General features: G+C 41.1%; 2 protein-coding genes across 3 annotated transcripts; both read right to left on the reverse strand.

The window, feature by feature from the left end:
* Nucleotides 1-18915: 18915 nt before the first annotated feature.
* Nucleotides 18916-31896, reverse strand: LOC311584004 (uncharacterized protein). Its single transcript, XM_084758018.1, has 5 exons — nt 31828-31896; nt 27921-27990; nt 25722-25838; nt 19805-20741; nt 18916-19219 (listed from the first exon to the last, which is right to left on the reverse strand). The coding sequence occupies exons 4-5, from the start codon at nt 20601-20603 to the stop codon at nt 19197-19199; spliced, it is 822 nt and encodes a 273-aa protein (XP_084614144.1). The 5' UTR covers nt 20604-20741; nt 25722-25838; nt 27921-27990; nt 31828-31896; the 3' UTR covers nt 18916-19196.
* On the reverse strand, nt 31437-48464 carry LOC311584003 (cyclin-dependent kinase 4 inhibitor C-like). 2 transcript variants are annotated; one of them, XM_084758016.1, is made up of 8 exons: nt 48107-48464; nt 43889-44003; nt 42946-43119; nt 41984-42090; nt 39092-39144; nt 36627-36669; nt 34696-34757; nt 31437-32598 (listed from the first exon to the last, which is right to left on the reverse strand). In XM_084758016.1, the coding sequence occupies exons 1-8, from the start codon at nt 48151-48153 to the stop codon at nt 32564-32566; spliced, it is 636 nt and encodes a 211-aa protein (XP_084614142.1). In that variant the 5' UTR covers nt 48154-48464; the 3' UTR covers nt 31437-32563. The 2 variants fall into 2 exon arrangements, with proteins under 2 accessions (XP_084614142.1, XP_084614143.1); XM_084758017.1 differs by lacking the exons at nt 31437-32598; nt 39092-39144 and having other exon boundaries at nt 34635-34757.
* Between the last annotated feature and the right edge of the window lie 13785 nt (nt 48465-62249).

Consider the following 62249-nt stretch of genomic DNA (forward strand, 5'->3'; position numbering starts at 1 on the left):
TTTCAGGGCAGCCATAGGACCTTAGTAAGGCTGCAGGCTGATTTAGAAAAATCCTTTCATCTAAAATAGACATTTTCATTAATTCATTAAAAAGGCAAGCACAAAGTTGAGAAAAGTCAAGTGATTTGTGTTCTCTTGGCCTTGCAGTGAACATGGAGTTGTTCCTTTGTTCACATAGATGAGATAGTTCAAAAGGAATGCCTTGACTATCACCAGGTCAAACTGGAAGGGTGTAAACACACTAAAGGCACAGGCAGGATTCTTGCCATCACCTTAGAGCTGACTATCTAGCTGAGAAAGCTTCCTAAAACAGGTGAGGGAAAGTGTCAAGAAGGAAGCCAAAGAGAAAGGCTATTGGGCTCAGCTGCATGGCCTGGGCCTATCTATTGCCTGATGACATACCTACATGTAAGAAAAACAGGACATGGAGTCAGACCATTAAAAAAGAAAAGCTAAACCCCATTCCCTTAGAAGAGGAGATCCCTGTAGCAAAGCTACTCCACACAGCCAAGACTGCAAGTAAGGTGATGGAACAGGAACCCGGGGTGAGTTTCCGTCTGTGTGGACCAGTGGGTGGGGCAGTCTACCCCTCTGTGGAATCTGATCCAGTCCAAACTTCAGATTCACCAGGGTTGAAGGGTGGATATGAAATGGAGAAATTTGATGGTAAATTGAGCAGAGCTGGCAAAATGCTTCCTGGCTTCAAATAATTTCACTCCCAGCGTACTGAAAGACGTCCTCACTATCAAGAAGTAGAGACGAGCCCAACACAGGAAATGTGAAGACGCAAGGATGGACAAGTTAATGCCTGAGGCTCTTCAGGGCTTTTATTAAGATCAGGACTGTGAAATAATATAAATGCAATGTAGCGTCTGTGGTTGGACAGATGGCTGGAGCACTGGTTGCTGCTGTGGAGCGTCCACATTGGCTTCTCATCACCCACACGCTGGATCACACTACCCAGAACTCCAGCTCGACGGATCTGATGCCCTCTTCTTGCTTCCACGAGTACCAAGAAGACAAATGGTTCAGACATTCATACAGACAATACACTCATGTGCATAAACAGTAATAAATCATCAATTCAAAATTAAACCAGGAAAAATTTTGTTGTGTAGCTTTGGTTGTCCTGGAAGTTGATCTATACATCAGGCTGGCTTGAACCCAGAGGACTGTCTGCCTCCACCTCCCGAGTGCTAGGATTAAAGACACTTACGTCATACTTAGAAATATTTGAATCTTGAAAGAACATGTATAAAGAACTAAAAGAGATCATTTGATACCATTAAAAACTTCCAAGAAGGCAGGCAGAGGCAGACAGATCTCAGTGAGCTCAAGGCCAGCCTGGTCTCCATAGGGAGGTCCTGGTCAGCCAAGACTACATAGTGCACCCCTGTCTCAGAAACCAAAATAAAATAAAGAAAATAAAAGTTCCAAGAAGGAGCTGGCCATGAGCAGTTAGACAGAAAGAAGTGTGAAGTCCAGAAAGAATGATATGGGATGGATAAAGCCCTGGTCCTCCATGTATGTGTCTAAGTGTGTGGGTGTGCGTGATGCACATGTGGAAGTCAGAGCACAGCTTGTGGTAATCCATTCTCTCCATCCACCATTCCACCATTCCACCACATGTGTCCTGGGGACTTGGCAGCAAGTGCTTTACCAGTCCTGTATATGCTTTTATTTTTGAGTCAGGGTCATACTCTATAACTCTAGATGGCCTGCAACTTGCTCTATAGAAGAGCTGGCCTCAAACTCATAGAGATTTTCTTGATTCTGCCTCCAGAGAATTGGAATGAAAGGCATGTGTGGAATTAGGGCACATCCATATATGTATGTATGTATATTTATACACTTACACATATATGTGTATATATGTATGTATATATACATATATGCTGTAAATGATATTTGGCAAATGGAAAAAGGGCAGCTAACTACCACTCTGCTGTCAGTGGGTAAGAGGCTGGCTGTGGAATGTTCAACTCCAACCAACGCGCAAGCCCATCAGGGGAAAGCAGCAGCAGGTGCTGGACGCTCATCGCTCACGGAGGTTAACATCATGGTGGCACTCAGAGAAAGGATAAGCAGGCTACCAAGATGAGACTTGATAGGCTGTGACCATGTGTTGGGGGAGGAGGCCCCCTTCTGTGTCAGACCTAGGGGAGTGGAATAGGGTGAAAGAGGGAGGGAGGGAGGAATTAAGGGGATAACAATTGAGATGCAATCTGAATAAATTAATTTAAAATGATATTTGGGTTTGGGCGTGTGCTTATTTTGAGACTAAGTCTCAGCATGTAGCCCAGACTAGCCTCAAACTTATCCTCTTACATTTATTTTTTTATTTTAAAGTTTTATTTATTTTTGTTTTATACATGTAGGTGTTCTGCTTACCTGTATGTCTGTGCAGAATGTGTCCATGCAGTACTGACTGAGGCCAGAAGAGGGCATCAGATTCCTTGAAACTGGAGTTAGAGATGTGAGCCATTGTGTAGATGCTGAAGAATGGAATCCTGACTCTTTGGAAGAGCAGCAAGTGCTCTTAACCACTGAACCATCTTTGCACTCCCAACTTTATCCTCTTGCTTTAGTTTCCCAAGTGCTATGATCACAGGCCTACCGCAGTGCACCTGGCTAACACTCAAACTGTCAACTGGACTAAAGCAATTTCTCCATCCCAGATGGCAAAACCCAAGGCTTAAGACCTCCATGTATGTTCTGTGACTTGTGCATGCCCACAGATCTGCACATACACACAAAAGTAAATGAGTAAAATTGTTTGCTAAGTATAAAAATGACTTCAATCCAGGCAGTGATGGCACCTACCCTTAACCCCAGAACTTGGGAGGCAGAGGCAGGCAGATCTCTTGAGTTCTAGCCCAGTCTGCACAGGAGCTTGTCTACACATCTGCCTGTAACTCTAGCTCAGATCTGAAAATACAATAAATAATAAGAGAGATGATTTTATAAACATTTTAAGAATAACCTTACACCTTAAAAGATAACTTACGTTTTGTAGGTTGAATGCTGTTTTGGGGTGTGGTGGATAGGTGCTTGGTTCTATTTATTTACTTTTTGTTTATTTTTGAGGCAAGGTTTTACAAGTATCTTTGACTGGCCTAGAACTTAAAATGTTGCCCATGCTAACTTGAACCTCAAAACAATGGTTCTGCCTCAGCTTCCCAAGTTCTGGGATTACAGGACTGAGCTAGTATGCCCAGGCCCCGAAGACTTTTGATCAAACTCTTATGCAAAAAGAGTGTAATGATATTGCCAGGTTACTAATTTTTAGGATTTTTTTTGGGGGGGGCAGTGTTAAGGATGGTCAAGTTCTTTAAAAAAAAACAGAATATCTTTTATATATTCTTTAATGATTATTCTTATATACAACCAATTCACATTTAGTATGGGTGTTGCCTAGGTTGGCCTTGTTTTATACATGAACTTCCTGAATGAGCTGCTTCAGAGCTTCCCACTGACATGTGCCACTACAACCTGCCACAATCTTTATGTAATAACCTCTTTGTTAATAATTAAGGGTAGATGTTTTAGTGGATGCTCTCATTCTGTAACCATAAAAGGCAAAAATTCCAGTAAATTTGTGAATTTGTAAATGTATTTGGCTTCTGAGAAAGGGTATCCTTGTGTTGCTACTCTGTTCCCCAACTCCCAGCAATCCTCCTGACTCAGTCAGCTAAGAAATGAATTTGCATGCTGTGCCACTGTACCTGGCTTGAATTTGTAAATATCTTATCTGAATCTAAATTAAGAATATGTGTTGCTTGGCCGTCAGTGATTCAGTGAGTTCACATTAACAACATGCTTGATACATGGGAATCCCCAGAACCCAGTTAGTATGGGAGAGGATAGTGTCCTCCATGGGAACCAGACACCTACATTCTGAGTGATGCTTTATTTGCTTGTCTTCTCACCACTAATTAGCACCAAACAGAGCTGTGGGAATGATGGGCAGGCAGCTATGAGATGCAGATCTTACAGATAATTGTATTTACTCATTGACTTTAGGGAGGTCTCTATATAGTATTGCTGTTTACACTTATTTGTTGTTTATCAGTGAGTGTCTGTATACCATCAAGCATATAGGGATGTCAACTTGTAGGAATCTGTTCTTTTCTTCCAGCATGTGGGCTAAAAGTTAGAACTCATGTCCTCAGGTATGGGTGTAAGAACCCTTATCAACAGAACCATCTTGCTGGCACCTACACATTTTTTGGGGGGGGGAGAGACAGAGATAGATAGATGATAGATAGATAGATAGATAGATAGATAGATAGATAGACAGAGACAGTGACAGTGACAGAAAGAGAGAGGGTAAGGCAGAGACAGAGAGACAGTGAGAGGAAATTGGGTCTCATTATGTATCACTGACTGCTTGTAACTTGCTATGTTGACTAAGTGGCCTCAAACTCAGATATCCATGTGCCTCTGTCTCTTGCATGTTGGCATCAAAGGTGGGTACCACATTTCCTAGCCTCCGGCACATCTCTTTTTAAAGTGTTTTAATGTCTTTCAAATATACGTAAATGTATGGGCCTGTGTGTAGATATGGGCACCAGAGGGTAGATGTTAACTAACTATTGTGGCTGCTATGAACTGAAATTTTGTCTTCTGCAATCTCCCCAGACCCTAGGCTATTCACAAAATAATCACAGATATAGAACAGAACTTCAAATATCTGGATATCTGAGTTGAGGACACTTAGTCAACATAGCAAGTTACAGAAGCTGAGAAAAAGGTTCTTGACTTCAAGGACATATGACAGGAGAAAATAGGAGTTTATTGACTTCTACATGAGTCTGGTGACATGCGTAGAACTTCAAGAGTATCAGCTATTGGCTTCTTGCCGGGTGAAGCGGCACACACTTATAATCGCAGGATTTTGTAAACTGAGGCAGGACGATAAATGAGTTTGAGGCCGGCATAGACTAAAGTGACAGACCATGTCTCATATACACAGGCTGGCAGAATAGCAGAGAAAAAGGTGCTTGCCTCCAAGTACAAAGAAGAAATAGAAAATAGAAGGTCCTTTGACATCTACATGAATCTGATGATATGTGTAGAACACACACATAGACATAAGTGCATGCAAAATACATATTAAATATAAAATATTTAAAAAGCCATTGGCTTCTTTTTTGAAAAATAGCTATTTTTGAATTTCTCATGCATACAATGCATTTCAGTTATATTTGCTCACTATACCTTTGACTTTTTAAAATTACATAAAAGAGCAAGAAATTAATCAACATTTCCATTTTGAAATAAGATGACATATAACTAATATTTTAATTTACTTTTATAACCTTAAATGGATACATACATTCATACATTCATAAGCTCTAAATAAAAACAACATAAAATGGTAGCAATTTTTATTTCAATAAAATAAATGAATCAACTACTTTTCTTTATAAAGTTAGTCAGCAAAATTAATTGCCTTTCTTCTCTCTCTCTCTCCCTTTTTTCCTTCCTTCTTTTCTTCCTAAAGACCTACATTATAAGTCTGCATCATGATATCTAGGCTGCAACTGATTTTAGATTTCACATTTTAAAATCAAAACAAAAAATTTCAATGTACAAAATTGAATAATTACAGGAGTATGAACTAAATTAAGTTTTAGTATTTTTTTTAATCTCTGAGAGAAATCTTACTACACACCCCAGGCTGCTCCAGAATTCCCTATGTAGACTAAGCTGGACTTGAACTCAGGTCCAGCAGCCTCAGCCTCGACATCTGAAGTATGTACATCACACTCAGCCTAACTCCTAGGTACTTGAGACAGGCTCTCCTATATCATAGAATCCCCTCACACTACATAGCAGGAGGTAACATTGAGCATTTTCATCCTCCTGCCTCAACTGTTCCACATGAGTCTGGTGGCCTGTGTGGACCACACAAACAAACATTGGCGTGGTAGGTATTTTGCTATCATTTCTCTTTTTTCAGTTTTGGTGATTAAACTAGGTCTTTGTGCACACTCGCCAGTCCCTATACTAAATGAGCTCCATCCACAGTCCTACTTGAGCTAATGAGATTTCTCAGCAGGTAAAGAGTTGTTTGCAAGCCTGACAACTTGACTTTGACCTGTGTACCCCACCTGGTAGAAGGAAACTGGCTTTTGAAAGTTGCCCTCTGAGCTCCACACAGTGCCATAATACAGAAGCACCCATCCACAAACAGTAAACATAATACTAAAGAAGTAGTTTTCTATGCTGGCGAGGATGTGGAGAGAAAGAAACACTCCTTCATTGCTGGTGGGAATGCAAACTAGTACAGCCACTTTGGAAATCTATCTGGTGCTATTTCAGAAAAATGGGAATAGGGCTTCCTCAAGACCCAGCTATTCCACTCCTTGGAATATACCCAGAAGATGCTCCACCACACAACAGGGACATATGCTCAACCATATTCATAGCTGCTTTATTCATAATAGCCAGAACATGCAAACAGCCTAAGTGACCCTCAGTAGAAGAATGGATAAAGAAACTGTGGTACATTTACACTATGGAATACTACTCAGCTATTAAAAACAAGGAATTCTCAAAATTTGTGGACAAATTGATTGAACTAAAATTATCATAATGAGTGAGTTCACCCAGAAGCAAAAATGTTTCAAATGGTATATAGTCACTTATATCGAGACACTAGCTGAAGGGGCCTGTCCCATGAAAGTCTTCAATTACCAGGAAAGTGGGTCAGAGGGGAGGACATTCTATTGGAACTTTAAGTGAGAGAAGCATGCGAGAATGGGGAAATAGAAGGATCCAGAGGGTCCTAGAAACCTAAAAGACGAATATTATGATGCATGGATCTGGGTCCAGGGGTCCTGCTCAAACTATGGTACCAGCCAAGGACAATACATGCAGGAAACTTCTAATCCTACGCAGATCTAGCCAATGGACAGGGCATTCTCCACTGTTGAGTGGAGACTGGGGTCTGACTTTCATGCGAACTCTGGTGCCCCATTTTTGACCACACCCCCTTGATGGGGAGGCCTGGCGGCACTCAGAGGAAGGATAGCAGGTTATGAAGAAGAGACTTGATATCCTATGAACATATACAGGGGAGGAGGCCCACCTCAGTCACAATCATAGGGGAGGGGAGTAAGGGTAAAGCGGGAGGGAGGGAGGAATGGGAGGAAAGAGGGGATGGGCTAACAATTGAGATGTAATATGAATAAATTAATAAATTATTTTTAAAAATAATATTACCCAATAAAATCATTCATTTGTGTATGCCATTACCTAGAAACAAAGCAGTCTCGGTGAGCGAAACGGACAAGGAAGAAGGTGAATTGGAAGAGGAAAATACATGTGTGTAAATACTCAATGTACATAATACATAGTCATGTAAATGTAGCCAATACACATGACAAACATGTGTGCATAGTCAATGTATATGTTGTACTTGTATATAAATATTGTCATAACACATGATGTACTTGTATATAAATACCATTATAAAACCCATCACTTTGTATATATGACAATATATATGAATATATGACAATGAAATAATGTGCAGGAAAAGATAAGAGATTGTTATACAGACAGCTGAATGTGCTTCAGCCTCGTCCATTTTCCATTCATGTTTCTTTCTTGACAAAGAAAATAAATCCAGGAAGAGTAGTCTCTGGAGCTAAAAAGCCATCCGAGATACTATGAAAGCAACTTCTGTTGCATAGTCCTGAGCTGCCAGACGGTTGCCATACTGAAATCATTTTAGGGTGGTTGGGTATCTTTCACTTTTTTCCCTCATAGAACCATCAAAACCAGAGATATTTTTCTCTTTGGGAGCCAGTGAAGGAATAAACACAGTATAGTAAAAACTTCTATCTTACCTGTACTTAATTTTTATTTATTATCTTAAGCTATTTTTAATTTGTATTTTATGTGTGTGTGTGCTTTGCCGGCACGTAAGTCTGTGCACATGTGAGCAGTGCCAGCAGAAGCCGGAAGAGGACATGAAGCCAGCTGGAGTAAAGGTATTCCCAAAGGCAACCAGGTCCTGAGTAAACTCCCCAGGCCCTACAAGTGCTAATTTGTCACGCAGTAATCCCCTGATTCCGAGAAGGCACTGCCATATTAGGAGTCTGCTGTCTTATTTTAGCTTCTGACCTTCATGCCAAGCACACACACACTGTCCATCCTCAACATCTCCAGCAACGAGCTGGCTAATTCATTGCACAGAAACTGTTTCCTCCAACCACATGGGAATGGGGTATGTAGATGCAGACACTTAGATTCCCTGTTAGGGTCCAGAAGACGCCAAACAAAGCACTCAAACACCAATCTCAGTTAGATATGCATGGTTTATGGAAAGCAACACTCCAAGACTTACCATGGTCAGGGACACAGTGGATTGGGGAGTCAAACTGTGACATCAACGTGTTTCCCAGAGTCAGTTTTTAAAGATAATTATCTCCTACAGGGGGGCAGATGGTAGATTAGGGTGGTGGGCTATGACTCAAGTTATTTTGCTACCTAGCTATACAGTTCTAGCGAACCTCAAAAATGTGCCTGGCAGCTAGGGACAGCGACCTTTATAGCTGGGGAATTTCTAGGACCAACAAGGCTACAGAGTTTCTCACTGATCATAAACATAGTTAATGGCCAACTTGAACTTGTGCACTGACTCTTTTATGCCAGCGTGAGCTAAAGTGATGTGGCTTTGTGGGCTCGAAGTAAAATAGATATAGTTATGGAACCCAAAAGAAGCAGGCTTCTGATTGCTGGTCTTTCTGGTGAGAGGACCCATGCTACGTAGAGCCCACCCTGACTAGCATACACTCTACTTGATCCTAAGTGTTTGCTATTTATAACAACACAATTCTATCGCTTAGGAAATCATAAGGACGTACAGAAATTAGATAAAGATAGGTAGATAGATAGATAGATAGATAGATAGATAGACATATAGACAGACAGACAGACAGACAGATGATAGGTGATAGGGATGTATGTGTGTATGTAGGTAGGTAGGTGGGTAGACAGATGAGAAAGAGAGAGGGGCGAAGTTATTCAGAGCAAACCAAAAAGAGCTTTGTGCAGACTGAAGAGCAGCATCCCATCCCTGTCTGTGTCCCTCCCTCCCTCAGGCAATACAGCACGTTTTCTCCTCCTCCTCTGCCTGCAGCATTCCTTCCCTGAGCCCAGCTGGCTGTATCTTGAACTGATTCTGCCCATCCTGGCCCTCTCAGATGATCTGGTCCCTGAACTGTCTCCTCCTCTCTACAGGTAAGAACACAAGGGAAGCAGGAAAGGAAGGCGCTGCCCTGTGACCTCTGCCTGCCTCCCTTGCACAGTTGGAAGCATAGCCTGGTATGTTAGTGAAAAGCCTTCCCCCTTAGCTGAGGACTCCATTTGTACCCCTGTCATTCACTTCTGATCACTACAGGTCTTCTCTCCTATCTGACCAACAGAAAGAGAGAGACAACCACTTCCTGTCAATTTTCTTCACTTGTGTCACTCATAGATTTTTGGGACCTTTGAGCTGGGGAGATGGCTCAGCAGAGTACTTACTGCTCTTAATCCTGTCAGGACGTTCACACCTGCCAGTGACTACATCCTATTAGATCCAGTGCCTCTGGCCTCCTGAAAGCACAGGCCCATCCCCTTACACACATGCATATTACATTCAAATATTTAAACAATAAAGAATTTTCAGCAGAATGAAGTAAAGCTTTCATAGAAAACAAACCAGCAAACTTGCTTCCTATAAGGCATTGGTTTTCCACCGCCTAATGCTGCAACCCTTTAATGCAGTTCCTCACGTTGTAGTGACCTCCAACCACAAGATCATTCCATTGCTACTTCATAACTGTCATTTTCTACTGTTAAGAAGTGTAAGGTAAATATTTGATGTGCAGGATATCTTGTGACCCTTGTGAAAATGTCATTTGACCTCCAAGAGTCACAAGCAACAGGCTGAGAACAGCTGCTATAAGGCAATCAGAATGGCCTTGAACTCATAGCCAGCTTCCTGCTTCTGCCTCCCAATTGCTGGGAATATAGCCGAGTCTAGGAAGTCAGCTAGGCAATGCATGTAAATGGAAAACAAAGGCCAGGCCTAATGGCACACATATTTGATCCCATTTCTTGAAAGACAGACACACATTAGTCTCTTTTGAGTTTGAGGCCAGCCCAGTCTGCATAGTGAGACCCTGTCTCAAGAAAAAGAAAAGAAAGATGAGTGCCCACTTTATGAGGTAATCACGGAAACAGAATGAGGTCACCCATCTAGGACAGTTAAGCTCATGTGCTGGAAGGACAGCGTCTCATGTGTTGTAAATGTCACCTATTGCTGTTGTGATTTTGGTATTACTGATGATCTGCACACTCCCCCTGACTAGTCTTGGCTTAGTAGGCTTTGAAATGTGTATGTTGATAAATAAGCAGCAAACTCTTTACTTGGTATGTGAGCTCATGTATATTATGCATGCAAAAGAGTAACATATTATCCATGCAAAAAGAATAATTGATTAGTATAACTTGAATAACCGAATATAGAAATTTCTTGAGATAAAGGTAACCAGAGTAAAAATAATCTTATTATTATGGTGAAAATTAGGAGGTTTAATAAACCCAAGTCCCAACCTCATGTCCTTGAAGAACAAAATGTCTGCTTACTCTAGCCATATTGCCTCAGAGACCGGTTTCAAGTAAGGCTTGAACTCCAGGAGAGCCAGAGCTACTTATTAACTCTCTCTCTCTCTCCCTCCCTGTCTCCCTGTCTCCCTCTCTCCTCTCTCCTCTCTCCTCTCTCCTCTCTCTCTCTCTCTCCTCTCTCTCTCTCTCTCTCTCTCTCTCTCTCTCTCTCTCTCTCTCTTTCTCTCTCTCTGCAGTTTTAGTAGACTGGCTTACAGGCTGCGGTCTGAGGAGTCCAACAGTGGCTGTCTTAGAGCACACAGGCCCAGGATCTGGTTGTTCAGTCCGTGAGACTGGATGTCTGGGCAGTCCCAGTCTGGTTCTGGACTCCAGTGAAGTCCTAGAGAGCTACTCATTGTCAGTCCACATTGCAATCCTGAAGAACTCAGTTCCATGGCCAGGAAGGGATGCCTCAAGAACAGGGTAGAAGCAGGCAGAAAGCAAAAGTTCCTCTGTCCATGTTCTCTATGTGGGTTGCCAGCAGGAAGTGTGGCCCCAATTTAGAGTGGTTCTCCACCTCAAATAGTCCAGCTGGGGAAAATCCCTCCTAGGTGTGTCAAGCAGCTTTAATTTTTTAAAATTTTACAACCAAGATTTGGAGGCTGCTTTTCGGGGAGTTGTGGTGGAGGCTGAAGCAGGGTCTCACTATTTAACCCTGGAATATTTAGTCCTGGAATTTTCTAGGTAAACCAGCCTGGCATTGAACTCACAGAGATCTGGCTACCTTTGCCTCCTGAGTGCTGGGATTAAATGTGTAGAGCAACATGTCCTGGTTCATGTGTTGACTTTAAATTCTAAAAGCTTTAACAACTTTTCAGGTGGTAAAAAATTAAAAAAAAATATATAAGTAAAGGCATCACATACAAAACAGATTAATCCAGAGAGCGAAAGTCACTAAGTTCATTCATGAAAGACTATTTTTGGAATACACCTGGTGTATGAAACCTCAGGGAAAGCACTATGACAGGGAAAGTGAGTGCACCATCCTAACCATATAGTGAGTCCAAAGCCAGCCTGGAACAACAAAAGACAGTACTGGCTGCTAACTGAAAGTGTGATCTGTTCAAACCTGCCCATCAGGTTCACTACCTCCTGACAGCCCCAGGCCAGAGGCAAAGACCAGCTCCAGACTAGAGAGCACCAGTGTCCATGAGTGCTGCGACTGGTGGAAGCATTGGTGACGCTCTTGGGTCCTTTGCTGACTGACGAAGTGCATATATTTCAAAATTATTTTATGTGTATGAGTGCTTTGCCTGCATGCATGAATGTGTGTGTGCTGGTCGCATGTGTAATGCCTACAGAGGCCAGTAGAGGGCATCCCATTCCCTAGAACTAGAGCTGGATTCCTGGAGGCCACAAGGTGGAGGGAGAGAGCTGATTCCAGGAAGTTGGCTGTCATGGCACAGGGGCCCACACATAAACATGCGCTATAGATGTATTTTGGGTTTGTTTGGTTTGGTTTTTGACACAGGGTTTCTTTGTGTATCTCTGGCTGTCCTGGAAGTAGCCTCATACACCAAACTGTCCTGGAATTCACAGAGATGTGCCTGCCTCTGCCTCCTGAGTGTTGGGATTAAAGTCCTGTGGCACCACCACCCCGCACTAAATGTAAAAGGAAGTTCATTTCCAGACTTGAGATACAGCTCAGTTGGTAGACTGCTTGCGTGGTATGCATGATGCCCCGGGGCCTACACAGTGCATAGAGCTGTGCAGGGAAGCACCTGCCTGTGATCCCAGCACTTGGTTAGTAGAAGCAGGAAGGTAAGCGCCAGAAGCCACTACTGCCCCTTCCCACAAAAAGCAATAACATTATCCTGCTTCTGACTCCTAAGTGCAGAGATGCAGCTCGAGGCACCAACCTGGACATTTTAAGAACTAAGTGAAAAAGTTTGAGAAGGTATAAATAATAACCAAAGAGCCTGAGGAAAAAATCTTATATGCAAAGAGTCATTTTTCCTTTATTAAAATTAAATTTCATGGATTAGAAACAGTGCATTAATGGGAACCTTGTCACATTTCACCACATGAACATATGTAGTGTTTACATCAGGTTACAACCATCTCCTCCAACGTTTGTCTCTTTCTGGTGACATCATCCCAAATGCTCTCTTGCAGCTTTTCAACTCTAAAAGACATCACAACTGTCTATACTCACCCCGCTTTGCACAGACACTGTGTGTCTTGTTTAATATGGGTCTAACTCAGCAGCCACCTCATCAGTCCCCTCCTTTCCTTTGTTTCCCTTCTCTATCAGAACCAATTTTAGGGCCTGAGATGGCTCAGCAGGTGAAAGTGCTGGCCACGCAAACCTGAGTACCTAAATGGAGTCACTGGGACATAAGATGAAAAAGGGGAAGGTTTTCTTGAGTCCCACACCCTCAACTAGACTTTGTCTGTCTGCCTGCCCCACTCACATAGAGAAATATTTTTAAATGGAAATTAATTAAACTGTATAATTAAAAGCATAAAGGCATTTGCCTGCAATGCCAGCTACTTTGAAGGCTGAAGGGTACGAATGACAGGTTCAAGGTCAGCCTGGACACCTCAGCAAGACTACATCAAAATCTAACAGGGCTGATGATGTTAGCTCCCGGAACCCAATCCCCAGGCCTGCAAATGGGAAAAGAGAGAGAGGGAGGGAGGGACGGGGGTAGAGAAGGTTACACTGATGATTTGATTACTGAAATGAAAACCCAGGAACATTTTTAAACATTGTAAGACTCTACTATTGTTATCTTATTCCTTTTTAATATGTAAGATGTTTCTATGATTATAGGGAAACCAAGGAACTTTTTACAGATTTCAAAGTTTGGGCAATCATAAGACAGAGGTTAGGCAATTGGGAATTCAGGGTCAGCCTCTGCTCTGTATCAAGTTTGAGGCTAGCTTAGACTACATAAAATCCTATTGGTTATAAAGTAGATAAAAACATTCTTAAAACTCCTGTCACTTTCTGAGGAAGATGGGGGCTACTGATGCAAGCCTGTAGTGCCAGCTACTTTGGAAGGCTGGGGTACGACAGGCTACAAAGTTAGTCATGGCTTTCCTGGTTTGCTTAGCAAGACTGCCTCAAAGATGAAAAGGTTGAAGTATATAGTACAGCCATCTATAATTGCTAGGCATAGGGTATAATGGCAAAATATTTTTTCCAATATAAGAATTAGAAGTTTAACAATGCATCTGTCACCTAATGTGTTGACCCATGCTTGTAAACCCAGAATAAAGGAAGCTTTGAAGAAAACATTGCTGACAGGCGGTTTCCAAAGCAGTCAGCATACAAAGTTCCAGGCCAATGGGAGTTACATAGCAAGAACATGTCTCAAAAATAGTGTTGAGTACAGAAGCTCACAGCCATAATGCTAGCAATAAGACAGTGTAGTCTACAGAATCACAAATTAAAATTTGTCTTCAGCTGTATTACAAGCTAGGAGCCAATCTGTGTAGGGGGCAAAGGAGTTTAGAATATGAACAAACTTGTTAAAATTAAGGCCAGCATTTGGGCTTCACTCAGAACCTGTGGCAGAACAGAGTCTAAGAGGTTCTGAATGAGGTCCTGTGTAGAAATAAGGGCAAAACAGTAAAGGTGTCCCTGAAGGTGTAGATGTGACATCTCTCAGGCATGCAATAGAAGGAAAGCTCTCCCAGTTCACAGTCCAGGAAAACACCAACGGCTCTGGCATCCTCAAACTGAGAGTCAGGGTCAGCTCCTGAGACATCGAAGTGGTCCCCCTGCCAGACAATCCTCCAGCATCCCTGGGGGATAGAGGACTGCCTTTCCCTGATGGGCAAATCAGCCTTGCAGACACCAACAGCCCATTCAGCCTTCTTTCCTACCTGCACCTCCCAGAAATGTCTCCCCGAATAAAAATAAGGAAAACCCAACACAACGGGGCTCTTGGTAAACCTTTCTGAAGAAGCAGAACCACATTGTCTTTCCTTCACAAATGTTACACATTTCTTATCCTCAGAAACAAGCAGGTTTGGATTGGCTGTTTCCAGGTCTAGAGTTACTTGCTCTGTAAATTGCTCTATAACTTTTTCTAGTGCTGAATACTGGAGAGGAAAGTTATAAGCTTCTCTTTTTATATTAAATGAAAAAGCAGGTGGGCTGATTGACTGAAATTTCGGTAGAAATCCTTGAGTGTGGCCAGTAGTTGCACTTGAGGGAGCTATTAGTCAACAGCTGGCTCAGGAAAGCCCTGATCATGGAACCACAGCTTGGTATTGCTGCTTCCTTTTCACACACTTCCTGCTTCTCAACAGTTCCTGTGTCAGAAATATGTCAGATATATTGGGCCAGAAGGCTGAAGAAAATGCTACAATGTTATAGAGAGTTTTAGGTGACTATTCAGGTAGAAAACTGTCTCTGTTATCTTTTCATTTGGAAAGTTATTAACCTGCACTCCTGGCATACTCAGAAAAATCAAGTTTATTCCTCCTCAAGTCTCTGAGGGAGTTGAAGACCAGGTAGCTTAGTTTTACAATGAAGCTTAGTTGTTTAGGGGTTAAGATGTTTTTAGGTCTAGATAGGTGTTCTAAATTGATAATGACAAGATGTGATGGAGATTGATTTACATTCAGAAATTTAGATGCACCAGGATAGGAAAAATGTCTTCTTCATGGCTGTCAAATACAAATAGCCAAAACACTAAGAATGTAACATTAATATAATTCCTGATTGTGTCACGGTTTTTCTTGCCATAGGTAATCTATTGTATATATATACATATACATATATATGTAATAATATAAATGTATATGTACAAAAAGAAAATAATTTTAAAAATCAAACAAATACACAAACAACAACAACCAAAAGCAATAGCCTTCTCCTGGTCCTCTAACCTCGAGACTGCTGCCCTCTGTTCTTGATCTAAAAACCGGTTCAGGTGCTCAAACTCAGAAGTCAGTTTCCCCCTCTGTGCTTCTACTTCCTCACTCAGGGCCAAGATTCTTTCCTTCTGAACGCTGATTGACTCTTCAACTTCTTTGAGACTTCAGGAGCTTGATGAAGCCCTGAGGCGTCTCCCTGTGGTGAGATGCAGTCTGTGCAATGGGTGTCACCTGTATCAAAGAGTTTGATTTCGTTTATGGTTCCAGAGGGGCATTGGATCAGCATCCAAGAGGCAGGACAATACCAGATGTGGCAACTAAAGCAGGCAGTTTAAAGCTCACGCCTTAAAAGTGACACTTGGCTTACGTTTAAAAAAATATTTATATCACCATTTTTTGCTGTAACTATAGAAATCAGATTGTGTCAATGTATATATTAATTCTTCACAATCCTGCTGAATATTCTGAATTTTTTATGATTTGAATGTAGGTTTGAAATCAGCTTTCCTATTATTAATTTTGGGAGTTTCTTTGGGTGTGTTGAATTTGTGCTGCAAACTGACGATGCCTGACATTGATTCATCTTGTTCACAAGGACCCACTGGATGTATCAGCATTTATTTTGTTTTTTTCAATTTTTTTTGCTAATATATGAAACAGTTTATTGCACAAAAAGTATTTTGGAGCTACACAAGTGGCTCATCACATTCTGTTCTTGAGGAGGTCCCATGTTCAGCTCCCAACACCCATGTCAGGAGGCTCATTATTCCTTTCATGTCCAGATCGATGGGGTCTGATCCCTATTCTTGTAGGTGTCACCTGTGTACACTTGGAAGATATTCTCTCATGCACACAAACACATAAAAATTAGGATTTTTTCCAGAAGTGCTTATGGCTTGTAAAGCAGTTAGAGTAAAATACATTAGAATCTAGTATTTCTTCCTTAAAAGACCATTGTAGGCTCATTTTTTAACAATTATATTTTATCATGAACTTATTAAATGAGAATACCTTCCTTATACCCCGACTAGCCTAAATAAGAGAAAAAGGAGATTAAGGAAAACAGGGATGAAACCTGGGTGCTACTTCCTAGGAATGATGCTTCTGGAGTAGTCAGCAGGATTTCAGCAAAGTTGCTGCTGGAACTTGGAGCAACTGGAACCCCCCCTCCCCCCCTCCCTGTGCCCCAGCCAGAGCCCAAAGCCTTGAAGCCTTCCCTGGAGTGGTTCTCTCTAGGAGCATCTCAAAGTGCAGTGATGAACAGCCAAACAATACCAAGTCCCAAAGAAGCCCAGCCTCCTCTTTTGGGCAAATATATATATGTATGTATATATACACCCTCTCAGAGTCTGTTCAAGGATGTATTTTTCAGATGGCAGCAACCAAGCTACTCGACGAAGTGGTTCGATTTCTAAGTGGGTAAACATCACCTGCTCTCTCACAAGTCTCTTCTTATCTCACACTTGGGATCAAAGAAAAACATGTTTATCTCCCCCACACCTCCCCTTTCTATTAAATATAGTAAACTATATACAATAAAAATAGTTATGAGAATTATCCAATAAAAGTTAAACTTATATGGGCCAGTTCATTTGTATTTTATAGTCTTTGAGAAATGATTTCACTATCCTATCCTATGGAGTCTTACCATAGTGTCCAAAGTTTTTTTTTTAAATCTTTTTTTAAAGAAGTTACATTTATCAATCTATAAACATGTTTTTAATTCTTAAACTGAAGCTTATAACAACACTGTGGCTATCTAGCCTTTAAGCCCATCTGAGACCCCAGAAGGAAATACTATCTAAGATTCAGGAAGTGCAGGCAGGCAACTTCTAAAAGTATAGACAGGACAGAGAGAGATGACTGCCTGGACTGTCACAGGCTCCTCTCCGTGGTCAGGGCATCCAGTCTGCAGCCCGCTGGCCCAAAACCATCTGACAGACTGTTGTGTGGAGTTGCTGGTCTGCTGAGCTCCTGCTGACTATGCCAGCAGAATCGTTCCTGGGAACTGATACCCAGAAGGTTTCCTTCTTGTTTGCTTTAGTCTCCTTTCCTGTTTAGGTTAGTTGGGTTATAAGGGAGGTACACTCATGTAATAAGTTCATAATAAAGTATAATTGTTAAGGAAATTGAGTCTACTCTCACTCTTGGTTAAATGACTCCAAATGGGAGTGATTTTAATTCTTTCCTCAATGCAAGGGTGATGTAGTATTGGAAACTTAGAGTTAGTCAGTGATGTGTTTAATGCACAAATAGGTTCTCTATCGTTGTTCTGTTAAAATTACATGGTATCAAGCTGCCTTATAAATACTTATGCCTATCTGCACTTTAGGGCAAGTATTATTCCTACTCAGAGATGCTGCTTTTTGCAGTGGGCGGTGGTGAGTGCAGACTCACAGCTGAACAAAGTGTAGGAAACAAATACCCGTGAAGCGCTCAGACCTCAGCAGGGTATCTGTTTCATGCCCTTCAAGGCTCAGGGAGGGCTTAGAAGAGGGAGGCAGATGTTGTAGGTGATGTCTGTGAAATAAGATCTACAATGTATTTACCACACTCATGGATTTCCTACAGCTATGATACCTACGCAAGATCTCCCTAAAAACTGGACCATCACTATTTCATCATGCACAGGGAGGGACTCATATGGCACCAACCCTCAGTGAGGGACTTTGCATAGCTAATGTGTGATGTAGAGTGGGGTATCATAAAATTAAAGAAAAGAAGATGTAGTTAAGCAACCGCATTTTAATTTTGTGTATGTTAATTACAGTATGAAAGTTTGCATGCTGTCTTTACCTATGTTAGGGCAATTTGGTTACGTAAATCTCAACAAGGCTGGTTTGTGACTTTTAAGATCCACTAAAATGCACTGATGCCTGTGCAAAGTAAACAGAAGTTCTCAAAACTCCAAAGGCAGTCTCAGATATCCGGAAATGTGCTCCACCTGGACTTTAGGAGGATTTCTGGAGGTTAGATAAAAGCCAGCCTTCCTCAGGACCTATAAAGCTGGTTCCCCTCCACCCAAAGTAGCCATTTCTCTTGTCACTGGCAGCAGTATAACATGGCTACCAGCTACCCCTTAGCTTACCACAGCACATGCTGACCTCCAGGATCCCTCAGTACCACAAGCACCTGCTACACTTTTTAAAGTCCTTGCTAAAGTCCTAGGTCTTCTCATCCCTTCAAACTCCTTCTTGCTCACACCTTTTCTCACACACCTACTCCTCTTTATACACATATCTCTTCGTCTTTGTCTCTATCAATAAGTCTCCCTCTGCTTTTTCTGCTCCTTTCCCCCTTCTCTCTGTATCCACCTCTGTCACTGCCTCTCTCTGAACTCTTTCTGCTTGTATTCGTTCCACATCCAGCCTGCTGGTTATGTCCAGCCAACTTCTCACTCTGCTCTGCTCTGGACACAGCAGATGCCTCTGTTTGTTCTTACTTTATAATCAAATCTTTACCCTTAACCCTACCTCTGACCAGTAATTTCATAAGTTTATATAATTCTAAGAAGCAGCTTATAATTGTTTTATAATGAACTTTAATGGAAAATATTACAAAGTTAGGTACATAATTTACTATATAGTGTCCTCATTCAGAGAAATATATAACTTTGAAATTTCTATATTTATATAATTCTTAGTGACAGTTTACATGCTCACTTGATGGTATGACATGATCCAGTTGGCTTCAAGGGATTAGTGAGCAGGTGCATCTGACACTAGAAAGAAAAGCAAGAATTATCAGTAGTATCACCCAGAGCATCATTGGTGGCATTGTCAGCATCATCAGTGTCATTATCAGTGCATCTTATGAGTATCATCAGTATTCGTGTAATGAGAAAGAGTTAGAAAGTGGAGCCTTATTTTGTTGCTTTGATTCTCAGAAGCTGCTTCTTTTGGAACGTTTGTTACCAAGGTGATCCTATCCTCAGAAGTCTCAGTTCATGGAGACAGAAAAATAGACATTAATATTTAACAGTATTATCTCTCTGCTTAGCCATTTAGAAAACACAAGTTTCTCACTGGGATGAAAAATAATTCCCTTCTTCAAGAATAGGATAAAATTAAGAACCAGCCAGCATTTCTTGGTCAGTTTTGCTGGTCTAAACTGATTTTGTTATTTTATGCCAAGTATTTCCAATAGAACTGCAAAAAGGAAACAAGGGTGTCTGGCTCTAGATAATGCCTAAGTAGCCTTTTATAAAACATGAAATTTATTAATCATAAGTACTAATACCAAAGAGAATTAGATTTCTGGTACAAAAATCTTCATCTATTTAACCCACTACTATGGTCTAACTCACCCTGTTCATCCTGTTTGTTACTGGGAGCTCTTTGGTAATTTTCTCCATTTCCCACTTGTCCAATTCGGTTTATCATCCATGCCCCTAAGAATAGGAATGTTAACAGCCATAACAACAGCACTACCAGGAATAGTTGCATCTGTGGTTCCAGAAGGGGAACGGGTTTAATTTTGATGTCTCTGGTAGTGTCAGTGTGGTCGGATGGATGTGCAGCATGCAAAAGAAACTGATCTTCCTGAGCAGGGTCCAGAGATTCTTCTGCATCATGATCAAGAGCAGATCGCTGATAGGTAGTGAATTGATCATGCTTCTCTTCTGCTCTATAAGCTTTAAGAGCCAGGTCTTCATCATCAGTGCATTGACCAGCATCGGGCTGAGAGTCAGCATGTTTAGTGGGAGTTGCATCTTCAGGGCAAGCAGCTGCGGGGAGTGTGACATCCATGTTGGTGTCATGCGTTGCTCCAAAGTCATTTTCCTCATCGATGTCACCTGTGTCACCAGCACACGCAGAAAGAATTGGCCAGAATTGAGTAGTTGGCCACCGCACAAGATTACTACGTGCATAGGGTACATGTGGTGCACCTATTGCATCCTCATTACAAGCAGCTGTGGGGGGTGTGTCATGCGTTGCTCCAAAGTCATTTTCCTCATCGATGTCACCAGTATCACCAGCACACGCAGAAGGAATTGGCCAAATTTGAGTAGTTGGCCACCGCACACGATTACTATGTGCACAGGGCACATGTGGTGGGCCTAACGCATCCTCATTACAAACAGCTGTGGGGGGTGTGACATCCATGTTGGTGTCATGAGTTGCTACAAAGTCATTTTCCTCATCGATGTCACCTGTGTCACCAGCACATGCAGAAGGAATTGGCACAGTGTCACCATGTGCAGAAAGTGCATATGGAAACTTCACTTTCTTCTTTTTATCAGCCTTTAAGGAAATTTTGAGACGTTAGTTTTCATTAAAAGTGCCACTGATTTTGTTTGTTTTATCATCTATCTTATAACATCAGAATCTTGATTTACAGTCCCCAAATGTTTGTGTGTTCAGTCTAATTTTGTCACTAGTCAATGATATTGAGAAACCTCTTCTTCCGTTCTGCTTGAGTAGAGGCCAAGAGTTTCTAAAAATCTTAGACAGGAACATGGCCACAGTTATATCTTTCTTTCTCCTGCTTTTTTGCTACCTGACATCATCATTCTCTGTAAAATAGGAAGATATAAAAAGAAGCAGACAGAATGTATCCTCTCCTGTCCTTACGACCTGAAGTTTACAATGCAGCCATAATCAGAGAAAGTGCCAATGTGGGGCTTCAGGAACAAAAAGAACCTCTTTCTTCTGCGCTACATTAATCCTTTCCCCATGGCCTTTCACAAGTTCCCATTAGGTTCTTGGGATAGCAGAATGGTGAGGATCATTTTGAAATGTCTGAGCCAAGTCTGCTACTACCCACAGCAGAGGGGACCTGCTGAGTGGCAAGTACGGATTCAGGAGCTGCCTTCTCAGTCTCACTCCTCAGCTATGATTGTTGATACATCATACTGTACATGTACCTGCTGGCCTGCTACCGCACCCCTGGGCAGCTTGCATGAGGACAGTTTCAAAGGCTCATATATTTGAAATCTTTGTGTCCAGATGGTGGAATTATTTGGGGAATGAGTAGTAGGTGTGGCCTTTTTAAAGGAGATGTGTCACTGGGGTAGGCTTTAAGGTCCCAGAAGACTGATGCCATTTCCAGTGAGATCTCGGTTTCCTGTGAGTGTCAAGATGTGATCTCTCTGCTGCTGCTCCATGTTAATCTGCATGAACCACGATGACAATGGAACTTCATATATGCAATTGAAACCTTAAATTCCACTTCAAATAAACCCTTCCTTCTAGATGTTGCCTTTGTTCTGAGGGGGTGTTACACAGTAGGCCATGTCACACACAAAAAAAGAAAATCCCATAATTCTGCATTAGATAGACACCCAGAACACGCATTGATTTACTCAGATAAATTTGGGGAGACAAATAATGTCTCCATGTCTTTGTCATTCATTACACCTCAGTGAAACTCATGACTTAGAAGTCTACTTTTGCCTCTTAGTACCAGGCTTGAGGATGGTGTATGCTAATTAAGTGAGAGACTCGTACATTCCAACCCTTACCCAGCATCATCAAATAACATAACACCAAGATGATTAAGCAAATTAGCTTAAGAAACACTGTTGATCAAAGCAAAAAGTTAAGGAGGTATCTATTTTACATGTGTGTTCAAACTGTTCATATGGATCATGTCAGAATTTAAAATTCATAGATTTTATTGGGAAAGACGAACTTGAGCACAATATGTGATATTTGCCAGACATAGACACGTTTCCATATGGCACATGATTTTCCATTGACTGATTCCTACTCATTAACTAATTATGCTTCATCCAGTTAGCAAAAAGGAATGGAAAGGCCACATGTAAACAGATACACTAAAGACAAATGAAAAGATCCTAAAGATAGGTTTCTGAATTGTTAGTTACACAACAGGACTAGTAATGACTATATGGACACCACTTATTTATCAGAATACACAATTTCATAGGATTCAAAAAGTATTATTGGGGTGTGTGTACGTGTGTGCACATTTCTATACTTGTTTGTGCTGTTCTGGCATGTGTATGTGTGTGTGTGTGTGTGTGTGTGTGTGTGTGTGTGTGTGTGTGTGTGTGTGTGTGTGTGCCAGAGGACAACTTTCAGGAGCTGGCTTTCTCCTTCCACTGGGTTAGACAGGGTCTCTCATTGTTGCTCTGTGTGTCCCAGGATGGATGGCTTGTGAGTTATAGGACTGTTCTACTGTCTCAGCATTTAATCTGGATTTAGGGGTGCTGGGGTTACATATGTGAGAAATTTTATGCTTATTGTGTTTTGTGGGATGGAACTTGGGTCATTAGGCTTGATAGGCAACTGCTCTGACCCACTGTGCCATCTTGTTGGCATATGTATATATGTATATATATATAATGTGCCTGTTTTTGTTTGTTTGTGTATGTGTACATGTGCTTTAATTTTTAAATAAAAGATGAAAGAGAAACTGGAGAGAGAGAGAGAGAGAGAGAGAGAGAGAGAGAGAGAGAGAGAGACAGAGAGAGACAGAGAGAGACAGAGAGAGACAGAGACAGAGACAGAGAGAGACAGAGAGAGGAGAGAGAGAGAGAGGTTGGTTGTTAGCAGTTCAGAATGAAAATAATATGGAGACAACTCTGAACTTCTCATTGGAATGCAAGCTTTCCCCCCTCAAACCCAGGCACAATCCTTATAACATGCCTGTGTCAATGTAAACCTTGTCTCTCGGTATCTTTTCATAAAGATTTCTATGTAGTATTCTGTTAGCATGTGGTGCAAAACTGACATTGTCCAGATCAGGTCTGTAATTTCACACTCATTACACTGCAATGGCTGGGGAATGGCTTCTGTGAAAATTTTGTGTTAGTTGGGTTTTATGCAAGCTTAATATCAGAACATTGAGGTCTATTTTTATTTAAGTCACATGAGTTCTTTGAAAAAATGGAAACCACTATGCTTTTGGGCTAGTTGGCTCAGGTATTGTTAACATCTCATTGCTATTAGTGGTGTTGTGGTTTGTATTCTAATTACTTGCATATCAAAGATGTTGCTTCCTTTCATGCCAACTGTAACTACTCCATGGCCCCCATACCCATCACCATTATTTACTTCTTGTGTCATCCTAAAAATTCAATCAGTGTAAAAATTCTTTCATATTTAGCATGTTTACTTATATTCTTAGGAGATGACTGGCAAGTAAATTTCTGTTTATTAAAGTACTTGACATTTATGTGCTTGTTTTGTACTTACTTGACTAATACTCAATGATCACATATAGTATTTGATATTAATTTGGAAACCAAATTGAGTTAGGCTTAAAAGAAAGAACATTTGAGTTTGGTTTCCGGCAATAGTAATGTTACAGTTACTAGAGGTTTCCTTAGGTGTAAGAAGCAGGTCTAATCTGCTCATTTTGCTCCTAATGATGAAGTTAGATTCTTGAATGTGTTTAGTAAGTCATTAACAGTCTGTAGTGGAGATAGCAATTGCTTTAAGTAAGATCTGCAAACAGACTCTTGTGTTCACTTTGTTCCTTCTGAATGGGGTTTAAAACAGAAAAGAGGGATGTTAGTTTTGTAGTTGCTTTTGTAGCTGCCATGACGAAATATCTGACAGAAATTCTTTAATGGAGGAAAGTTCATGGCTGCAGGCAGTGGAAAAGGAAAATGTGGTGTGTGTGGGGGAATGGGGTGACTTGGCTTGTGGATTTGGTCTGTTGCTTCTCACATAGTGGGAGACCGGGAAGCGGATAATACAGAACTGGTACCCAAAGTAGTCACGCCCATCAAGACCCACCCCTGACAACCTTCTGCTTGCTAGGCTGAACCCCAAAAGTTAAACAATCTCCCAAACAGTGACAAAGTGTTCAGACACATGAGTCCCCTTCTCACTCTGTTCCTCCCCCCTCTCTCTCTCTGAGTGTGTGTGTGTGTGTGTGTGTGTGTGTGTGCGTGTGCGTGTGTGCATACGTGCATGTGTGTGTGTGTGTAATTACTAAAATATTTTCAGTCAACTTGTACATCATAGTGCCAGTGAAATGGCTAAGTGCATAAAGGCTCTTGCCAGCATGATTGACAACCTGAATTTGATCCCTGAAACTGAAATAGTGGAAGAGAGAATTGACTCCTATAAATTATCCTTTGATCTCCACACTTCTTCTATGGCACACATGTGCATTGCCTTCTCCCACCCCTTGAAATAATTTGAGAACATTGAGTTCCTGAATTGACAGAGACCAGCTTGCCTCTGCTTCATGAGTGCAGGGATTAAGGGTGTCCACCAACTTTTCCAGCCTCCCATTGTGTGCTTCCTGCCTTTATGTCTCTGGATTTCAATGTGTAAAACTGGCAAGATATTGACACCTTGGGTCCAGGAAGATAGGAAACATCTTGAGCCTACCTATTAAATCCCACTTATTAAAACTTGGCTTATACTTTAATTATTTACATTATCAAAATTATTCATTCTGAGGGCTGGAACAATGGCACAGGAGTTTATAACACTTCTTGCTCTTTCAGTGGACCTGGCTTGGTTCATAGCACCTACATGTTGGCTGACAACCATCTGGAACACCAATTCCAGGAGACCAAATCCCCTCTTCTGGTGACTGTGGGAAACACACACACAAACACATATACACACACAGACACACACACACACACTCTTAAGGTGCACAAAAGAATACATGCGAAACATTCATACACATTAAGTAAATCAATATTTATCACACAAATATGTTGGTTACTTTCATGTTGGCCAAAACTATCCAGTGGTCTAGATTATTTATTTGCTGTAGTTTTATGACTTCTCCTTACTGCTATGAAAAACATGCTCACTTTTTGGTTTTTCTTTTGATTCCATAGTCTACTATCACTTACATTTTAGGGCAGTGCTTCTCAACCTGTTGGTTGTAACCCATTTGGGGTGGTGGTGGTCATAGGACCCTTTCACAAAGATTGCTTAAGACCTCCTGAAGACACAGGTATTGACAATGCAATTCATAACATTAGCAAAATTACAGTTATGAAGTAGCCACAAAAACAAATTTACAGCTGGGAGTCACCACAACGTGAAGAAACTGCATAAAAGGGTTGTAGCCATTATAGGTAACATTAGGAAGGTGGAGAACCACTGCCTTATCACGTGACTGGCAAGGGTATTTCCCAGGAGTGTGGTATGAAGGAGGCAAAGAAAATGTTCAAGGCTGGGTTTCTCTTCTCGGACACTGCTGCAATACTGAAGACACACACCCACAGACTCATTCGCCTCACAACAAGCACATATGTTCCTTTTCAAATTAGTGCGAATTACCCTCAGGGGCGTTTCTTCTTCCCATGGATCAGGTACTGGCTCTCCACTAGAATGTGCACTCAGGTAAGACTTTCTAACAACTGCTTGCGCTCTTTCCTTTATTCTGCAATACAATCCCTGCAATTAAAGGTAGAGGATTAACTTTTTGGGTTTTGTTCTGAAATGAACACTTTTGCTTTAGGACACATACTTTCAAATCTACTTTCTTCCTTACTGGTTACAGGATGTTGACTAGTTGAAAAGAGAAACTATTACTCTAGCCTAGATTAAGAGAAAATCATGAGTGGAGAAACTTGGCTTTGCCTTTTGGTTGAGACTAAACTTAACTGTCTTAAAATTTCTAAATGATGCATAAATGATTATTAATAGTAATAGGCCTCTTTAAACAGTCTTTCTCTTCCATGGTTAGGAGGCAAAAAGGCCTATTATTTTCCACTTTTGAATAAACACTGATTTAGTTACTAGAGTCATTCATATCAAGTACCTGTGAAACTGCTTTAGAGAAACCCATTTGTCTGTTGAGTCACATCAATAGATTCCAATTATTATTCACACAGGCCCTCACTCCAGGGCTGCAGGTTACACCAACAGGTTTCCTAACCTCCTGCAGCTCATGGCGATGAAGCAGCTTCAGTAGGATTGCATAAGGATCTGATTAAAACCCTCAGGTATCTTAAGTGTTTCAATGTGGCACAAAGGGTGGAAGTATACATTATTTTCACATAAGAAAACCACCAGAATGTAAAGTGTTACTAAAAGATATCACATCCCTGCTTTAGAACTGCTGTCTAGTTGTGGGGAAAGACCCTTACTGTTTAACCAGATGAGGAGTTTTAAATATAATCTTAGTGGAACCAAATAGAAGACACTGCGTAAACACTCAACAAGTCAAATTTTGATGAACAGATTGCAAATGGCTTAATTTCCACAGTTTCCTGTTAGTCTAAATACAGAAGCAAAGGCAGAAACAGAGGAGATGCTCTTATATGTGATCCTGAAATAGGAGTGTCCAGGGGAAACCAAAAGCTCCCTGCATTTATCCTGAGGATAAAGGCAGCTGAGAGATTCCTGGATCATAGAAATAACTGGATCCATTAAAATATCTATTATCACAGCCATGTTTTAAAATCACGTTGATGTGTATTCATTTTTGCAAAGAATCCTTTTTCAAACATCAAGCATTTTCTACTATGTGAGAACTGCACTCAACCACCCACTCACCATGTGTTTCTTATTGGGCTATGATGACCTTCAAGGACTTATGGCTCATTTAGAATTGGTAGGAAGCATGTTCATAGCTGCCTTATTCATAATAGCCAGAACTTGGAAACAACCTACGTGTCCCTCAATAGAAGAATGGATAAAGAAACTGTGGTACATTTACACTATGGAATACTACTGAGCTATTAAAAACAAGGAATTTCCAAAATTTGTGGACAAATGGATTGAACTAGAAATTGTCATAATGAGTGAATTCACACAGAAGCAAAAAGAGCTAAATGGTATATACTCACTTATATTGAGACACTAGTCCAAGGTGTACGTCCCCATGAAAAACTGTACCTACCAGGATAGTGGGTAAGAGGAGAGGACATCCTATTGAGACTTTAGGTGTGAGAAGCTTGGGGGAAAGAGGAAATAGAAGGATCCAGCGGGTCCTGGAAAACTACAGGCGAGTCTGGGCCCTGGAGTCCTCTGCAAACTATGGCAACAGCCAAGGAAAAAATAGGCAGTAAACCTCGAACCCCTACCCAGACTAGCCAATGAACAGGACAGTCTCCACTGTTGAGTGGAGAAGGAGATCTAACTTTCACACAAACTCTGGTGGTTCATATTTGAACATGTCCCTTGGATGGAGATGCCTGGTGGCACTCAGAGGAAAGATAATAGGTCACCAAGGAGAGACTTGATACCCTATGAGCATATACAGGGGGAGGAGGTCCCCCTCAGACACAGACATAGGGGAGCGGAGGGGAGGAAGGGGAGGAAGGGAGGAATGGGAGGATACATGGGATGAGCTAACAACTGAGATGTAATATGAATAAATTAATTAAAAAAAAAAATAGAATTGGTAGAAAGTTCTACATCTACAAAATGCTTTCCTCTGACCAACTTTCCATATTAAACTGAGGTAGGTTGACTACTGTTACATTTTAACAAAATTGATAAGAAAATGAATTTCACAAAAGAGAATTTTACCTTAACAGAGATACTGGCATCATCTTGTATTGGACTCCCAGGAATATCAGGGATAGGTTTGTCATCAAGCCTTAAAATAAAAACATGCCATAATGGGTGGGTTTGGTCATTTGAGCAACACCGTTGAAGATATATATATATCTTCAGCCAATTCTGCATTCGTGTAATTTGAAGACAAGTGGTGTCCTAAAGATTTTGGTTGTCTTTGTGAGTGTTAACATCTCAATCTATATTATTGGTGGCTATAGTTAAGGGTGTTGTTTCCTTAATTTCTTTCTCAGCACATTTATTATTTGTATACAGAAGGGCTACCGAGTTTTTGCTGGATTTGGTTGAATTTTTGTGTTCACTTATGTATAGTATCATATCATGTGTGAATAGCAATACTCTGACTTCTTCCTTTCCAGTGTGCACCCCCTCAGTCTCCTTTAGTTATTGCTCTAGTGAGGACTTTAAGTTCCATTTTGAAGAAATACAGAGAGAGGAGGCAGCCTTGTCTCTAACCAAGGAAGTGAATGAACAACCTTTATGACAAGAAATTTAAGTCTCTGTAGAAAGAAACTGAAGAAGATATCAAAATATGGAAAGATTTCCCATGCTCATAGATAGGCAGGATTAACACAGTAAAGATAGCCATCTTACCAAAAGCAATCTACACAGATTCAAGGCAATCCCCATCAATACCCAACACAATTCCTTACAGACCTTGAAAGAGCAATTCTAAACATTATATGGAGAAACAAACAAACAAAAAACCAAAACAACCAAACAAACAAAAAAACTGAGAATGGTGAAAATAATCCTATCCTATCAAAGAACTTTTGGAAGTAGCACCCTCCCTGATTTCAAGCTATACCACAGAGCAATAGTAATAAAAACCACATGGGATTGGCACAGAAACAGACTGTTTGATCAATGGAATCAAACCGAAGAGCCAGAAATAAACCCACACACCTACAGACACTTGATTTCTGATAAACCCGAAACCATACAATGGAGAAAAAGTAAGCATCTTTAACAAATAGTGCTGGTCTAACTGGATGTCTTCATGTAGATGAATGCAAACAAATCCTATTCATCACCCTACACAAAATCAGGTCCAAGTGGATCAAAGACCTCAACATAAACCAGATATACTAAATCTATTAAAAGAGAAAATGTGGATCAACCTTCAAGTCATTGGCACAGGAGACAGTTTATTGAACAGAATCTCAACAGCTCAGGCTCTGAGATTAACAAATTAATAAATGAGCCCTCATGAACCTGAAGAGCTGTGAGGCAAAGGACTCTGTCAGCAAAACAAAATGGCCGACTAAAGATTAGGAAATGATCTTCACCAACCCTACATCTGACTAATGGCTAATATCCAAAATATGTAAAGAATTCAAGATTTTTAACAGCAAGAAAGCAAATAATCCAATTAAAAATGAAGTACAATGCTAAGCTGAGAATTCTCAATAGAAGAATCACTAATAGCCAAGCAGCGCTTAAAGACATACTCAGCATCCTTAGTCATCAGGGAAATACAAATCAAAATAACTCTGAGATTCCATCTTACACCCATTAGAAACTTGAGTGACAGCACATGCTGTTCAGGATCTGGAGAAAGCGGAATGCTTGTTGATTGTTGTTGGAGTGCAAACTTGTACAACCACTTGGCCAATCAATCTGACACTTTCTCAGCAAATTGGGAATAATTCCACCACAAGATCCAGCAATTCCACCTCTTGGTATACAATCAAAAGATGCTCCACTGTACCATGAGGACATTTGGTCAGCTATGTTCATAGCAGCTTTATTCCTAAGAGCCAGGAACTGGAAACAACCTAGTTGTCCCTCATCTGAAGAATGGATAAAGAAAATGTGGTACATTTATACAATGGAATAATACTCAGCTATTAAAAACATGGGAAGCATGATATATGCAGTCAAATGGATGGAACTACAAAATATTATCCTCACTCAGGAAAATGATACTACAACCCACATACACAAGAAAGCTAAGGAACAAAGAGGATCCCAGTGGGGTTCCTTGAATCTCACTCGAAAGGGAAACAGAAGAGACATTGGAGTGAATGAAGAGACAGTGCAGTGTGGGTAGGAGATGATGTGGAAGGGAAATGAGGGTGGGTGGGGATTGGGCATGAGAAGTGAGAGGGCTGGAAGAGAGAAAGGAAACCGAGGGGGGTTTCCTCTGTGACAAGCTTCAGACCTACGACAGTGTAAGCTCCTGGGAAGATATGGGGGTGACTCTAGCTGAGGCTGTTAGCAGTGGGGTACATGGAGACTTATGTGGCCACCTTCTAGTCAGGCAGGACTTCTAGTGGAGGGAGGGGAACACCAACACACACACAACACGGAGCAGAAAATGAGGGAAGATCCAACCAATGATTGGCCTAGCCTGAGACCTACCCCATGGGAGAGAGCCAACCCCTGACACTATTAATGATGCTCTGCTATGCTTGCAGAAGGGAGTCTAGCATAGCTGTCTTCTGAGAGGCTCCACCCAACAGTGGATGGAAACATATGCTGCTATTCACAGCCAAAGATTAGGGGGTGCTCAGGGAGCCTAGTGGCAGTGTGGGGAGAAGGATCAAAGGACCCAGAGGGGACATGAATTCGACAAGAACACTTCACAGCCAACTAGCCTAGGCCCATGATGGCATACAGAGACTGAATCACCAACCAAAGAGCATGCATGCACTGTATGTAAACATATGTAACCAATGGGCAGTGTTGTCTTAACGTGGGTCCCCTAGCCAGTGGAGCAAGGACTGCCCCTGACACACACTCTTGTGGCCTGATTCTTCATCACTTCCCCTTATTGGGGTTGGCTTCCTGGCATCAGTGGAAGAGGATGGGCTCAGTCCTTAAAGGGTGGTTTGATATGGAGATGGGCTTCCCTTTTTCTGGGAAGAATGGAAGGGGGAAATGGGGTAGATGTTAGGAGGATGCGAGCCAAAGTAGAGGAGGGACCGGGCTATGTTAGGGATGTAAAGTAAGTAAATAAATTTATATAAAAATCCATAAAATAGCCGAATTTCAACTTCAAACTAATAGCATGTAATTTGTGAGATGCCGTAGTAAATAAGTACTTGCTGCCTACACACAACAACCTGAGGTTAAATTCTCAGCATAAAAAAAAAAAAACCCAAAAACCAAAACAAACAAACAAAAAAAGCCCCAAACAAAAAAACCCTGGACACGGTCGAATGCATTTCTAAACACAGTCCTGAGGGTGGCAGAGACAGGGCATTATTTGGGCTTCCTGCTAGTGTAGCTCTAGTTTTAGCGAGAGTCTTTATGTATGTATGGTGAGTAACTTAGGGAACCATAGAACAAGAAATCAATATCCTCTTCTTGTCTTCATCCCTGCACATAGACATATGCAAAACAGGCAACCAGAGAGAGAGAAAGATAGAGATAGGCAGATAGATAGACACACACCTGATGATTGCAGTAACTAGTAACTGATGGCTTTGTATTTATGTGCTCAATGTACATAATGTCCCTACTTCATTCTTCTTCCCACACGCGTAGGGAACCATGGCTGCTTCTCTGTCTACACAATTTTTAGGCATTTCATTGAGTGTCATGGTCTCTCCAAAGAAGTTGGTTTGGTAGAGCATGAAATTGACTATCTCTGAGCATCCATTTGCCAACGACCTTAGAAGCCATCACAATTTTGGTGATTTGAAGCTGCTTTTTGATAGTCTGTCCACAAATATGTGATGAGACTGACATGACAATTTTTATGCTCATTTCTGTGTAATGCTTAATCTTTATAGTAACTAGAGGGCAAGTAACACTGTGCCCTCAGCTCCACCCTGTTCTCACTACAGCCAACAGCTCCAAATCTCAGGGCTTCTGGTTGGTAAGCTTTGGGCCAGCCCCTCTGCCTTCCTACCTTCCACAAACCTTGGGTTTCACCGCAGTTTTGGAACTTATTGAATTTCCTGTTGAATAAAAGCATGTACATAGCCCATTCTGAAGTTGTTTTCAGCAAAGCCTGGGGGGAGTCTTTTTACTCACACTCTTCTCAGAAGACAACTCATCCCAAACATACTACTGACCTGAATTGTTGACATGAAAACTAATATTTTCAAATATTATATGCATGGCATGTTAAGTGCAGTGTATTTGTATGTGTGTGTGATTTTAGGTACATGCATTCCAGTGTGCAGGTGTGGTGATCCTAGTACAGACGTGAGCATCAACCATGGTCTCCAACCTTAGTTTTGTGTCTGGGTCCCTTATTCATGAATGCAAGCCTCAGGCTAGCTATCCAGTAAACTCCAGAAGATTCTCTGTCACCACCTCCGATCTCACTACAAGGAGCACATGTGCACAGGAGACCATCAGGCAGCATGTGGATTCTGGGCATCTAAACTCCCATTCTCAAAGATGCTCACCAAGCATTTTATCTACTGAATCATCTCCCTGACCCTGGATTCCTAACAGTATTTCAGGCTGTATCAGAGGTGTAATCAGAAATTGCAACATTGTGTGCTCCACAAATAATTATTCATCGTGTGATGATGGAATAAATAAAGGAGAAACTATCTAACCAGAGGAAAACAGAGTGCCAGTTTCTGAACTTTATATTTTCTCCATACTCACTGTATGTTAAAATGCTCACGCACTTACCGAAGTGAAGTTATGTCTGTTCCACCAGCTACTAAAGAGAAAGGCATTGTTATTAAAAAACTGTAGAAAAGATAATGATTACATGGCAAGGCTAATCTTTTGTTACCAAATACACTTGACACCAATTCCGGTTAGCTTTTAGAGTGAATATTGATTTTTAAACAATAACTACATGGCAATCTCTTAATTTCCACTTCTTTGTATGTTTAAAATTCAAAGAGACAAATTTATTAGAAGTTATTACTTATAATTGTTGACAAAGCACGTATGATCCTGAGCAGTATCAGGCAGAGGAAGTGGCATCTTAGCCAGGATTGTTGCTGTTGCTGCTTTTGTCTCTGGACTAATGGTGCTGGCAGAATCTAAGTGAGTGTACTCCTCCCGTACAGAAGTGGAAAGGGTTTCAGGAAGTATTGAGTTGAACTTGCTCCACTGAGGATGAAAATTCCTGGCACAGCGAAGCTCAGTCTATGGTGACTGTTATTGCAGCACAGCCAAACACAGGAGACACAAGGAGACCCAGGACTTAAACAGCTCTGTAAAGAATCTCCAGTTGTCAGGATGGCAAATACCCAGAGAGGTCAGTGTGTATGCTGTTCTTGACCATTTCTGAGGAAGATGCTAAAGGTCCTTCAGTTCTAGCTCTAGTCTCTAGCTCATGTGCAGTGCAAAGAAGCCCAGTGTCAGTTTCCATCACTTTTCACGGTAAGAGCTAACAAAGACTCCTCATCGTAGCAGTTGTGCACCCTGAACTGCATCTCCAGAGAGAGAAGCATAAAAGAACCTTGGGGATGGAGCAGCAATTCCAAGGGAGTAGTATCTCAAACGAAACTTTTGTTTCCAATATAAACCATTGAATGAATCAAGCTTTCACTGGGCCCTAACAGCCCTCTCTCCACAAAGGAAGAAAAACTAATCACGTTTACTTTACTTACAGTGGGCAAATCTCCAGTATACCTTTCCTGGCATTGCTCATGGGTGGGCCAGAACATTTGTCCCACAACAAATGTACTGGGAATGTGACTCCATGGTAAAGCCTAAGCTCAGCATGTGGGAGGCCTCAGTCAATCCTCACCACCACAAAGAAAAATCTACTGCTGAAATAATGTAAAAGAACGTTCTCCGGGTTACAATAGTACTATTTCCTCTCAGGCTTATGTGAAGAGGGTCATTTACATTTCTCTACATTACCCACTTGCTGGTCCTTTCAAAAGGCAATGTGGGGGTGAGAGATGCTGTGATGACACTTGCTGAAAGCACAAACTGTAGTCTTGTCCCACTGTTACAGTCTTATGCAGACCCAGTGGACCAGTCAATGTTGTGTACTACCGAATGATGTAGCATTTTTCCCTGGAAATGATGTCTTGTATACTATATCTTATGCTAATTAGTAAAACTAAAGGAAAAGGGTGCTGGCAGATTATCCAACAGGGAGACCACTTGCTTAGAACACTTAGAATGGCGGTTTTCAGTCCCCAACACTGTCTACAAAACTCAAACTCCATTCACTTTTCAGAAAGTTGTTGAATTTGCATTTTTTATGCCAAGAAGTATTCACTTAAATGGCAGATAATCAAAAATAACAATAAAACAATATATGAATTACTTTATATATCTAAAGTAAGAAATTACAAAAAGGAAAAACCCAGATAACCCTAATCACATTTAGTCCTCAAAAACTTATTGAAATAATGAATATCGCATTTTCACTTTTTTACATGATCACATTTATTGACACTGACATATATAATAAAATGTAGGAAAAACACAATGTGTTCATTGTAAAAACTGAAGTAAAAATTCATTTTATAACAAACCCAAATTGCTGTTATGTGCTTATAGAGGACACATAATGTGGACTAGGTTAAAAATACTTTTACTTATAAAAAGATACTACATGCACCAGTAGTGCTTGTTAAATAAACATGTCCCAGATGATATAATTTGAGATTTAAAAAATTTCAGAAACAAGTTCTTAAATAATTCTGAATTCCCTAATATTTGGGAAGCTAACTAATAAAGAGTAAACTACATTCATATTTTACTTTACTTCTTTTTATTTTTTGCAGAAACAAAACTTTTTTTGTAATTAGGGTAGAACCAGTAGAGTATTCACAGTCATTCTTACCTGTACTGATCTGGGATGATGTTTTCAGTATAGATTTTAGCGGTCTTGTTGGTCTTACTCCTCTGTGGCACATTTTAAAACGTGATATTTTAACATTCATATGAAAACATTTACCAAATGCTTTGAATTCTTGTTGTTTTATTTGCTAACATACGTTACATTAGAAGTTTACTATCAATTTTTACTTTGTTCTTAAACCAGTTGATTATATTTGGTGATACTTTCCTTATATTTTTTTTCTCATGTAGAAAAAAGGGAGGAATTTAGCCCACAAAATTAGCCCAACAATCAGCACACACAGACACAGACATGTATATATGCGTGTGTGCACATGTACACACACACACACACACACACGTATGAAGAAAGACACTAGCTTCTCGCCACTCTTTGTTTTGATGGCTGTAGTAACTGATGGTTTTATATTCCTTTGCTCTATGTAACTAAGGACCCTGATTCTATTTCTCATGTCACTCTGGGCCCCTAGAGCAGACAGCACCTTCTAGTTCACTGACTGTGGTATTACCTCCCAAGAGCTTGGTTTGTGGACCTTGAAATAGATTCCTGCAGCCAGGCATGGAGGATCAAACATGTCATCCCAGCACTCAAGGAGGGAGAGGCAGGGAGAGCTCTGTGAGCCCAAGGTCTGCCTATCTACAAAGAGAGTCTATCACAGCCAAGGCTATAGAAAGAAACCCTGTCTTGGAAAAAAAATCGATTTCTCTGTCTGCTAGCACTCTTACAGCCCACTGCATCTTTGGTTAGGTTCAGTCTATTCCTTGGGCCCATTCATGAGTGAATCCTAAAACCACTATCTGCTTGTTTGTATGGCAAACTAGCATTTCCATAGACTTAACAGGATAATAATATAAGCAAACAATCATAAAAATTACTGGATAATTTTAGGTTTCTTTCTTTTCTTTTCTTTTTTTTTAAGCTGTGAAACTGCTTAGAATTCCAAGTAGAACTTAACATGTGTTTTTTGTATTGTATGTCTTAAACGGTTGTAGCTACTGGAAATTATGAATCTTAATTTTGGCAATCAGCTGTGATGACTTTTTTATATCTTTCAACTTGGAGTAACTAATCTATTTAATAATGTGTAACAAATATTTCATTGGTACATAGCTCCACCCATTGAAAATAAAACATAATTGTTCTCTATAATGGAAGTAACCAGTCACAGCGAACACAGAACTGTCTTGAAATAGAACTTTTCATTTTCTGCCAAAACAATGTCTGAGCTAAGCAATGGGCTTTCAGCCCCATGTTCACGCCTAACTGATAAGGTCCTTTTTACAGAGAGATAAATACAAGTTATGTTGTAGTTTGGCTCTCTATGTTCAGATAATCTGTTAGGAGTCAGAGAATTCATTACTGTGGAAAACAGGTCATGTGAATGGACAATTGATGGATGGAGCACTCGGATAGAAGGAAGACATGGAGGTCTCCCACCATCTAGGATAGAGTGCCGCACCTCACAAAATGGGCCTTGGCATGTTAAGCTGGTGTCAACAGAGGAAAGAAATCTGCTGTCTTCTTGTAGCATGGTCTGACAACCCAGAATGACTCCAAATTATGTAAGCTCTCAGGAAAGACAAATGCCTGAAAGGATAACTAGACATGTGGGTCTGGTTTCATAAGATGATTTCAGAAAGGCTTTAAAAAGGCCAGGAGTGTTAGTTGGACATCAGTGTTCATGGTTAACACCAAGAGGCTCAATTTCCAAAACAGAGAGTATAATCCTCATGTGCATATGAACAACACTGAGCAACGTTTCAAGCTAAACATATATACGGAATGCAGTGGGGACTGTGAGGCACAGGAAAAATTATGTATATAAAACAGTAAATGTTTCAGAGTATACCCAACAAGAATTAGCTTCTTATCTATGAATTTCCTTAGTATTAATGTATATTCTTAATCCTTACCTGCCGGAAGGTCTTTCTTCTGTACAATAACGTATTTCTACAACTTAAAACAAAATATGTTTTATTACAAATCTAGAAAATGGAAGTTCTGAAATGATTAGACTCCTTGTTATTATCAGTGTCTTTGAGACTGATCTGGATACCATTCTAGAGTAAATGTTCATTTGTAGGAAACTACTTTATGTGGTACTCTTCCATTTTCTGTCTATTTCAAATAAAAAAGACAGTAATTTATCAAACAGTACTACCTAAACATAAACACCCATATGCAATTGTGGTGATCCTGAAAGAACTGTTTCAGACTGCTAGAGAGTAGAATCCTTATAAGAATAAGTATCATCAACTGACTGTGTCACAAAATAACTCTGGGCTAATGATAGTAGGAAAAAAATGTGTAGAACATGAATCTCAGCACTCGGGAGGCAAAGCCAGGTGTATCTTGTGATTTTTAGTACAGACAGCTACATAATAGTGAGACTATGTCTCAGCCCCCAGCCCCCAAAAAACCAGATTTGGAAAAGAAGTGGGAGTATATGCATATGTTTCCATCATGACAACAAAGGACCTCGCCCAGTATTTAGTTGAAATTGTTCAGTTTATGATGAAAGTTTCTGCCACAGGGACTACATGTATAGCTACTGTCGTTTGTACCAAGACCAAACACAGCAGAAAGAAATGGACCAAGAACAAAGACCATCACAATACAGCTCAAGGGTGGACAGCATGCTCCCTCTCCTTTTCCCTTTTGTGAGAAGAAGCTCTTTACTTCCAGCAGTGTTCCCAACGTTAGGATCAGCTTAATGGATGCTCATGAAAGCACCGTGATCTCTCATGAAAAGAATTATTGTTAAGACCCATTCCTTGGTAGCAGTGCACCCTGAGCTTTACCTCACAGTGAGAGAGCAGCAGAGAAACAGCTAGGGCCTGGACCAGGAAATTCCATGGGTCACCTTCAGACACAAAATCATTTTTGCATGTTTACACGCATAAACTATGAAACTATGAACTCACTCAGGCTCCCACTGAGCACCAGCAGTATGCTTTCAGAGAAAATAAAAATATTTCATTTTCATCTTGTTTAAAGTAAGAGAATCTCAACGTACCTCCTCAGCATTCTTCATGAATGAAGAAGGGCACATGTCCTACCAACGAATGGGCTAGGACTGGGGCTCAGGAGTAAAGCAATGCTTACCTCATGGGAGCACTCAGTCATCCTCACCTCCAGGAATGCCAAGGACAACAAAATCCAGAGTAAAGTGACATAAAAAGTTACCTACATTACAATAATACTGACTCTCTTCATCTTACCTTTTGAGGAAAGGTCATCTGAATTCAATACCTAGTGTGATTTCGCTATAAAAGACACTGGTAAGGCAGTTGCTGAAAGTACGCATTCTGCAGTGTCCCACTGTCACAGAATCTCAATCGGGAAACAGTTAACACTTTGAAATACAGAATGATGTCATTTTCTCAATTCTCTTCTTGTCCATTTTCCCCTGCAAATAGTGCTTCACCTCACCCTGTTCTACTTAGCAAAACTAAAGGGAAGAGTTGAGAGTTCAAGGGCAAGCACCAGAGATGCCGCCACAGCCTTGCCAGGCCACAGAGGAAGAGGACGCAAACAGTCCACATGAGACTTGATGTGCTGACGTCAGATGTTAGTGGAGGAGGGCTCCCTTTCTGAGGACCAGGGAATGGGGGCATGGGACCTGGGGGAGATGAGGGAGGGGTCTACAATCATGATGTAAATTGAACAGATTAAAAAGTGTGTGTGTGTGAGAGAGAGGGGGGGCGGGAGGGAGGGAGGGAGGAAGGAAGGAAGGAAGAAAGAAAGAAAGGAAGGAAGGAAGAAAGGAAGGCAAGGGAAACACGTAAGCATGGTAAGTGTGTCTAAAGTCTATTACACTCACTATGGCAGAACACTGCCAGCCCTAAATGGGAGGTGACTACAGAGAACAGTTGTAGAGTATGTGAAAACTGTCTAAATGAGAAATTGCAAATACATGTAAAAGCCAGGTGCTTTTAGTTACATCATTTGGTAAGAAGGAAATTAATGTGATTATTCAAGTTTTGTTTGTGGTGCATACCTTGTAATAATATGCCATACAAAGTACAAGGCACTTGTCATAAAATTCAAGGAAAAATCTGTGTTTCTAACAATCCATTTGGCTATAATATGATTACGGAGGGCATTGCCAGGTTGTTTTCTTATTTATTCAAAGACAGAACATGTATCAGGAGCAAAATCAAATAAGCAGCACACTGACAACATTTTCATAGTTGAAACTGCTTATTGATAATTTCCTGATTACATTTGATTTTTTGAGTATTAGGGGAAATTGAAAACAATATAACTGCATTTATACTTGATTTCCTTTACTCCTTTTGGGGAGCTAAAATCTCTACTCTTATTTTATTTAGGGTATGTAGAACTAGATTTGAGTAATTCACTATAAAAGTCTTACCTTTACTGAATCTAACGTGCTTCACTTCTAGGTCTTCAGCTTGTGTTCCTTTACTGTGACATATGATTAAAAGTTACCATTTTACTATTATAAGAGAGCATCTAACAGGTGTTTTAAACACTTTATATTTGAGTGTTTACTATATCTTAGTTTAGATATTTACAACAATTTTTGAAACAGAATCTGTAGATGAATTTTATTTCAGGACATGGCTGCTCTGGCACGAGATCACATCCAAAGTCCTTCTAGGACTGTGTGATCCAGCTCTAATACAGGCACATCTTTAATCCCAGGAGACAGAGGCAAGCAGATCTCTGAGTTCAAGGCCACCTGGGTACAGAGCAACTTTCAGGTATAGAAAAGCTTAGGTCCAGGTGTGGTGGTACAGGCTTGTAATCTCATCACTCAGGAGACAGAGACATGCAGATCTCTTTGAATTCTAGTCATTTCTGTTCAGGCAGCGTGGTTCATTCAGGCAGTGCAGTGAGGTTGAGTTTGTGGAAGCTCAGTTAGTGGAACTCAGAGGCATTTTTACTAGGAGAGTTTTACAGAGACAGGTTGAAGAGAGAACTTCAACCAAGTTAGGCACAGGTAAAGGCAGACCAAGGCACTGAATGAGAAGGAGCCAGAAGATTAGAACAGATTGTTAAAGTTAGTGAGGCCAAGCAGAGCAATTCAGTGATAGACAGAGATAAGCCATGTTGAATCAGTCAGCTTGGAGAGGATTTTGAGCCAAAACAGCTGGGATGAACCAGCCAGCCAGAGTTCAGAAAGAGCTAGAAAGAGTGATCTTATTCAGCAGAAAGTCTCAGAGTCAGAAAACATTCTAGGCCTAGACTAGATTATATGGAGACTAGAAGCTTCCAGGACTAGGCCTAGGTTAGCAGACTGAGACAATAAGCCTCCAAGATGACAATTGCTTCAGCCAAATAAATGTTATTTTTACATTAGGTAGCCAAGCTATCATGAAGCCCACTCCATGGACCATGATGCCCTTGAACTCACAGAGATCTGTGTGACTCAAGAATAATGTTTAGCTTTTTATTAAAACAATAAGACCAACACATATACACACAAGCACACACACAGACACACACATGCACACACACACACAATGTGGGCAGTGGTCCTTCTGTAGGTTTTGTTTTATGGCTGCAGTAACTTTGTATTTGAGTTCTCATGGAGTTAGTGCTCCTGTTACAATCCTCGGCCTACGTCTCTAGGGCACCACAGCCCTGTCTCTGTTAGGACACTTTGGAGGCATTTCACTGAGGGCAATGCTCTCTACCAAGAAGGGGCTTCTGTAGATAATGAACATTTTTCTTGCTTCTAAGGATCCCTCTGCCTTCATTCTCAGAAGCTGCAGTTTTGATACCTTCCAGCCATTTTAAATAGTTCAAAGCACACCGCTTGAGTGGGCAATGGGAAGTTGTTGCCCATGAGGGGCAAGAGCAGTACAAGTTCTGCCACCACATGAAAAAAGGTGCTACACAGGATAGAAAGCAGCTTCTCAGGAAAATGTGGTGTGAAAGAAAGAAAACAATTCTAGTGTTTTTCTGTAGCTTGATCTCATCATTGAGAATGGTGTTAATTCATGTCTATGGCTAGAAAAGACAAGCCAAGGCCTAAAGTTGTTCACTCCCCCTGAAGACCAGGCTCACACGTGCACTCCACAAAAGGTTTTGAAAGTGATGGCTCAGTAGTGACATCACCTAGCTGCTCATGCAGAAGAGGACCAAAGTTTGGTCCCAAGATTGGTCCCCAGCGCCCATGCCAGCGCCCATCCCTAACTCCAACTGCCCAAGATATGATGCCCTCTACTGTCCTCCTCAGATACTACATTTGGGGGACTGTTACATGCATGGACACACAGACAAAGACACAAACTGACACACACACACACACACACACACACACACACACACACACACACACCCTTGCATGCACATGCTGTTTTTAAAACATTAAAATTTTGAATAGGTAAGGGTGTGGTAGATTGCTATCAATAACGAGAGTGGTTAACTTTAGCAAGGGTCATCTTAAAATACTGAGCTCTTACTTTGGAAGTAATGGCTGAACATAAAATAAGTACAATTGAACTAAAACGAAATTTTCAGCATAAAAAAGTGATTTCATATGGACTGAGGCATATGCCTTTGTAGGAACAAGCTGCTTCAGAGCTATACAGTAACAGAAATCGGGACAAGGCTTAAAATGCTGAGGTACCAGAATCTGTAGAAAGAAGCTAACTACTCATACATCCCATTTGAAAAGGTCATCTGAAATGGGGAGGAAAACGTGCACCTTGAACTTCAGAATAACGAAAGGTTTTGGGTAATTAGAGGATGACGCTGTAGAGGACGTCACCTAGAGAAAGGTAGCTTTCTGTTGAGTTGAACATTACAAGATTCAAACGGATTTTAGGAAAACCCATTTGTTACATGTGATTACGGACTGTATAAGTCTAAAGAAATGGCTAATGCTGCAATCCTTAGAGTCAAACAGAGGTTATAAAATTTCTGGCTTAGGCACTGAGGATGTATATACATGGTAGAACATGTGTGGCTTTTTCTTTAGCGACACACACTGCCGAAAAGGCAGAAATTCTGCAGTGTAGCATTCAGCTACATTGATCTAGCTCATTCTTTTGCTTGGCTGAATGCTCATAGTGTGAACTGGCTGATCCCCGATGCACATTGCTCTGCTGTGGTCAGAACAGCTCCTTTTCCAGCTCACACTCCATGTGTGCTAGGCATCCTCACTGCGTGTCTGTGGATTTCTGCCAACCTTCCTCCTTTCATTTTATGATTTCTGACTTAATCAATTGTCCCCCTCAAGAACAGTACTGAAGAGTGGGGGGAGGAAGAAAAAAAGAAAAAGAAAAATCTGTACCTGTTCGGGTCAGCTACACTATGTGCATTTGCACCTTTTGATGTTAAAAATTCTGCCATCTGGTGGTCGTTTTCACATATGGCAAGCTGAACAGGCGTTAAGCCATACTGTAAAGGGAAAAATTTTTTACAAAATGATTCATTTCTCAACTGAAAATTCACCACCTATTTTGTAAACATACATACATGCTGTAAGGAGTCACAAAGCATCAATGTTCCTAGAGCCCTGGCGTACTTTCCCCCACACAGCAGCCTTCTTTCCTTTCACACAGCTTTCCCCTGTCTAACATGGCCTGTGAACACCACTCTTCTCCAGAATTCTTGGCAAACACACACTGGTCAAGCTTTTTAGCTCCATGGAGTTGAGCTTCCATTTCCCCAACCCTAAAACATGGAGTAAAGGCTGGGCATGCCTCTGCTGAGTAGGTGTGCTCAGCAGGTGCCTAGAGCAGAGTTTCTCTCTATAACTAAAATTTTTTCTCTTCTCAACTAAGAATTGCCTACCAAACTCAAAAGCATTTCCTATGTTCACCAAAAAATTTTTAAAGTTAAACCAATAACATCTTTTTGATATGTTTTCTTCAATGGTCACATGTCCAAATTTACTTGTGTGCCTGTTCCATTGTCCTTTCCACCCTCATCTCTGAACCAAAAACTATACCAGTAACTTCTACAAACAGTTAAATGAAAACATTTATTTATATTTATTATTTGTAGCTGTGGTGTTTGTCTGGGCCCAAATTCTTTATATTTTGAATTTTAAAATAAAGCCCAATTCTGAAACAAGATATGCTTGCTGTGTTTCGCGTTCTTACACTAACAACCAAAAATATGAAAAACACACTTGGAGACAAATGTTTTCCCGTGAATAGATTCAGTGAGACTGCTTGAGCTTTGGTGGGTGGAACATGGATCTGAGTGTCAGATAAGATTGGGAATAAAATGAAGTTGATTGATCTTTACCTCTGTTTTAGCTTCAATGTCTGCATTGAATTCAAGCAACGCCTCAATAGTTGTAGTGGTACCTCTCAAAACAGCATGGTGGAGGGCTGTATGCCCATTAAAATCTTTCACATGGGGATCAGCCCCCACCCACAGCAGCATACATACGCATCCCAGATTGTCTTCCTGGACAGCCTGTGAGTATTGTAGAAAGGAATAGACCTTCAGTTCAAGGAAGTCAAGGTACTGCACTAGATAGTTATACTTAGATGAGACAAATTGTTTCAGGCATGCCTATCATTCCCTCTTTTTGAGACAGGGTCTTCTTAAGTATCACAAGCTTGCCTAAATTAATTCTCCTTAAATATACCCCAGCCTTGCCTGAATTTATAATCTACCCACCCCAGCTTTCCAAGGGGGTAGAATTTAAGGCGTGTGCCAACACACCTAGATCATCTAAGCATTTAGATCTGTGCTGGGTGGGAGTTGTTATTGTAGGTCAGAGGTTGTTTGTCCCTTTTTTTCCCAAACTGACCCAGGCTGAAAACACCTGGAAAGATGGATCCTCACTTGAGGAATTGCCACTATCAGACTGGACTCTAGGCAAGTCCCTGGAACATTTTCTCGATATGGATTCATGTGGGAGGGCCCACATTCTTAGGTATGGTGGCACATCCACACACATGCTCCTGCGTTGTATAAAAACTTAGCAAGCCTTGGAATAAGCAATGGAAATGCAGCATTCCCCTATCCCCTGTGGTCACTGCTTGAGCTCTTCCCTTGCGTTCCTGATTTGAGCTCCTGCCCTGGTTTCCCTCAATGATGGACCGAGATGTGGAAATTTAAGCCAAATAACCCTGCTCTTTCCTGATTTGGTTTTGGTCAGTGCTTTATCACAACAACAGAAACCAAACAAGGACCAAATCTCATCTATTTCATACCAAAACTTATGGTCCACAGCTACCTTAATCAAGGGTGTGCAGCCTTCGTCATCCTGGATATTAATGCTGCAGTCGTAGTCTAATAGCAGTGTCACGGCATCCACCTGATTGTTGGCACACGCGTAGTGCAGTGAAGTCCTACAGATTGGGAGGACATTTCAAGAAATTATGACTACTATGTAAAAGCACATTCAGCTGTAAAGAGTAAATAGTATGATGTTCATTTCCTTCTCATATAAGTAGCTACTTAGCTGGAATTTCCTTATGTAATTCTGCCTCTACTCTTGTGTTCATTAGATATGCTAGGGATACAGTGCATGGCTGCCCCATTCTAGGTAAGTGCTCTATCACAACCATCCTCCCTGCTCACACCAGCCTGTCTGAATAACAGGAGAACACCTGCTTGATTTGAACTTTATTCTCTATTACTGACTTTCCTACGAGAAGTGCAGGGATTAAGATGGAGCAGAGATTGAAGGGATGGCAAATCATTGGAATGGCCTAACTTGAGATCTACCCCGTGGGAGAGAGCCAACCCCTGTCACTGTTAATGATATTCTAATATGGTTGCTCACAAGAAGCTAGCATAAGTGTCTTCTGAGAAGCTTCATCCAGAAGCTGAAGGAAACAGCTGCAGAGACCCACAGTCAAACAACAGGCAGCGCCTGGGGAGTTTTGTGGAAGAGTGGGAGGAAGGATAGAGGCAGCTGGAGAGCTCAAGGACACTGCAGGAAGCCCTACAGAGTAAACTAACCTGGCACAGAAAGACTGAACCACAAAACAAAAAGCATGTATGGGCTGGACCCAGAGCCCCTACACATATGTAGCAGATGTGCAGCTTGGCCAACATATGGGTCCCCTAACAGTGGGGGTAGGCGCTGTTGCCTGACTCTGACTCTGACTCTTGCCTGCCTTTGAGTCCCTTTCCCCTACCTGGGCTGCCTTGCCAGGCCTCAGTGGGAGAGGTGGAGCTTAGTCCTGCTGTGACTTGAGGTGCCAGGATGGGTTGGTACCTCTTGGGGGCCTCCCCTTGTCTGAGAAGGTGAGGGGGAAATGGGAGTAGGGGACAGCAGAGTGGGACTGGGAGGAGTGGAGGGGAAGGGTTGGTATCAGGCTGTAAAGTGATTAAACAAACAACAAAAATAAAGGGCTGAAGAAGAGACAACAGAAAAGGATTTGTAAAGGAGCTGAAGGTTTTTTTTTTTCCTTTCCTTATAGACGGCCTAGGAGCTGCCCTTCGAAGGTATGTGGGTCCCCAATGCATAGGAGTGTAAAGCAGGCAGATAACCCAGGGGCTCCATGAAGCAGCCCTGGAAGGTCGTGGCCCCGAGTGTCCCCACGCATTTTCGCCCTTCCCTGACTCCCCAGCCTTTTCAGGATGATTACCTGTTCTTCCTATCGCATTCATCAACGTGAAAATACCTGCCGCTGAGGAGTTGCTTAAGTGTTTCGAAGTCACCCGTGCCGGCTGCTCTTTGGAGTGGCCCCACGGGGTTATAGCCAATGAGATGGTGTTGAGGTTTCTTCTTTTGGTTAGATAAGCACCCACAGCACAGGCATGCCCGCCACAGGCGGGTGTACCAGCGTGCTGACTTTTGGGCTGTAGAGGTCTCAGCAACGTATTCTATGTCCTCAAGCACGACTGAGCCTCAGGGCCGCCCAGGCCCGTCTTACCCTCTCTTCCTTCCCCTTTAACCTCCCTCTGACCCCCCAAATTCTACACTAATTTTTTGAAAAAACAGAAATATTTCCACCGAGCCAAACGCGCGTCCTGCTAGGGCAGGCACTTGGTTCAGTGTGAAAAGATCTATGCGTTATCACCTAGAAGCATGGCTGCGCTGGCTCAGTCACCATGACAGGCTATGAGGTCACAACGATGCTTAGTAACTGAGCACCATGCCTATGTTCTGTGCTTGCCCGGGTCAGACTCCAGTGACAGGAGCCTACCCTGCTCGGTGCATATGCAAAGCCAGGTCAATTGCCACTCTGGAGTGGACCTACAGGCATGGCGTCCAATGACAAAACACTGAGGGCAACTGGCTGATGGTTCAGATCTATGTAGCCCTGCAGCCCTGACAATATGTGCCCCTGAGACTGGCCTGATTGCCCTAGGAAAAATAATCATCCTGAGTTAGCAAACCTCAATTCAAACACACAAATATTTTATGTTTTCTCCTTTCAGGATGGTAGTTTTTAAGGTTGTGATAAGGGAAATACAACCTGAATAGCCACAGAGGATTGTGACCTAGTAAGGGATCAGCAGGGAGGAGAACATCTCCCTGGGAAGGGGGATTAACATGCACTGTTATGAAGAAATAAAAACTAGAACAGGAGGATTCAATGAGAGGAGGTGGGAGAGAAAGGTAAAGAAGGGGATCTGGGCAGGGACACCCAACACTAAGGGTCCTTTGAAAAACTATTTGGAAACTGAATACTCTAGAAGCTTCCCATACATACATGAAAGGAATCCAAATGGAGCCAAAATCTAACCAGGGAGGCGAGTCTCTAGCTGCACATCTTGGGCCACAGGGTTAACCTCCAGTGCCAGGAAAGGGTTTCAGCCTGTTGAATCATTAACCAAAAAGACACATGGAGACCCGCAAATAGGCTATTGTCACGGCTATTGGTTGCTCTATGCAACCTGATGCTAAGTCCTGATTTCTGAAGGTTAACACTTCAGTTATTGAACTCAGGTAGGTTGATCTGGTGTTGAGCTAGGCTATTGACCTTTCTAACCAGAGTTCATAGTACTGGAACTCTGCATGCTACTGGAGGAGAAAAACAATCCTCAATATCTCTCAGCTACAAACCCTGTGACTCCAACATAACCCACATGGCAGCTCACAACCATCTGTAAATGCAGATCTAGGGAAACCAGAACCCTCTTCACAGACACCAGACAGGCACACAGTGCTCATACATGCATGCAGGCAAAACATACAAACACAGCAAATAAATGTAACCATTAAATAATAGCATTAATAGGTTTAGCGATATATGCAATACACTTATGTAGTAAGTTCATTCTTTGAAAGTATACCATCTAATAGGGCTTACTTAGCATGTTATTAATGTTATGAACCCATCACCCTATTTGTTTTGAAAACATTTTTGCCATTTGAGAAGAACCCCTTTCCCCATTAGTAGGTACTCTTTATTTCTCCAGGCCCTCCGCCTCCCCCCACCAGCTAGGTAGGCACCAGCCCAGCCTGTTCATGATCAATGACAGAAGTGTTACCTTCAGAACTCAGACCTATTCTTCAGGTTGTGCAGAGAAACCAATAGCCTTGGAGTAGCCTTTTATATTTATGGTTTTCCATGGGTCTCTTTGGTTAATGACTAAACAGGCTGTAAACCAATCTAACTTTCTTATTTTTTGTTTTGTCTTGTTTTATTCCTTTGTTTCTTTTCAGGCTCAAGAAGGAGTTTCTCTGTGGAGTCCTGGCTGTCCTGGACCTAGCTCTGTAGACAGCCTGGCATCAAACTCACAGAGGTCCACATACCTCTGCCTCCTGCATGCTGGGATTAAAGGCGTGTGCCACCACCACCCAGATCATTCTGGGTATTTAATAGAAAGGAAATCACCTAACAGAAATATCTCATTCTTCTGGCATTTGGTTTCTTTTAGAGTTTAATGTTTGTGATGTTTAGTCATGCTATAGGATGTATCAGTGTTCCACCTCTTTTTATGGCTGGATTCAAGTCCATTGTATTAACACACAATATTTTGTTTATCCTTTCCTCAAGCAGTATTATCTGGGGATTCTCCCTTTTGTCTTTTATAAGTTCTGTGCACTTTTAGGTGCTAGAGGCTGTACTATTTTATATTGACAGCTTGCAGCAATAAAGGAAAGGATTGAGTTTCATTCCTCTCCATGGAGCTGTCAATTCCCTATGTACTGTGGACTTCTTTGTTAGATGACACCTGGGTGTGTGGGTATAAATTTACGTATAGGTGCTTAACTATATTTCACTAGTCAATGAATCTTTTTAAAATATCAATACTACATGGTATATTTTTTATTCCTAAAGCTCGGTAGTCTAACTGGAAATCTGCACTGGTAATACCTCACCTGGTATTATTTTTGTTTGTGATTGCTTTGATTAATTTGGCTCTTTTTATATGGACCTATAAATTTTAAGATTTATTTTTCAGTTTCTTTGAAGTATTGTGGGATGGCCACCTCTACCATATGACTCTTCCCGATCTGAGCATCAGAGGCCTTTCCAGCTTATTTTACCTTTTCTTTATTTTCACGAAGCTTAGAGTCTTCACTGTAGAAGTCATTCAATTCCTTGGTCATAGTTATCTTATGATATTTGTGAGAATCTGTAAAAAGTATTGATTGCTTCTTTATTTCCTTGGTGTGTTTGGTATTTTTATTTAAGAAGGTAACTATGTTTTGTGCATTAGTTTTTATTCTAATACAATGCTGAATATATTTATTAGCTGCCAGAGATTTTTGGTGGAGTGTTTAGTCTTTTATGTATATAAACCTATCATGTGGAAATAAAGAGAACCTGACTTCTTCCTTTATTGTGTGTACCCCATCTAACTCACTCACTTCTGCTACTATTCGAGGTACGACTTGGAATATTTTATTGAACAATATGGTAGAAGAGACAAACTTGCGTTGTTCCTGATATAGTGGAAATGCTTTGGGAGTTTGTCTGGGGTGGTGTTTACTGTGGGTTTTTTCATATGTTATCTTTATTGTGCTGAACAGGATCCTATGCGTCCCTATGCTTCCAACTGTGTTTTCCAATAATTTCAAAAGCATATTTTCATCTCATGAGGTGGTGATGTAGTCCCCGTCCTTTATTAATACAGTAGATTACATGTAATACTTTAGGTATGCCGGACCATGCCTGCATCTCTGTGAGTATGCCAACTTTATCGTGATGAATAATTATTTTGATGTGTTCTTGAATACAGTTTTGAAATATTTTATTGATACTTTTTACGTCTACAGAAATCAAAGATATTTCTTATAATTATCTTATGATGCTGCTTAGTCTGCTTTTGATTTCTGGGCAATACTAACTTTATGGGAGGAATATGGGACTGTTCATCTGTTTTGTTTTTGCATAATAATTTGAGGAGAACCGGTAAGTGTTGTTTTTGGGAGGTGTGCTTCACTACTACATGGCTTCAAGCTTGCCTTGCATTTTTGTTTGTTTTATTTTATAAACATTTTTCCTTTTTTACATATACATTTATATTATTACACATATATACAATAAACTACCAATAGCAAGAAGAACCATGACAAAATCAGGAATTATATAAGTGTTATATTCTTAGCTTTTGGCTATTTGTATTTGACAGCGTTGAAGAAACCATCTTTCCTATCTTGGTGTGTCTAAAATTCTGAATGTAAATCAATCTCTATCACATCTGTCATTATCAACTTAAAAAATCCATCTAGACCTAAAAATATCTTCACCCCTGAAGAACTAAGCTTCATTGTAAAACTAAGCCACCTGGTCTTCAACTCCATCAGAGACTAGAGAAGGAATAAATTTCATTACCTGAGTATGCCGGGAATGCAGGTTAGTAGCTTTCCAAATGAGAAGATTTCAGAGACAGTTTGCTACCCGAACAGTCACCCAAAACTTTCTATTATGTTGGAGCATCTCCTTCAGCCTTCTGGCCCTATTTATCTGACAGACATATTTGTGAGGCAGGAACTATTGAGGACTTTCTTTCCCTGTCTTGGCAGAGTTTAGCCATTGACACCGCCTGCATCCAAACTTGCCCTTTTTCAGGCAGAATTCTGTCTGTGGTAGAAAGGAGGACATTTTCCCCATAACTTGTTTGCCACATTTGAAGCCATCTCTATAAGGAGGTTCTTTGATGGTCATCATCCTCTTTGAGGTAGTTGGGGTGTTGCCAGGAGTTAACCTGGCCCATTGTCAGTGAAGCTTTAAAATAATAAAATACATTTTAAATGCCATATTCTGCATGTCTCTCACGTTTTTGAAGTCCTTATCTAAATATCCTACCTTATCTTTCTATAGAATCATACCTATCTGTCACACCAAAGATGTATATTCTTGTGGTAAAGGTAGACCAGCAATTGACATGACCATGATCTGATAAGCTAAAAATCAACTTGTATAACTTATTTATCCTAAACATACTGCAATAGCACTTTCAAAGTATTGGAAATAAACCTTGTATTATAATTGAGTTATATGGGTACAATACCATACACACACACACACACACACACACACACACACACACACACACACATATGTATATATGTATGGTGTGTGTGTGTGTGTGTGAAAAATAAACTTACATTTGAATTCTATATTTTTGTATCTAGAATTAAACTTATTTTACATCTATATACAAAATACTATACCAGTGAATTAAACATAACCTTGTGAGTGAAAATTGAGGCACTAAGTTGAGTAGTAGATTCACTAATCTACTTTTTGTTCTATCTTCCCTATATATTTCTATATACCCCCTTCTTTCTTTTCAACCCCTATCTCCAAACCTAAGAATGTAAGATAAGGGAAAAGAGAGACACCGCTGAGTCTGACCTTGTTTTCTTTCTAAGTCCAATAATAACTTGTAACCAACTACCATTGATAATAACCCTCTACTGCCCAAGAAAACAACCAAAAACCTACCTGACCGCCCTTAAGGGAAATGTGGCGTCATTCTCTTGAGGTTACTTCAGGCTGATTAGGGACAAATACTACCTAGTAGGGGCCCAAATAAAATTGAAGAAATGGCTAAACAAGCTAGGAATCACATTTGTGGTCCAGCCTCTAAATGTTGAGAAATTCCAGGTTTAATTAAAGTTCTGTGTGAGACAGTCTGAAATGCTGTGCCAATTGGGATTGGAAGCTTTCTTTGAAAGTCTCCTGGGAGCTATCCTGTCTGATGAGGAACAGCAATTGAAGTGCTTGGTGTTGGAACATAAAGGACACAGGATGTCAATGTCCAGCATGCTATGAGGAATGCATCCTGTTATGTCTGATCCAACAACAGTGTCCAGTTCTTTTGTTCTGAAAGCATATAATTTCTCACAAGCATTATACAGTCCTAAAATTATGAGTGTATAAGGTGTGTGTGATGCACAGAACAATTAAGGCTGGTTTTCTGTTCTTTGTATGAACAGAAAAAAAAGACATCTGTAAATCTTCATTCATGCATCTAATAAAGAATTGCATCTAATAGTAATTCATAGGGGTTCTGCAGCCAATAAGAAGCACTGTCTATGCCTAGATATTCATGTCTCAGCCAGTCTCAAAACTATTCCCTTATGGTGGTATTAGCAATGTAAGTTACCTGCTTGTTCTGCAGTTTAAATTCTTCACATCTTGACTGTATGCCTGTCCCTCATTCCCTCGCGATACACTCTCCTTCCCTTATCTCCTTTCCCTCCCTCCCTCCATTAGTAGTCAGAAGGGGGAGTGCTCTTCCCATAACATCTGACCTCAGCATATCAGTTCTCATCTGTACTCCCTGTAACCTCTTCCTCTGTAGGCTGGCAAGGCCATCTTGCCAGGGGGAAGTGATCTAAGTTCGGTGGCCAGAGTGCAGGTCCAAAGTAGTCCCTACTCTGCACACGTGGGATCCAGAAGGAGACTGTGCCACTACATCTGAGCAGAACGTCTGGGTCCACATCATACATGGTCCTTGGTTGATGTTTCATTCTCTGTGTTGTAATGTAGCTATCCTTTATTATGTGGCTAATGTCTGATTGTGGGTATATACCATGTGTGTCTTTCTGGGTCTGAGTTACCTCACTCAGGATGACCTTTTTCAGTTCCATCCATTTGTCTGCAAATTTCAAGATTTCCTTGTTTTTAATAGCTGAATACTATTCTATTGTGTAAATGTACCACAGTTTCTTTATCCATTCTTCAGTTGAGGGACACCTAGGTTGTTTCTAGATTCTGGCTATTACAAATCAAGCTGCTATGAACATTGTTGACCAAACGTCCTTTTTGTATGGTAGAGCATCTTTTGGGTATATTCCCAGGTGTGATATGGCTGTGTTCTGAGGTACAGTTGTTCTCGATTTCCTGAGAAAGCACCATATTGATTTCCAAAATGGTTGTATATGCTTGCACTCCCACCAGGAATGGAGAAGTGTTCCCCTTTCTCTATATCCTCGCCAGCATGTACTGTCACCTGAGTTTTTGGTCTTATCCATTCTGATAGGTGTAAGATGGAATCTCAGAGTCATTTTGAGTTGCATTTCCATGATAAGTAGGGATGTTGATCATTTCAGTAAGTGTTTCTCAGACATTTGATAGTCCTCTGTTGAGAGATCTCAGTTTAGTTCTGTACACCACTTTTTAAAAATTTCTTTTATTAATTTATTAATATTACATCTGAATGATTATTCCCTCCCTTGTATTCTCCCATTTCTCTCTCCTTCCCATTTTCCCCTTACTCCCCCCATGACTGTGACTGAGGGGGACTTCCTCCCCCTGTATATGCTCATAGGGAACCAAGTATCTTCTTGGTAGCCTGCTATCCTTCCTCTGAGTGCCACCAGGTCTCCCCATTCAGGGGACGTGATCAAATATGAGGCACCAGAGTATGTGTGAAAGTCAGACCCCACTCTCCACTCAAATGTGGAGAATGTCCTGTCCATTGGCTAGATCTGGGTAGGGTTTGAAGCTTATGGCCTGTATTGCCCTTGGCTGGTGCCATAATTGTATATACTCACATATATCTGCATACTAGTCCAAGGGCATGTTCCATGAAAGTCTTCACTAACCAGGAAACTGGGACAGAGGGGAGGACATTCTACTGGGACTCTAGATGAGAGAAGCATGGGAGAATGGCAAAGTTGAAGGATCCAGAGGATCCTAGAAACCTACAAGAAGAACATTATGATAGGCAGATTTGGGCCCAGGGGTCCCGCTCAAATTATGACACCAGCCAAGGACTGTACACCACTTTTTAATTGGACTTTTTGGTTTGGTGGTGTTCAATTTCTTGAGTTCTTATATATTTTGGATATTGGCCCTTTGTCAGATGTAGGGCTGGTGAAGATCTTTTCCCAGTCTGTAGGCTGTTGTTTTGTTCAGTTTCATGAGGTCCCATTTATTAATGGTTGATCTTAGGGCCTGAGCTGTTTGTGTTCTGTTCAGGAAGTTGTCTCTTGTGCCAATGAGCTCAAGGCTCTTCCCCACTTTTTTCTAACAGATTTAGTGTATGACGTTTTATGTTGCGGTCTTTAAGCCATTTGGACTTCAGTTTTGTGCAGGGTGACAGATATGGAATTATATTCATTTTTCTACATGTAGCCATCCCGTTAGATGCTATCTTTTTTTCCACTGTATGAATCTGGCATTTTTTTTTGTCAAAAATCAAGTGTCCATAGATATGTGGGTTTATATCTGGGTCTTCGACTTGGTTCCATTGATCAGCCAGCCTATTTCTATGCCAGTACCATGCTGTTTTTATTGCTGTTGCCCTATAGTACAGCTTGAGATCTGGGATGAAGATACCACCACAGATTTTTTATTGTACAGAATCTTTTTAGCTATTCTGGGTATTTTGTTTTTCCACATGAAGATAAGAATTGTTCTTTCTAGGTCAGTAAAGAATTGTGTGGGAATTTTGATGGAAATTGCATTGAATCTGTAGATAGCATTTGGTAAGATGGCCATTTTTACTATGTAGATTCTCCCAATCCACTGACATGGGATATCTTTCTTTCTTCCGAAATCTTCTTCAAATTCTTTCTTCAGAGATTGGCCTTTTTTTCCATACAAATCTTTCACTTTCTTGGTTAGAGTTACACCAAGATACTATATTATTGGTGGCTATTGTGAAGGCTGTAGTCTCCTTAGCTTCTTTCTCAGCCTGTTTGTCACTAGTATACAGAACGGCTACTGATTTTTTTCATTTGATTTTATATCCAGCCACTTTGCTGAAGGTGTTTATCAGGTGTAGTTCTTTGATAGACTTTTTGGGGTCACTTATGTATACCATCATATCATCAGCAAATAGTGATAGTATGAATTTTCTTTTTCTGATTTGTTCCCCTTGATCTCTTTTAGTTGTGTTATTACTCTAGCTAGGACTTCGAGTACTATATTGAAGAGATATGGAGAGAGTGCACAGCCTTGTCTTGTCTTTGATTTCAGTGGTATTGATTTAAGTTTCTGTCCATTTAGTTTGATGTTGGCTATAGGCTTGGTGTATATTACCTTTATTATGTTTAGGTATGTGCCTAGGACTGTGCAAAGAAGCTCTCGCCAGGATTTTTCACATGAATGGGCGCTGGATTTTATCAAATGCTTTTCAGCATCTAAGGAGATGATCATGTGGTTTTCTTCTTTCAGTTTGTGTATATGATGAATTACATTGATGGATTTCTGTATACTGAATCACCCTTGTATGCCTGGGATGAAGACTACTTGGTCATGGTGAATGATATAGTTTTGATGTATTCTTGAATTTGGTTTATATTTTATTAAGTATTTCCACATCAATGTTCATAAGAAAAAGTGGCACTGAGAGGAGTGCTTCAGGCAGGTGGGCAGAGACAGACCAAGGCCTCAAGTTGCTCTTAAGATGGCAGATAAGGTGGACTGTGGCCCAAGCCTAGATTCAGCTCTGTCCTCCACGGGCCCTCTTCAGATGGCAGCGCTGTGCTTATCTGCTCTTGTAAGACTCGCGTCAGGAAAGTCTTTTCCTGGAAGCTCCAATGAGAGACTGAGTCCGAGATTGACGCAAACGCAAGAGGTTTTTATTGATCCCTCGTTATGGGGTCTACCTGCCTTCGAGAAAGAGGAGACCCTGAGTAACAAAAGCAGTGGGTATTCATACCCTTTACAGAAGCAAACTTCAGCAACAGTGATTAGTACAAACTTGACTGGTTTACTGGGTGACCTTTAAGCTGATTGGCTGAGTGACCAGGGCTAAGTGAAGGGACCACGGCCAGACTAGAGGAGGGAATTTTTCATTTGTTCTGGTCACTGTGACCTGTAGCTCTGATTGGCTGGCCCCGGGGTACAAGCTCCTAGGAACAGTTGCTAGCTGTGTGTTTGTAGCTCTCCCTGGAAACTCTGGGGGTGGGGGCGGGGCCAAGTGCACAGGCCCTGAACACAAAATGGTGTTGATTTGGTCTCTACACTCTGTGATCCAGCTAGGCTAGGCCAGCAAGCAGCTGTGGTGCTGAGAAGGATCAGAGCTCCAAGGTGTTCGGGTGCCCCACCCTGTTTCTCAGAGGCAGATAATGTGGACTGTGTCCTGCGCTGAGACTCAGCTCTGCCGGTCTGCCACTCCCTGTAGTGGATCTGGGAAACAGAAGGATGGTGAGAGCCCAAGGCTGCATGGATAACCCACAGTCCTTCCATCCCAGATTCGGCAAGCAGCAGATGGGCTGAGAGATCCTGAAGCTGCGTGGATAACCCACAGTCCTTCCTAAGGTGACGGTTAATGTGGGCTGTCCCCCAGGATGTTTCTATGGGTTTGCACCCACCAATGCCCCACACAATGTGGATCTCTCTCACTTGGGAATCAGAAGCATTAATGTTTTGTAGCTCTCAGTTTGGTCTTTAGGTCGCTGTGCAGTCTTGGTTTTCCTGCTGATCAGATGCAGTGCGCGATCAGTGCCACCATCGTAGAAACTTCATATTCTCTATTCTTACTCAGCAGGAGAGAGAAGCTCCAGTGACCTCAGGAAATGTGATTCAGAGTTGAGGACTCTCAATATGTTATTGTCTGATGTGAAATGATCTTCTATGTTTCTCTCTGTTAAACTCTTGCTTTTTGCCTCTATGTTTCAGTTGCCTAAACCTCACAGAAACCTCTGGCTTGTGAGATCCATCTGTCGGCTTCAGTTAAGATGCTTACTTCTGTGTCCTCACCTGGCACTAGAGAGATATACATTCCAACACTAATCCTTACATAGAATGACCATCATTTTTTTCCAACAGGTTTTTTTCTGTGTAGATAGGGCTATCCTGGAACTCACTCTGTAGACAAAGCTGGCCTTGAGCTCTGACATAAACCTGCTTTTGCCTCCCATATGCTTATATTAAAGGTGTGTGTCACCACTACCTGAACACAATATGTTTTTTAAGAAGGTAAAGATGTCATGGCATAGTTTGAACAGAAATTTACACTATCTTAATTTGGCCACCTTGAGGTTTATGTTTTCACAAACCAATTAATGTCTGTATGCCACTGTTCACACGTAATGCATTATCTAGGCTAATTTACTCAATGGCCAAGGATTTATTGAGGAAATAGCACAAGTTGACATTTTACCAGGTTATATTAAGGGAGACTGTAGTACAGCTAGAGGAGTTGGTTTCTTGTTAGGTGGAAATATTTCCTTTTTTAAAAAATCTTTTCAAGGAAATGGATACTTTCATTAACATGTAAGATTTTGTGTTTCAAACATGGTAGGGGTTTTGACCTCAAATGCTTCCCAGGTCGGCTACTCAATACATTTATAACCTGGCCACAGATGAACCTGAAGATGTCTCTTCCTCAAAGTCTTGGGTCCATTGCAGATAGTTGCAGGTTTTCCTTCCTGGTCCACAAAGGGCATTGCCCTTTCATTTCATGCTCAGGGTCTCCTCAAATATACGGGGATATAATACCAACTTGTACAGCCTAACAAGTCCTCATCTCCCATTCTGGGTTCCATTTCATTTAGAAATGAATTAGGCTGTCCAATCAAACTCACCAGACAGGTTACAATAGATAGTGTAGCACATAAAACTTAAAATTTGCATAAAATATATCTCTCCTGCTTTGGTCTCACACAGAAATTAAACCCCCAGTAGAAACAATAATATCCTCTAACCCTTCTCCCAGGTCATCAGTCTAGCCATGTAAGGCCCATTGCAGTCCCAGATGAAGGCTGGTCCCTTCTTTTGCCATTGCTGCATGGGGTCATCTTCTACAAGTAATGCAGCTCCTTCAGAACTTCCAGAGCCGGTGAGCTCCAACTTGGAGTCTCAAGTGTAACAGGGACCCAAAGTTCCAGGGAACTATCAGGTCACCCAAGAAAGAACAAAGCACCTCAAAATCCAAAAACAACAACCAAAGCCCAGGAACAAACATTATTTGACTGCTACAAGGGCTTACAATCTAAGCCTTAATTCCCGTATGTGAGCGCATTTTTCAAATCAAAGTTATTTCCCCTAAACAAACAAAAAAAGGAACCACTGAATAATCAAAAACTCATATCGAGGTCATCAACCACAGACTGTAGCAGGAACGTAGTGTCAGTGAGAGCTGAGTGAACACTGAGGAAAAAAAAAAAAAAAAGAAAAAAGGAAAACAAAAGGCTCTCTGGTTTTAGGTTCTCCAGAGTGTCATATCAGCCAATGGTCATCACTCAACCAGAATCCATGGCCTGCTCATGACGATTCGCTCTTCTCTATCTACAGCACAAGCTGTGCCAGCATCTCGGCCATCTTCACCATCTCCTGTGCCTTCTCCGCCTTGGGGCCACAGGGTTCTCACCACCCGCGCTCTCTTCAGAACCCTCCACCTGCATCTTGATCTAGATCAGCATATTGTCCATCTCCTACAGCTTGCCCTGGTCTCGAATAGGCGCTCGCCCATGCTCACTTGTCAGCGATGCGACGTCCTCACGCATCTCGTGGATGACCGGCAGCAGAAACTGCTGGAAGTCTTCCTCGGGCTCCAGCTATGCTATACCTTAATGTGCTGTCCCATTCCCACGCTCCCTATGGATTCTCCCAGCCTCATTTTCTTTAAGATACTCAGGACTCTTAGGATCCAGGTCATTCTCCACTGTTTTGTCTGCCAAGGCAGGCCGGTCAAACCCATGCTGTTACTTTTATCTTCAAGTTGCGGGGACATAAACATGCTATGGAAAAAGAACGTGCTAATTTATTTCTCCATTATATTATGTTTTGTGTTTTCTGTGTCCTACATTCTCTGTCCCATAGGTACTTACTATAAGAATGCATATGGTAAATTATACTATTCATTCTCTAACTCAGGCAGCTTGACTGATAGAAATCCATCTCTAAAACTGGGAATTTAGCCTGAGTGTTGTCATTTTGACTTCTATATAAGTTGTGAAGCATAACAGGTTTCAAAAGATTATGAATTTAGAGAAGAGGGGGGCCAAGATGGCGGCAAGGAAGACACATGCTGCCTGATCTGCAGGGAAGAGACCACAGACACTAACTGGACCCACGGACCATGGGTGCTGTGGATAACTGGTCGAGAGAGATCCACACAGTACAGACCACAGGTTAATCAGACCTCTGGTCATCCAGCACCCCAGGAATGAGGACAGACTGGTCCCCCAGCGCCCAGACAGGAAACAGACTGTAAATGAGCTGTGGCCTTGCTTGGTGGGCGAAGTCTGACCACCCCTCCTGATGCACACAAGCCCACAGAAAGCCTAGACACCAGTTGGGCACCCAGTCTATGGAGGGTATGGACCCAGCCACTGTGCCCACTGAGAAGGAAAGGCAGTGGCCTTGCTTGGGGGGGGGGGAGGCGAACTCAGTTTTGGGACTGAATTTGCAATGGGTGTGCCTCAAACCTCCTGGACTAGGAAAGTTACAAGGGTGGATTGGGGACTCAGATGTCTCCCACCCCTGACCCACACAAGCCCACAGAAAGCCTAGGCACCATTCGGGCACCCAGAGTGCAGTGAGCACAGTCCCAGCCACTGCGTGCCCTGGGAAGGAAATGTGGCTCCCTTGGAGAAAGGGGAACTCTCATTCATTGCTGGTGGAAATGCAAACTTGTACAACTACTTTGGAAATCTATGTGGCGCTATCTCTGAAAACTGAGAATAGGGCTTCCTCAAGACCCAGCTATTCCACTCCTTAGAATATACCCAGAAGATGCTCCAGCACACAAGGACATATGTTCAACCATGTTCATAGTGGACTTATTCATAATACGCAGAACATGGAAACAGCCCAAGTGTCCCTCAGAAGAATTGATAAACTGTGGTACCATCCCCTGGATGGGGAGGCCTGGTAGCACTCAGAGGAAGGAAAGCAGGCTACCAAGAAGAGACTTGATACCCTATGAGCATATAATGAGGGAAGAGGTCCCCTTCAGTCACAGTCATAGGGGAAGGGAGTAAGAGGAAAATGGGAGGGAGGGAGGAATGGGAGGTTACAAGGGATGGGATAACGACTGAGATGTAATATGTATAAATTAATAAAATATATTTTTTAAAAAGAGGGGAAAAAGAAACTGGTACATTTATACTATGGAATATTACTCAGCTATTAAAAACAAGGAATTCTGGAAATTTGTAGACAAATGGATTGAACTAGAAATGATCATGATGAGTGAGTTAACCCAGAAGCAGAAAGACTCAAATGGTATATACTCACTTATAACTGGAGACTAGCCCAAGGGGCATGTCCCATGAAAGTCTTCACCTACCAGGAAAGTGGGATAGATGTGAGGACATTCTATTGGGACTCTAGGTGAGAGAGTATGGGAGTATGGAGAAATAGAAGGATCCAGAGGGTGCTACAAACCTACAAGAAGAACATTATGATGGGTGGATCTGGGTCCAGGGATTCTGCTCAAACTATGGCACCAACCAAAGACAATACATGCAGCAAACATCGAACCCATACCCAGATCTCCCAATGGACAGGACATTCTCCACAGTTGAGTGGAGAGTGGGGACTGACTTCCACATGAATTCTGGTGCCTCATATTTGACCATATCTCCTTGATGGGGAGGTCCAGTGACACTCATGGGAAGCATAGCAGGCTACTAAGAAGAGATTTGATACCATATGACCATATACAGAGGGAGGAGATCCCCCTCAGTCACAGCCATAGGGGAGGGGAATAGGGCGATAGTGGGAGGGAGGGAGGAATGAGAGGATACAAGGGATGGAATAACAATTGAGATGTAATATGAATGAATTAATAAAAAAGTTTAGAGAACAGGATTAGGATGTTTAAGGGAAATATTAAAAGTATAACCCACAAGGTGTCAAAATTTTCCCAATGAAAAATATTTAGAAATTTACTGATTTCTTTGGCATGCTGTAAAAGAATTTTAATGTAACAACAGGGCTACTCTGGCAAGTGATCACATCCACAGACCTAGGTCTGTGTGGTCCATCTGGAATACAACCATGCTCTTAGCATAAATCTTTAACCCCACTGACTGAAATAAGTATCCTTAGTCCTTCTGGCTGGGTTACAGACATGGCACACCTTTAATCCATCTGTCTCGAGTTTAGTATAAACCTTTAATTTCAAACAATATTATCTATCTGAGTGACAGATAAAGTGATGACTCAGACAGATTTAAAAGAATGAATGGTAGATTACATATAGCTCTCAGGAGGGAGGGAGGGAGGGAGAGAGAGAGAGAGAGAGAGAGAGAGAGAGAGAGAGAGAGAGAGAGAGAGAGAGAGAGAGAGAGAGAGAGACTATGAGAGAGAAGCAGACAGACAGACAGCTGATTGAAGGACGTGCTAAGAGCTGTAAGCCCAACAGCCTCAACACAGTGGGTATAAGGTCACTACCCACAACAGGGAGGACTAGAGACCTGAGTAATGAGAGCTAATGTGGTGGGTCTCTCTGGGGGCTTAAGCAGTGACCAGAGAAAGCCACTGCTAAGGTCCCTTTCAGCCACAGTCACTCCTTGCACTTCTTGGCAATGGGCTCTGCATAACTTCACTATGGAGGATGCATGTGCTCAAAGCATTTACAACAGGGGCTTGTGTGTAGGAACATCCTGGGCAGGATGCCAAACTCAGCCGTGATTTCTCTATTTTCTACCACAAGCTCCACTTTTAGCATCCAACATTTAGCTGTAAGATTCATTTGGAGTTATACTATGAAAATAAATTTAATGAGAACTGTAATATGCTAACTAAGAAGGCAACAAGATGCTCCTTCCTTGAAAATACAGCTGGAAAAAAAAAGATTTTGTCTGTTTTACTAAACATTTGTTTCTGGCTGGTTTTAAATTTACAAGGTTCTATATATCTTGTGGGTATAAATTATTGATTATTGGATATGGTTAAAAATCTGTAACATCTGTAATGAAATGTTAACCTAACTTTGTAATTTATGGTTAAAGCTCTTCTGAATGACAAATGGCATAAGTCAAATAAAAGAAACAGTTCTTCATAGGTAAGTTTAAATTGCGATAAATTTCTTATTTAATTCCTGTCATACTGGACTTATAAATGATAAGATTTAAAACAATGTTTTTAAGGTATTTGAGCAGCACCTCTGTGTCTTCACATACAAGAAATTTTCTTGCTGACAGCCAAACCTTGTTACATATAAAGAATACACTTGGTATTCACTTTAAAGACACTAAATGCTATTAAAATTTTGGTTTTATTTTATAGAAATTATTGTTATTCTCTATGACTTCTCTCTTTAAATAAACTGTTATATCTTTTTGCTTATAAAATAAAAATTTTATTAACTGCCTGTATAAATTTACAACATGTGATAAAAAAATTGGTTATTGCTCCGAAAAAAAAAAAAAAACAAACTTAGCATCAGCTCAAGTGGTTAAATTAATGGCTATGAGCAGGGCAGTGGTGCGACATGCCTTTAATCCCAGCACTTGGGAGGCAGAAGCAGGTAGATCACTGTGAATTCAAGGCCAGCCTGGTCTATAAAGTGAGTCCAGGATAGTCAAGGCTACATAGAGAAACACTGTCTAAAAAAACAAAAAACAAACAAACAAAAAATAATGGCTATTACAGCTGTCCTTGATATGGCTAATGCTTCTTTTAATTTACATACTGATAGCCAATATATAACTTGACCCTTACAGATTTTAGAAATGATTCCACATATTGAGACTACTAATATTCAAATACAATTACTGTTCTCTCAAATACAGAGATGCTTACATACAAGGATTCATCCTAGTTATATCAGTTATATTCAAGCTCATTCTAGTCTTTCTGGTCCTTTAGCAAAAGAAAATGATATGACAGAGCAAGCTATTAGACAAATATATTTTACTCAGATTGAACTTGCTTAAAAATCTCATGCTTTGCATCAACAAAATAGCCAAAGTCTAAGAAAGCAGTTTAGTATAACTCGAGAAACTGCTAGAGAAATTGTTAATGTCTTATTTGTCCACATGTCATTCTGTTCCTCCATATGGAATAAATACTTGGTGTTTGATTCCTAATAAATTATAATAAATACTTTTTATTCATATACCAGGATTTAAAAAAATAAAATATGTACATGCTGCTATATATACCTATTCAGGGTTTATTATGGCTACTGCACAGACAGGAGAAGCAACTACACATGTTGTTTCTCATTGCCTGAAGAGTTTTGCTACACTTGGTATGCCTGCTGTTGTAAGGGCAAAATTAATGCCCTATTCTATATGTAATGTATATTCTACAATTAATGCCGTG

The sequence above is a fragment of the Acomys minous genome, assembly GCF_964271855.1.
Source record: "Acomys minous genome assembly, chromosome: 15".
In the NCBI taxonomy this organism is placed as follows: domain Eukaryota; kingdom Metazoa; phylum Chordata; class Mammalia; order Rodentia; family Muridae; genus Acomys; species Acomys minous.

Excerpts from the sequence above, each read along its gene's own strand:
- LOC311584003 (XM_084758016.1), bottom strand. The coding sequence starts at position 48,153 with ATGACTTCTACAGTGAAGACTCTAAGCTTCGTGAAAATAAAGAAAAG. Across the intron at positions 43,120-43,888 it reads GCTGCACACCCTTGATTAAG|GCTGTCCAGGAAGACAATCT; the intron begins GTAGCTGTGGAC and ends CAATACTCACAG. Across the intron at positions 34,758-36,626 it reads GAAGAAAGACCTTCCGGCAG|AGGAGTAAGACCAACAAGAC; the intron begins GTAAGGATTAAG and ends AATGTGCCACAG.
- LOC311584004 (XM_084758018.1), bottom strand. The coding sequence starts at position 20,603 with ATGGATGTCACACCCCCCACAGCTGTTTGTAATGAGGATGCGTTAGGC. Across the intron at positions 19,220-19,804 it reads TAACAAACAGGATGAACAGG|TGTCAGATGCACCTGCTCAC; the intron begins GTGAGTTAGACC and ends TTTTCTTTCTAG.